Source organism: Carex rostrata, chromosome 9 (assembly GCF_964058835.1).
Source record: "Carex rostrata chromosome 9, lpCarRost1.2, whole genome shotgun sequence".
Lineage (NCBI taxonomy): Eukaryota > Viridiplantae > Streptophyta > Magnoliopsida > Poales > Cyperaceae > Carex > Carex rostrata.
Window position 1 is genome coordinate 9,986,134 of NC_135926.1, and position 72,010 is coordinate 10,058,143.

The 72,010-nt window shown below is 32.9% G+C and overlaps 6 protein-coding genes and 1 long non-coding RNA gene across 10 annotated transcripts in view; 5 read left to right on the forward strand and 2 right to left on the reverse strand.

The window, feature by feature from the left end:
* The window catches only part of LOC144559544 (agamous-like MADS-box protein MADS2), a 9,668-nt gene extending 5,282 nt beyond the window's left edge, over positions 1-4,386 (forward strand). The window contains exons 2-8 of one of the 3 annotated variants that reach the window (XM_078308607.1): positions 1,801-1,879; positions 2,003-2,064; positions 2,511-2,610; positions 2,758-2,799; positions 2,895-2,936; positions 3,044-3,183; positions 4,048-4,386. In XM_078308607.1, the coding sequence (XP_078164733.1) occupies positions 1,801-1,879; positions 2,003-2,064; positions 2,511-2,610; positions 2,758-2,799; positions 2,895-2,936; positions 3,044-3,183; positions 4,048-4,126 (544 nt within the window). In that variant the 3' untranslated portion in view covers positions 4,127-4,386. The remainder of the gene's footprint in view (positions 1-1,800; positions 1,880-2,002; positions 2,065-2,510; positions 2,611-2,757; positions 2,800-2,894; positions 2,937-3,043; positions 3,184-4,047) is intronic. The other 2 variants (XM_078308609.1, XM_078308608.1) reach the window with 2 other exon arrangements.
* A 2,148-nt stretch (positions 4,387-6,534) lies between these two features.
* Positions 6,535-8,610, forward strand: LOC144559714 (uncharacterized). Of its 2 annotated transcripts, XM_078308819.1 has the most exons (5): positions 6,535-6,923; positions 7,154-7,426; positions 7,616-8,023; positions 8,318-8,338; positions 8,423-8,610. In XM_078308819.1, the coding sequence occupies exons 1-5, from the start codon at positions 6,743-6,745 to the stop codon at positions 8,464-8,466; spliced, it is 927 nt and encodes a 308-aa protein (XP_078164945.1). In that variant the 5' UTR covers positions 6,535-6,742; the 3' UTR covers positions 8,467-8,610. The 2 variants fall into 2 exon arrangements, with proteins under 2 accessions (XP_078164945.1, XP_078164943.1); XM_078308817.1 differs by having other exon boundaries at positions 8,276-8,610.
* A 17,371-nt stretch (positions 8,611-25,981) lies between these two features.
* On the forward strand, positions 25,982-32,025 carry LOC144559783 (uncharacterized). The gene is made up of 2 exons (XM_078308904.1): positions 25,982-26,438; positions 31,173-32,025. The coding sequence occupies exons 1-2, from the start codon at positions 26,147-26,149 to the stop codon at positions 31,517-31,519; spliced, it is 639 nt and encodes a 212-aa protein (XP_078165030.1). The 5' UTR covers positions 25,982-26,146; the 3' UTR covers positions 31,520-32,025.
* A 670-nt stretch (positions 32,026-32,695) lies between these two features.
* On the forward strand, positions 32,696-36,552 carry LOC144559569 (SNF1-related protein kinase regulatory subunit beta-2). The gene is made up of 4 exons (XM_078308630.1): positions 32,696-33,352; positions 34,268-34,452; positions 34,700-34,862; positions 35,998-36,552. Exons 1-4 carry the CDS (start codon positions 33,215-33,217, stop codon positions 36,334-36,336), a joined length of 825 nt encoding a protein of 274 aa, XP_078164756.1. The 5' UTR covers positions 32,696-33,214; the 3' UTR covers positions 36,337-36,552.
* A 7,978-nt stretch (positions 36,553-44,530) lies between these two features.
* LOC144559854 (uncharacterized) lies at positions 44,531-45,063 on the reverse strand. The gene is made up of 2 exons (XR_013513272.1): positions 44,946-45,063; positions 44,531-44,760 (listed from the first exon to the last, which is right to left on the reverse strand). It is a non-coding gene; the product is annotated as an uncharacterized LOC144559854 (long non-coding RNA).
* Positions 45,064-47,242: 2,179 nt separating this feature from the next.
* On the forward strand, positions 47,243-51,297 carry LOC144559286 (omega-hydroxypalmitate O-feruloyl transferase-like). The gene is made up of 4 exons (XM_078308305.1): positions 47,243-47,355; positions 47,741-48,211; positions 50,270-50,784; positions 50,891-51,297. Exons 2-4 carry the CDS (start codon positions 47,756-47,758, stop codon positions 51,240-51,242), a joined length of 1,323 nt encoding a protein of 440 aa, XP_078164431.1. The 5' UTR covers positions 47,243-47,355; positions 47,741-47,755; the 3' UTR covers positions 51,243-51,297.
* A 685-nt stretch (positions 51,298-51,982) lies between these two features.
* Positions 51,983-52,850, reverse strand: LOC144559946 (TPD1 protein homolog 1-like). The gene is made up of 3 exons (XM_078309113.1): positions 52,835-52,850; positions 52,449-52,698; positions 51,983-52,343 (listed from the first exon to the last, which is right to left on the reverse strand). Exons 1-3 carry the CDS (start codon positions 52,848-52,850, stop codon positions 52,226-52,228), a joined length of 384 nt encoding a protein of 127 aa, XP_078165239.1. The 3' UTR covers positions 51,983-52,225.
* Between the last annotated feature and the right edge of the window lie 19,160 nt (positions 52,851-72,010).

Consider the following 72,010-nt stretch of genomic DNA (forward strand, 5'->3'; position numbering starts at 1 on the left):
GACTTGACCTCCAACCTTTACTAAAAAAAAATTACTAATTTTTTAGATAGGTAGTAAATCACTTCATCTAAAACTCATGGACCATCAAAAGTATTGATTTTCTACCTATCTAAAAGTAAAAGACCCTAAATAATGTAAAATTTGATCTCTAAGTATATATTCATATAAAAATCATGTTTAGTTGTTCAGATCGACTGTTTGAACTTTTCAATGGAGCAACGGATCCATAATATAAGTCGATCCGTAATATGCATATTACAACAATTTCATTCTTTCAAAAAATGAAGTATAAGGGTATAAATGTATTTTGTTGTAATATTTATTTGTTAGTAAATATTTTCTTCTCAAAAAATTAAGAACTAGTCTTAACAGCAAAGCACACATTCCGTAATTACTAAGATTTTTAGTTTGGAAGTCACTAACTACCTACCCATACTTAATTGGATGATCAAAATTAATATCATTGAATTTTTTTTTCTTATATAAAATTGGAGCCAAATGATCCCCTTTCATTGATAGGGAGAAAGTGATGCTATTCAAGAGTTCCAAAATTTTAAAATCATTAATTTCTCCTCTATCAAAAAAATATCAAAAAGAAGTAACAAACATAAAAACTGATTTCTTTAAGATTGTGGTTGCAGATAATTTTTAGCTGGTAGGTGGGAAATCTATTAATTAAGGCTTTAGGCTTTAGCACTGGCTGATTTCCATATTGGAATTCTGTACAATATTAACAATATGTTACTGTTCTGTCTAAAAAATAAATATAATTACCCACTGGTTTTGCTGTAACTATATATGACTTGATAGGAAGGAAAATAATAATTTTCTAAAAATTATTAATATCGAGTTACTCTTCCTAATTAGGTTATATCTGTACATACTACATTTCCACGTAGAATAAGATTATGGAAGCAGTAGTGCTGAATAGCTTTAAATATTGATTTGTGCAAACAAAAATTTGAATATATATATATATATATTTGATGAGAAAAATATCAGGAGTTAAATAGCAACTGACAACGAATTAACTTATTTACAAGAAATAAGGTGACACATATTGCAGTAAGATTGGCTGAGACTGATATACACTCTGAGAGGATGTATCACCAGAAAATTAATTATCTTTTAAAGGCATCCAATATTTGTAAAATAGGATTAATTAGATTTGAAAAATGACACCCAAAAGGACGAAATGTTATTAAAGTTTAACAATTTATAAGTGTCAATCTTACTTGGATCACTTCTATTAACAATAACTGGGGTTGGAAGTTGGAACCCTAATATATATTTGCAATAATATAATCTTGTACCAATGTGTGAAATAGCAGTCAGGGTGTCTACAATGAAAGCTATCATGCATATATTTACCATTTTATGTTAATAGTTTTATTTTTAGTTCTATCTATATATACCATGAATTAATTATCCAAATGTATTGTAATCCATCAAGTATACTGTGTATCAACATAAAGCTATTGATCGACCATGATAGTTATAAATTAATAATATAATCATACATTAATGAAAATAAAATCAAGCTCTAACACCCAATATAAAACACTCTGTCACTTAGATTCTGAAGCCACAATTTAAAATTTCAATCAATAAGGGCATAAGAATAAATGAAGAGTTACTAATTAAATAGACCCACATACCAGACTAGCATTAAAAAACACCAAGCAAAAATGGCATAAATTAGTTCACTTAACCAAGATATATTTTGGTGTTTCACATCCTCTTAAATTTTCTCAGATTGCAGATTTAGACTGATCTGTTACCTTCTTCTTTCTTTTTCAGCATGGTCAAAACACTGGAGAGGTACCAAAAGTGTAGCTATAGTGCATCAGAAGCTGCAGCACCGCTAAAGGATACAGAAGTAATGACTTTAATTAATCCTGTATTATATATATAGTTTTTCCAATTTAAAGGCTAATGTCTGGTAACATCATATATATCCACATATGTTCTGTACTCAATTATCCCTTTTCTTCAAATGTAGAAGAACTATCAGGAATACTTGAAGCTGAAATCAAGAGTCGAGAGTCTACAACTTAACCAGAGGTAGGTAGAAAGAAATATAATGGTTCAGATTCGGAAGCAATAGAGCTTGATTGGTGACTCCATGCAGATTAGTGTTGGAGCATATACAATTTCTAATTTTTTTTTAATCCATTTGAAGATTTCCCACGTTCTTTTTCTTTTTAAAAAAAAGGGAGTTAATATTTCCATTAAAAAAAAATTTCATGACAAACTGAAAATTTTAAGTTTAAGTGAGGGCTGCATCATACAAAAAAAGGAGGACACAAATACAACTAGACAGAAAATAGCGAAATCTTGAAAAACATTGAATGATATGTTACTTGTTAAATTGTATAACTAAATTAAGTACTTGTCAAACTTTTTAAATAACTGTTATTAAGTTTCTTCTAGTACTTGTTGCTTATTTAGTTACTGTTATCATGTTCTTGATAATTTTTGTTGCCTTCTTTATTATGGAACTTCAATAGAAACCTTCTTGGTGAGGACTTAGCACCGCTAAACATGACACAGCTTGATATGCTTGAGAATCAGATTGAATTGTCTCTTACTCGTATCCGATCCTCCAAGGTATACCGGATATATATCTCAATCATCAAACTCTTGTAGAAACTTCTTAGATTTGTGTATATTTGTGAGGTTTTTACGTGGATAATATAAACTGATTAAACTCTTGCAAATAATGAAATAATATACAATATTGTATCTGACGTGCAGAGTCAGACAATGCTTGATCAGCTTTTTGATCTCAAACGCAAGGTACTTAATTAACTACCATCTGATTAGCATTTATCATTTGAATTTTCTTGTTGAGTTTATCTTTGTTACTTTGTTTACCTCTGTACATATGAAAGGAGCAAAACCTTCAAGATGCTAACAGAGACCTAAAGAGGAAGGTAAGATATACTACCATTCTGAAAATAATGTTATTTTTCTGCTTACCACAGAGCCATGAAAATAGTTTAAAATTCTAAATTAATGGTTCTTTAATTTAAAATGACAGCTGCTTCATGTTGGGTCTGATAATCTTCTTCAGATGACGTGGCAGCATGATCAAGCCAGCGGATCCAACAATCAAGAGGAACCTGAACCACAATCAAATGAACTCTTTCCAACTGCATGTGATACTCCCATGCAAATTGGGTCTCTCTCAATCTCTCTCCTAATTTTTATTATTTTAATTAAACCTCCCTTATTTTTTTCTTGGAAAAGCTCAGCATTTAATCAAACAACTGTGCAAAACAAACTTGTCATACATCATATCATTGTTCTAGACCCTGTATACAAAGCAACCCTACCCCACCTATCATAGCCATCAGCAGTATTGTCCTTTCTTTATAAACCCCCTCTCTCTCTCTCTCTCTCTCTCTCTCTCTCTACGACATAATTTTGAAGAACTATTGCTGTGAAAAGTTGAATTCAAAAAGTCTATTTTGGTCTTTCATTAGAACAAAACTACCTTCATTGTTTTAGAAGCAAATTGTACAAGAAAGAAGGATATAAATTATCAAAATCAGAAAGTTAATTTGGTATATTATGAATTCAGGAAGATATTCCATTCCTTTGAGTCTCTCTAACTACTGGTCTAATAAGTATATTTTCTAACTATTAATGGCCTTTAATATTATTTGAGAATGCATGTATCTCACAACCATAGGTCAAGCAGGTTTTTAGCAAACGTTCAGTGCGCACATCTAATAGAAAGATCAGTTCAATCTTAAATAAGTTATTTTCTTTTTATTTCTCATACTTTTTGCTTATGAGGACAATATTATATATATAGTGGGAAAACTACCTCAGGAAAACAGCTACCATTTTCTGAAAAATCCAATGACTTAATAGCAGCAAGGCCATCAAATTATCCATTGAAAAAAAGAAAAAAAAATATAGTCTTTTCTTAAACTAAAGCACTCATTGCATACATTTTTTTAGCGATAACAATTGTTATCTGTCTGATTCATATTCATTATGATATATCATAACTAAATGTTTATTTTGATTTTGTAGGTATGAACAACTATGTGCAGATCAAATGGGCAGAGAATGTACCAACCATATCGATGGATTTGGTCCTGGTTGGATGTAATCTATGTGGCGCACGCTGGTCTTTCTGTGCTCACCCGCCAGTTCTGTTAGAACTTTCTAAAAAAAAAAAAAAGTGGTAAATAGAAGTAATATGCTTGTATGGTACTTCTATTGATCATAATATGTTAGTTATGTCTCAATGATTTTCGGCTAGTCCGTAGCTAATATTATGCGTAACTTGCAATGGCCTAATCATTGTACCAGCAATGGAATACTTGGACTTTCTCAAGATAACTCAGTATTACTATAATTTGGTATTAATTGTTTGTTGTCCAAGCTCTCTCTCTCTCTCTCTCTCTCTCTCTATATATATATATATATATATATATATAGATATGCTGATTGCCACTGTGCTTTTCGTAGTAATATTATTTCATAGAGGGAAAACATTGGTTGCTACTAATATCGCAACATCTAGATTAACCTCATATATCATGCATATATAATTTTTCTTGTTTAACACAGGCTTTCTCCTCTTGGAGTTCATTTTCTGTTTTCTCACTATAGTGCATATATCCCTTCAACATGTAATTTTTCCATCAAATCCATATAGATTAATTAATTTAATTAATTGATCAATGACGTCATATCCATAAGTGGCCATCTTAATTACCAAAAGGACAAACACAATAAGTATTTTGAGGAAAATAAGGATCAAAGTCCTTATTTGCTTTATTGATGTTATGGGAAAACTTGTATGTTTCAAAATGAAACCTATTACATATTAAAACAAGTAACTCAACCTTGTTGAGTTGAATAAAGAAAGAAAAGAAGAAAAGTGTAAAATAGAAAAGAAAGAAGAAAATACAGTTTTAGAAGTAAATAAGTAGCCATTTTTTGAGCAATTGCTGGATTTTGCTGACTATCGATGGTGTGCCTTCTTCAGTAAATTTGCATTTCATACATGTCCCTATATACTGCATAAATTGATCGACGTAACACCGTAATGTAACCAATTTGAAACATTGATATTATGACATTTTGTTCTTTCTTATATTGTATGTGCTGCAAATATAAATTTAGCTTAGGATTTGTTTTTCATCTAATTAATATGGAAAAGCCTAGCACCATTGATGCTAAGTCTTGTATCTTTACGAGGAGAAATAAATTCAATTTCACAAAAAGTATCTAAAAAGAAGGGAATGATGCAATTAAAGACTCTTATTCCAAAAATAAAAGCATAAACGATACTTGAAATCATTCAATAAAACTTTAATCTGTTCGTCGCGCTAGTAATAATATTTGAACATAAGTTCTCGGGGAGGGTTATTTTTGTATTGATTTAATGAAGAATCGGTGTAGATGATTGTAATTGCTGGGCCTTGGGCCATAAAAGAACCAGACAGGGTGAGGCCAGAATTGGGTTTAATTGGGCCTAATGAATTTAACAATAGTAGATCCGCCTAAATTAGCCTGCTTAATTTATATGCCACGTCAGATTGCGTTCTTAAACCTATTCACAGTTTCCACTCCTCTAGATCGTTTTTTTTAGTCTAAAATTATGCGCTCCAAACAAACAAACAAAAAAATTACAAAAAGAAGAAGAAAGTTGTATTCGAACTTCTTTTTTCTTATAAAGGATCTAACTTCTAATTCTGGAATGCACCGATGGTACTAAGTAGAACAACAACATCAAATGCTATTTGACTTGCAGAAAGTAGAGACTAGAGAAAGTAAATTATTTTCATATTTTAGAAATGATTCCTTGTCTATCTGATCAAAATCAGAAAATTGAGAACGTTGTAAAGGAAACTGGCAGCTTGACAACACAAAAAATACACAGGAGCAGTCACATAAACAGTACTATAACGGGTACCTACCTTCCTGGGCACTGAACTGGTCTGATCTGTTGGGGCTTCAATAGATGTAACGAGTTCCGTGCCTCTTCGTAAGATGTAACCCGTTCGCATTTCAATATACACCCAACACACCATGTGCTTTACAAATTTGGTCGTAGACAAATCTGAAAAGAAGTGAAGGCGTACGGTCTAGAATTAACCCGAACTTGATGGAAACAAACGGACCGGATCTAGCCCAAGCAACAAGGCAAGTAGGCAATCGCTTCCCAATTCCCACGCCTGAATGATTCATTCCTAGGCCCTAGCTAGCTTTGAAGGATAAGATCCGCAAGAAGAACTTGGCCGACATTCATTCGAAATTTCGAATTAGTCACCCTTGGAACTAGCATTTTGTCTGAAATGAGAGAAGAATACAAAACAATCTTTGGAAGGAAATCAGTACTCGTGCATGTGAAGTGTGAACCAAATCTCAAAATAGACAGCTTTTGTTTTTATGCCCCCACATTCTCCGTGATACTTCCAAAAACATCAGATATTAAAATGTGAAATACAATATATATATATATAGAGTGAGTCTATGGTACTATGCATATATACTAATATACTATACCCTCTCTCATCAGACTCTTTGTAAACAATTAACATTTAGTGGCACGAAGAAAGAGTTCGCTTTTGGTTTGCAGTTGGATCATATTCCTTTTGTTATTCCCCTCTTGTGAATAACGTAAATGATGGTATCAACTTGATGGACCGTTATATACTCAGCCACGGTCTTTGTTTTTGTACATAATAAGCTGAGAATTAATTTCTCAATAATCATGGACTGTGCTGTTCTAAGTGCCTGGTACTTGGTTGTACCTTTTCTTTTGCTGGGTTTCCCTTCACAAGGCAATTGTAGGAAGCACAGTGCAGTACTGCCTTCAACACTGGTTACTGGTAATGTTTATTGTGACACTTGCTCTGAACAACAAAGCAACAAGCTGGGCCATTTCATCACAGGTTAATTAGTTTTTCCTCTATGATAATAAATGTTTTCTAGCAAACTTAGAGCTGCAATTTCTTATGGGAGCTTCAGTTACGCTCGAGTTAACAGTTATATAACTCAATCGTTATCAGCAGAATACTAATACACATCTTGGTACTGGCAAATGTAGTGAAATACAATTTTTGAGAATCCATATAAATTTCCTCTCTACTAACACTGTTAACTCTACAATCTATAAATACAGGAGCCTCCATTCAAGTAGAATGCACAGATGAGTCTAAGCATATAGCTTTTCGCAAAACAGCAATCACAAACCCAAAAGGGTTATTTAAATTCAATATACCTCCAGAAGTGCACAAAAATACCCAGTCATCAATCAAGAATTGCACAATTGATCTACATAAAACCAGTCATGCGACAACATTCTGTGATGCAGTTGCATCTGTCTCTACCACCTCTGCACTAGAGCTTCGTCTCAAATCTACAAGAAAAGATGGCATGAAAGTGTACTCAGCAGGTCAGTGCATTGTATTAATTTTAATGAATTGATACTGATACTTAATTATACCTATAGTCGACATGTCAAACAATAAAATCTCAGAAAATTCTCCTATTACACATGTCAAAAGTCGATGATAAACTTATATCAAATGAAACATTTCCTATAAATCAAATTATAATGTATACAATTATTCCATTTGCGCAGGCACTGTCACCTTCAAGCCACAAAAGAAGCCAGTCATATGTGACGAACAAATCGACCAGCCGGCATTCTTCTTCTTCCCTCCAAACCCACTCCAACCACCAAACATAGGGGGGGTTCCAGTTCCACAAAACCCTTTGGTACCGCCGCCACCATCTCTGCTGCCACCTGGCTTTCAACCAACACCACCATCTATTTTCCCACCAGGACTGCCATTTTTCCAGCCACCACCACCACCTTCACTCCTGCCGCCACTACCCATACTCCAACCACCACCGCCGCCGCCGCCGCCTTCTTTACCGCCTTTTAATATTCCATTAATTCCAGGCTTAACTCCACCATCACCACCGCCACCATCTCCACCGCCACCTGGGTTTCCGTTGCCCCCAATTTTGCCTCCAGGCTTACCAAGTGTACCTCCAGGCTTACCAAGTGTACCGCCGGGCTTACCAGGTGTACCGCCGGGCTTACCAGGTGTACCCCCGGGCTTACCAGGTGTACCGCCCGGCTTACCAGGTGTACCGCCGGGCTTACCAGGTGTACCGCCGGGCTTACCAGGTGTACCCCCGGGCTTACCAGGTGTACCGCCGGGCTTACCAGGTGTACCGCCGGGCTTACCAGGTGTACCCCCGGGCTTACCAGGTGTACCGCCCGGCTTACCAGGTGTACCGCCGGGCTTACCAGGTGTACCGCCGGGCTTACCAGGTGTACCGCCGGGCTTACCAGGTGTACCCCCGGGCTTACCAGGTGTACCGCCGGGCTTACCAGGTGTACCGCCGGGCTTACCAGGTGTACCGCCAGGCTTCCCAGGTATACCGCCAGGCTTTCCTTCCACAAAAGAGGATTCTCCATGAGGAATCATGTACCTATGTATCTAGCTATCACTATGGTTTTGGATATAATTATGACTTAAGAGTGATGGTTCTATATTCTGTACTAAAGGTTTGTTTTGTACTATATGTCTATATATATGTTAAATATTTAGCATAATCCAGTCACATGTTGGATTATTTTAGTGAATATTATTTAACAAAACTAGATTCTGGAAAATATTCCAATCAAGCTATAAAAAGAAATTTATTTTTATAACAAAAAAACTTTTATTTCAAAGCAACACTTAATAGGCATACTATTCTTGCATGTGTATTCCAGTCAACAAAACTTGAAAGAACTTGTTGCTGAAAACCAGAAATTCAACAATTTAAAATTTATGGGAGATCTCTCATAGTACATCTTTTTATATTTCTTACTTTTTTGAGAACAATATGATGGTTCCATTGAATCATAGTACATCTTTTTATATTTCTTACTTTTTTGAGAACAATATGATGGTTTCATTGAATTATGTGTTATATTTTAAGCAAGGCAAAGAAAAATCTTCTAAAATGAGGCATAATTTTTCGTCCGGAGGTACAAAGAATAATTAACAGAACAGAGAAGGCTCATAAAACATTATGACCAGGAAAAAGGAAACAGAAAAGGGAAAAAGAAAAGGGAAAAAAGAAAAAGAAAAAAGAAGAAGAAGACCTATATATATATATATATATATTATTCTTCAGTAATTCTTTTTTCAATTTTTTCCTCTTTTTTTCAGAAAAATAATATTTTACTCCTCCGTCCCTCCGTACTAACAAGGGGTAGTACAGGAATATTCACCTGCACTGAAGTATCACAAAATTATACCAAGGGATGCCTAGACATTAGACAAGCATAAAATCCTATTTGTCGATTGTTCCCAAGCTATAATGTTAATTGATTCTGAATTGCAAAATTCTCAAATGCTTATGTGCTGAAACAAAATGAAACTGATATGATTAAGATCAAAACTACAAAAACCTGATTAATAGTTTAATACCACATTTAACTATAGGTTTATTAAAAATCTGCTACTTTTTTTTTTGTCTTTGGTTGTTTAGGTAGGTTAAATTGACAAAGAGGAAATGGTTCTAAAATGAATTCTAATTGATTCCATTGTTCCTTTGGGCCTATATAGGCGGTACATTTTGCATACACAACCCTACAACTTCTATAATACCTTTCTTGCCTATATAACCCTACAACTCTCATAATACGATAAACATACATAATTCTCAACACTCCCTCTCAAGATGGGCAAAAGATATCCTTCAAGCCCATCTTGTCACAAAACCTATCTAGATCTATCGAGCTAAGTCCTTTGGTGAGGCAGTCAGCTACTTGATCTCTAGTAGCTACATGACTCAGCTCCAATAGTCCACCCTCTAGCTTTTTCTTTATGAAGAACCTATCGATCTCCACATGCTTGGTTCTGTCATGCTGCACAGGGTTGTTGGCAATGCTAATCGCGGACTTGCTATCGCACCACAATTTCATCTTAGCTCCGTTATCCACCTTGAGTTCTTCCAACAACCTCTTCAGCCACACCATCTCAGCAACTGCCAATGCCATAGCCCTGTACTCGGCTTCTGCTGTAGATCTCGCAACAACTGGCTGCTTCTTGCTCTTCCAAGAGGCCAAGTTGCCCCCTACAAACATGCAGTAGCCAGCTGTGGACCTCCTGTCATCAAGAGAACTAGCCCAATCCGAGTCACAATAGCCCTCAATGTTCATGTGCCCATTCTGCCTGAAAATCAAGCCCTTTCCTGGTGCACTCTTCAGGTACCTCAGAATGTGATACACTGCGTCCATATGGCCCTTCCTAGGGTCATGCATGTAGCGGCTCACCACGCTCACTGCAAATGAGATATCGGGACGAGTGTGGCTCAAATAGATCAATCTGCCTACCAGTCTCTGGTACCTCTCACGATCAACCTGTTCTCCTGTCTCTGCACTTATTTTGGCCTTCACATCGATTGGAGAAACCACAGGCTTGCACCCCAACATGCCTGTTTCAGTGAGCAAGTCTAGGACATACTTCCTTTGGGATAGAACAATTCCCTCTGCTCCACGAGCCACCTCAATTCCAAGGAAGTACCTAAGCAGTCCCAGATCCTTCACCTCGAATTCCTTCCCCAATCTTGCCTTCAACTGTGCAATCTCCCCCTCGTCATCCCCGGTAATGATCATATCATCAACATACACAGCTAACATAGTAATGTGACCGCCATGTTGTCGAAAGAACACCGTGTGGTCTGCATTGATCTGCTGGTAGCCCATGCCTACCATAGCCTTCCTGAACCTATCAAACCAGGCCCGAGGGGACTGCTTCAACCCATACAGCGACTTCTTGAGCCTGCACACCTTACCCACTGTCTGGTTCGTGCCAAACCCTGATGGTATCTCCATATACACCTCCTCTAACAAGTCACCATGAAGAAACGCATTTTTCACGTCGAGTTGGTGTAACTTTCATCCTCCATTCGCTGCCATGGAAACCAGTGTCCTCACTGTGCTCATCTTCGCCACGGGTGCAAAGGTCTCATCATAGTCGATTCCATAGGTCTGACTGTACCCCTTCGCTACCAACCGAGCCTTGTAGCGTTCAACCAGACCCTCAGGATTATGTTTCACTGTAAAGACCCACTTGCATCCAACTGCCCTCTTGCCTGGTGGTAGTGACACGAGCTCCCAGGTTCTGTTCTTCACAAGGGCCTCGAGCTCTTCTAACATGGCTGTTTTCCACTTCGGATCTTCTTTAGCAACCTGCCAACACTTAGGGATAGAGACAATGTCTAATGATACAATGAATGCTCCATGTACAGGTGATATGTGTGAGTAAGAGACAAACTGGGCAATGTCATGTGGGAAACCATACCGGTCAGGAGGAATGCCTGCATTCTCGCGAGAAGTCCTCCTTACCGATAAGGGAGTGGGAGGAGTAGAGAGAGGAATCATATCACCTGTGTATTCTGGGTCTGAGGTGGATGGTGAAGGTGTCTCAAGAGTCGGAGCGGGCAGGGACAAGGGACTTGGCACAATAGTAGGCACGATTCCCTCATTCTGCTTCTTTCTCCTTACATACACTTCACCATATCTTGACTCCCCCTGAGCCTGAGTTCCACCACCCTCGGACTCAATCCTCTCAACTTCTGGCTCAACTCTAGCCGAAGTCTCCTTTTCCGGCTCAATCACAGCCTCTTCGAGCATGGGGCAACCAATACCACCCACACTCACCATCCTCCTCTCACCATCACCACTACTCTCCTCCTCTCGCCTCATACCTCCTGTATCGAGCGAGCTTTCAAATGGTGATGTTGCTTCTGAGGAGTAGTATGGTTCAAGCTCGTGAAAAGTAACATCCATACTCACAAACATTCGCCTCTCAACTGGACTCCAGCACGCATACCCCTTTTGAGTGGCTGAGTATCCCACAAAGATACACCTCACGGCCCTTGGATCAAGTTTTCCCACATTGGGTCTGTTGTCATGTACAAAGCACACACACCCAAAAGTTTTGAGAGGAAGAATATCTCCATTCTTACCTGTCAGCATCTCAATTGGAGACTTCCAATCCAATACCCGTGAGGGCATCCTATTGATCAAATAGGCTGCTGTCAGAACTGCTTGCCCCCACAAGTGCTTTGGGACTTTTATTGAAATCATCATACTTCGAGTTACCTCAAGGAGATGCCTGTTCTTCCGTTCCGCTACCCCATTCTGCTCTGGTGTGTATGGACATGTGGTCTGATGCTGTATCCCCTGAGATGACAAGTATTCCCCAAACGCCTTATTAGTGTACTCTGTCCCATTGTCAGACCTCAATACTTTCACAACTGCACCATATTGAGTCTGAACCATTTTGTGAAAATCTTTAAAGCAAGCAAGCATATCACTCTTATTTTTCATCAAGTAAAGCCAAGACACAAAGTATTTAAATCCATTCAAGGTAGTTGTAGGACAAGGTCCCCATACATCCGAATGAATCAAATCAAAACTACAAGGCTTCCTACTCCCAGAGCTAACATAAGAGCTTCTGGTGTGCTTGCCCAACTCACACGCATCACACACCAATTTTTCTTTATTCGCCTTTTCAAATAAAGACTGATACATCATACTCAAAACTGGAAACGAAGAGTGACCCAATCGCCTATGATGGAGCATCAGTAGGTCTTCCACACTTCTCTCAACAATGGATGAGAGGGCCGAGCTCATACCCTCTTTATCCATGTACCACAGTCCTCTATGCATTGTGCCAGTCCCAATCTCCTTGCCCGTCCCCTTCTCTCAGAAGATCACCTTGGGATTATCAAACAAAACAACACAGTTTAGTTGTGAGATAATGACACTTATAGATAGGAGATTCACAGGAAAAGCAGGAGCATGCAAAACATTAGACAAAGTCAAAGTGTTGGTACATTTCACTGTACCCTTACCAACCACCGGCTGGGCCGTACCATCGGCTGTCTGGATGCTCTCTGGTACCGCTAAGTGAGTATAGGAAGATCACCTTGGGCCGTACCAGTCACATGGCGAGATGCACCGGAATCGACTATCCAATCTGATGATCTAGCGATGGATCTAGAGGAAAGAGCAAGTATATCACTAGTACCTGTAGTCGAGTAAGCAACAGAGGCAAAATTACCCCTGACATTAGAAGAGGAGGAGGTGGATGCATCATCGCGCACACTCTTCCCATCACCTGTCGGTCTCTGCCTGTTCTTGAGCCCCTGAGAATAGGCCTCAACGAGTGCCTGATCCTCCTCTGACAAGCCCACACCAGCTTCTTCTTCCCCCTCAGCAACCATCAGATGTGCCCGGTTGCCTCTTCCACCTCTTCGGCCTCCACGACTCCCAGACTGCCCCCTTCCACCTGTGTCTCTCTCCTTTGGTGGCTTAAGGCAAGCCTGCCTCAGGTGACCTACCTCACCACAGTTGTAGCACTGTTGAGTCTCACCTCTGTACCCAGTGTTACCTGAGTTGGAGATCGCTAGTGCTGACCTCACTCCTGGAGATCCCCCTATCCCAGCCTGTAATCCCATACGGCTCTCCTCCTGTATCATTGCCGAGATCGCCTCATCCAGTGAGGGGATCTTCGACATGGCTAGCAACATAGCGCTCCTCTGCTCGAATGCTGAGTCCAAATGCCTCAGAAAGTGCATAGTTCTTCTCTGAACATCTCTCACACCCTTCTTGCAATTTGGATCCAAACAGCACTCAGCAGGAGAGAAGTGGTCGTAATCTGCCCACAGTCGCTCCAGATCTGCGGCATACTCTCCAATCGACCTACCTCTCTGTGCTACCTCCTCGATCTCTCTCTCAATCTGAAACACCCTCATGTTGTTGTCAATCCCCGCATAGATCCGCATCAACTTCCCCCAAACCTCACTCACGTCCTCTATTGCATCAACTGTCTTGGCAATAGAGGCATTCATCGAGTTTAGGAGCCAAGTGTGCAGCATACTATTGGTAGACCTCCACACACTGTACTCAGCTGAATCCTTTGCTGGTACTTCCATCTCACCCGTGATATACCCATCCACGTTCTTCCCTACCAGAGCTCTCTTAACCCGACGCGACCAGCTCAAATACGAGGCTGGCCCATCCAGTTTTATGTCCACAGACTGAAGCTCCAACTTCTGCGACTTCGGCTTGCTTTCCACAGGAGCTTGGCTCACGGCCAACGCTCGCACCATGATAGCAAGCTCATCAGGAGTCAGCTTCGCGCAAGCCTTCGCGAACGGGTTCTCAATCTCCCCTTCCGACATTGATCCGACTTAGATCTACGCCTCACGTATTATTCTAAGTCCAAATCACCTCTACAAAATCAAGTTCTTGACACTTCTTGACCCGATTTAGATCCACATCCACATCATCTCCCCCTTTCTTTCTCTTCCTCTTGTCCCGATCTTGATTTAGCGCATCAAGACTCGAGCTTAAACCCAATCAAACCCAACCAAGAACCCGCTTCTCGGGTACCGTGGGATTTAGGCCTCCCACGCCGGCCAAATCAACACTCGGAACCTACCTTTGGTGGCTGGCCGGCCCTAGAAGTGGTGGCACGGCCTAGAAAAGAGGAAAAAACAGCCAAAGAGAAGAGAAAGAAAAGATGGCTGGTGGTCAAGGCGGAGCTAGGCGGAGCTACAGTGCTGCTCGACCAAGAGAAAGGGAAGGCGGAGCAGAGAGAGAGAGGAGCAGCGGATCTAGAGCTAGACGGCGGATCTAGGTCAGAGAAGCCTAGATCATGGCAGTGGCGGTAGAACTAGGGCGGGGCGGAGCTCGGCGGCCGGACGGAGCTCAGGCCGTGACCAGGAGGGTCAGGCGACCTGAACGGAGAGAGGCGGAGCTCAGGCAGTCAGGCAGAGCTGGGCGGAGGTGGCTCTGCCTTGAATCTGTGAAATCGCGTTTACTGTAGCGCGCGGTTACTGTAGCGCTACAGTAGCGATTTTAGGGTTTCGTTTTTTTCAGCTCTGATACCAAATTGACAAAGAGGAAATGGTTCTAAAATGAATTCTAATTGATTCCATTGTTCCTTTGGGCCTATATAGGCGGTACATTTTGCATACACAATCCTACAACTTCTATAATATCTTTCTTGCCTATATAACCCTACAACTCTCATAATACGATAAACATACATAATTCTCAACAGGTTAGATGAATTGAGGCATAAAACATAAAGCCACACCTCACTAAGAATCATATGTACCAGTACTAACAATGACTGATCTGACGAACCAGCACTGAATCTAATTTGGAAGGAGCTTCAACAATTATTAAGGTACAATATTGGAAAACAGAACAGAGATAAGAAAGCCAATTTGACAAGGCTATCTGCAAAGATCCATCAAAACTAGGCTGCTGATACAAAGACTGGTACGGTACCAGTTGGTACAGGAAATTGTTGCTAATTTTTTTTTCATTTTTACATTTATTGTAACTATTTTACATTTAGTTAGCTTTTTTTGTTTTGAGTTTGTATGAACAAACTGTCATTTTGTTGGGGACAAGCCAACTAAAAACAATTAATGTTTTCACAATTGCTATGCATCGTCTTAGTTGTAGAGGATTAAAATCTTACCCTGCATTTCTTAATGAACTCTTTTTCATGGATTAAAAAATCATTATCCTTTACGGATGTTAACATTACTAGTTTGTCCCCAAAAGCTTAGAAGACAAACTTGTTGTTTTCTATCAATAACTCCAGTGGTGTGTACAACTAGATATATCCAAGTGTCGGCTGTCCTGGTATATATATATATATATATATATATAGCTTCTATCCCAATTATATTCCTAAAAGAAAATGAAATACACAATGAAAAATGACTGGAATTTTCTGTGTGTAATTTTTCTTTGCGTAAAACCTGATTTGTTATTTAGAAATTTCTCTAATAATTATTTGTACAAGTATTACATAATATTTGGGGTATAACTGTATATATTTGATGGTTTAATCTTTGGAAATTGTTCTAATTATAATTTTAAAAATATTTTAGTATTATTTGGAGCAAAATTGACAGTTTTGATGATTTAGTAACTTTAGTGTTCAGAATCAAACAAAAGCATCTGCTTTGCATGCAATTTTTGCTGAATTCCGTTATTACAGCTTCTGGTTGCGTAAAACTTGATGCATTCTTTCAAAATTGCTCTAGTAATTGTTTGTGCAGGTATTAAATAATAGGGTAATTATAATATCTCCCGTCTAACAATCCCCTATCTATCCCCCAATCTCTAACGAACTAATTAACTGTTTTAGTCAACTGTCTTTCCCAATTAGAAAAAATTATAAAATTACACTTCTATCTCATTTAAATCTGAACTCTCCACTTTATCTTTTCTTCTCTCTCCGCTCCAAACCCTTCAAGCCTCCGCCTTGCCACCCCATTGCCCCGGCACCCTGCTGCCCCGCGACCTAAACCTGCACCAACCTCCTCCAATCCGACAGCGACGATCTCCTCAAACCCTCGCCGGAAACCTAGCAGCGGCGATCTCCGAAAATCCTCGTCGGAACCCACTGGATCTACCTCTGGCCTAGCAGCGACGATCTCCTCAAACCCTCGCCGGAACCCTAGTAGTGGCGATCTCCGAAAACCTTCCCCAGAACCCACTGGATCAACCTCCGACGTAGGATTTGAGCAGGATATTTCAGATCAGAGAAAGCGATCAATAGCGTTGAACAGTAAGATCCGTGCTTTGATTTTCAATTTTCATTTACAAGTAGAAATTTTTAATTTATATTTGGTTAGTAAGGTCCGTGCTTTGGTTTTCAATTTTCATTTAGAAATAGAAATTTTAATTTAGATTTGGTTACTAATAACTTGACGTGAATAATTTTGAAGTATGTTACTTCTTTGAGGCTTCCTTGAATTTTCTTTAGAACTGACACCATACCAGCAAGGGAGCCCCTGAGCAGGTACCAAAATGAGTGACATTGTGTTGATTAGATTTACTCCTTCTACAGTAGCAAACAAACATATTCAATAATACTAATTTTGTTTTTATTGTCATACAGATTTTCGACCAGTGACGATCGATCGAATTCAACTCATTTTGTTTCTGTGGACCCTTAGAAAAATAAATTTTGAAAAAATAGATGTGTATGAATGAATAATTGATATCCTAGGTTTGAATATTTCAACATGTATGAATAAATACTTCAATGTATCTGTATGAATACTTAAATGAAGTATGTTTCGTTTCTTTTAAATATTATGTGTGTTTGTAACATTTCAATTACATGATATGTAAGATTTGATAGATTACTAAGTACTAAGAAATGATAGAAAAATAAATTTTGAAAAAATAGAGGTATACAAATGAATACTTCAACGTGTATGAATGAATATTTCAACATATATGGATGAATACTTCAATGAAGTATGTTTTGTTTCTTTTAAATACTGTTTTTGTTTAGAACATTTCAGTTACATGATCTATAACATTGATATATTATTTTTGTTTCGACAGTGGAACATGCGACAACTACTTTTTATTTCCAAAAGATAAAATTAAACTAGAAAGCAATAAAACAATATTCAATACTACTCGGATGCTCTTGTAAAATTAATTGAGGTATACACATATGCTTGTAATATTATTGATACATGAACTATTTACACTTGCACGACGAGAATGAATAGTTTCTCAATGAGGGATGAATACTTGCGTGACGAGATATGAATACTTGTGAAACGGATAACTCGAAAGTATGTCATCATGTATCTCATTTGAAAGATAAAATCGTGCAGAAAATATTCGTGATTTTAGATTTGCAAAATTTCTCATATATTGTCAGAAATATTAGTTAAATTGAACGAAGAAAAAAAAACCACCTCTAAAGACGTGTAAAATATGGATGAGTGATGTGTCCAGTTTTTATATTTGCGCTTGCACGATGAGAATGAATACTTTCACACTGAGATATGAATATTTGCGTAATGAGATATGAATACTTGAGCAAAGGACAACTTAAAAGTATTTCATCATAGATCTCATTTGAAAGATAAAATTGTGTAAAAAACATTTGTGGTTTTAAATTTACAAAATTTCTCACAGATCGTCAGAAATATTAGTTAGATTGAATGGAGAAAAAAAAAATCACCTCTAAAAATGTGTAAAAGATGGATGAGTGGTGTGTTAAGTTTTTATATTTGCACCTGCACAATGAAGATGAATACTTTCTTGATGAGGATGAATACTTGTGCAACAGACAACTCAAAGTATGTCATCATGGATCTCATTTGAAAGATAAAATTATGTAGAAAACATTCGTGGTTTTAGATTTGCAAAATTCCTTACCGATCGTTAGAAATATTGATTACATTGAACGGAGAAAAAAAAATCACCTCTAAAAACGTGTCCAGTTTTTTTTTTTAAATACTTGATATCCTAGGTATGAATACTTGATATGTTATATATAAATACTTAATGCATTATAGATGAATACTTGCGCGCGTCAATTGTAAAATCTTTCAAATATTAAATGGTCCCCAAATAGTAAGTGGTCCCCCTAGGTAGTTAGTAGTTATTTAAGTAGTTAATGACTGGGGGATAAATGAGGGATTGTTACGGGGGGATAGCTAGGTGCTCCCTAAATAATATTTGTGGTATAATTTTCAATATTGATGGTTGTTGCTCGTAATGACATCAGATTTAATAAAAGACATCTATTAATTGATCAAGTCATGACGAGAAAGGAAGGCCAAGTTTGATTACTTCAAATGATGTTCAAGCCATCGTTTTCAATAGGGGAGTGCTATTTTGAATGCAAAATTTATATTATTGAGAGCTGAGAGAATTTTTTTCTCTTTTATACCAACTTTGTCCTTAATAAATTTTCTTTCAAACTTTCTTTTAAAGTAAGTTATTGTTAACAAAGAAAATATTTAAGACTTAACAATACAAATGACAGATCTTATATATATTTATGGATTCATTAATAAGGAATGTAATTATTTTTACTTTTATTCATATGTTCATGATTAAAATTAAAAGGAAAAGAAAATTGAAAGAAAGAAAGACAGATTTTTTGAAACTAAATCAGACATTGTTTTGTAACACCTCAGTGTCCTCTTTGTTTCATACGACTAACACTAGTAGCAAAATTTGTTCGAACAAAGGTATGTACAGTGGCTAACTATATACATTAAAAATATTTGGTACCAAAACATGCATGGCAAACTCTTTCTCCCTTTCTCATATACATAAATTATTAGTTTGGCCGAGCATAAATAATGCTATTTTGAAGTCCCATGAATTATTAATTTTTTCTTGACTTGGCTGCTCATTTATTATTTATTTGAAAACTAATTAATGCAGTCAATGTCATTTTTCAAATTATAATTAATCTAACTACTTCTACCTTAGACTACAAAAGGACACAAAAATTGAAACCCCCCCCCCCCCCCCCCCCCCCCAATCACATGATAATAAACGATCTCCACAAAATGAAATTATCTATTTAATTTACAAATAAAATACTTAGAAACTACTTGTTAACTTTTAAGAAGTTTCATAATTTAACATGTTATATTTTTTTTCATAATTTTAATTGCACATATTGGAACTAACAAAATTTAACCATATATTTTTATTCAAATAATTTTCGTTGGATCAAATAAAAAAGATTTGTTCACCATTATTTTTTTTACTAGTCTCAATGAATTATCTCATCATTTAATTACTTATAAAATTTCTTTTAGACTGTTGAAAATTTGAATCAATATAAAGTTGTACCTGACAGATAAGCAGTAATAATGGCAGGATTAGTTAAACAAAAAGCTTCATGAATTATATTCTTCCATAATTGATAGCAAGAATTAATTAGAAGTATAATAAGAAGGTATTTAATAAGGGGTAAAATTGGATTTAAAACAAAAGCATTATCTTAGCACTCAAAAGTAGAATTTATGCGCTTAAAATAGCACTCTCCTTTTCAATAAGTTTAGTGGGATTTGTCAATTGACGAGACTGTGATTGATTGTGAATTTCATTGTGATTAGATGTTCTGGTGGAAGTTTTTTATTTGTACACCTGCAGTTTTAGCTAAATTTGAAGTTGGTAAACTTCGAGGAATATATATATAGAGTTAGGCTGGGGTGCTATGGATAGCATAGTGGCCTCTATGCTACGGCTCAATATTTGAGTTTTCAAAATTCAAACAGTCGATCCGAACCGTTCATCTTATTCTCCATATTAATATCTGCTTGGAGACCAAATTTTATAATTTTCTGAATTTTTTTACTATTTATTAAGCCACTTTGAAAATCGCTAATCCAACGGTTTTACTGTTTTGTGCAGCCACCGTTGGATCAACAATTTTGTAAAATACTTAATAAATAGTAAAAAAATTCAGAAAAATGTAAAATTTGGTCTCCAAGCAGATATTAATATGGAGAATAAGATGAACGGTTCGGATCGACTGTTTGGATTTTTCAAACTCGAATATTGAGCCGTAGCATAGAGGCCACTATGCTATCCATAGCACCCCAGCCTAACTCATATATATATATATATATATATAGATAGATAGAGAGAGAGAGAGAGAGAGAGAGAGAGAGATGGGTTATGGTGCATTGCAATCTATGGAGGGGTTTGTGCATTGGACTATAAATCTAAAATTCAAATGACCGATTCAAACCGTTCATCTTGTTCTTCATATTAATATGTGCTTGGAGACCAAATTTTACAATTTTCTGAATTTTTTTACTATTCATATATTAATTTAGTTCATTAGGAAAAAAAAAGTAAACAAAAGAATAGTTGGAAGCACTATCTTAATCATAGAATTAATAATTGGCACCGCAACGTATATATACCGTCAATATATAGATCAAGTCATGATTTGAAAGGAGGAGCAACTATAATTACTTCAAATGTAAGATTTTCAAGCCATCCTTTTCAATATTTTCAATTGGAATTATTAGTTGATTAGACTGTGATAGATTGTAAATTTGGTTATGATACGGTTCTAATCGAACTTTGTATTGTACACTTGCATTAATTAATATTAAAGGATCATATATATAGTAATATCTTTTCTTTAAAATCCGATGAGTTTATGTCTAACATTAAATTTGTGTTCAGAAATTCTGACTGGATTTATATGTTCCATAATTTCTGTTTCTTGTAATAGGTGTGACTCCTGTGTTGTTTTTTCTTCTGTTATTTTTTCTCTACGTGTTGAATTCTTAACAAGTACAGCAGATTCAAGTGTCATTTTTTTTAAATTGTCAAGATCAAAATGTAATCAAACTTCTTAAATCCATATTTAAAATAGGACTTAATTAGAATAATCAAAACTGACCAGATAACTACCAAGTGTGTAGCGTACAAAACAAAACCACGACTTTACCAAACATATATGTTGATGGATGAATGGATAAGGAAAACTGGGATACATCTTGTCAGATGAAACTTCATCACCTTGAATTAAGAAACGCTTTTGACAAAAGGTCAAAAAAGAGAGGAAGTAATTAATCAAGAAAGGTACGACAAAAGGGAAAGCCTATTGGTTGACTTTGTGTGGAGTTATCAGAAATAATGAATTGGGGTTTTCTAGGTCAGACATGGATATGCAATATCTTAAGGATAATTGTGATGCCATGATATATAATTAGCTCCGCAATAATTAAGGTGAGATTCGGGGTGGATGTCAGTACGATAAAGAGTGATAAATGAATTATTCGGGTTCAGTTTGGCGAGATCAAAAATTCGTGATTCGGAAATAATTTGAATATAATTCGATATTGATTTGAAATTATTCAAATCAGAGATCTCAGTTCTGTAAGGGCACAAAAAAAATGAAAAAAAGAACCAGAAAAAAAAAAAGTTCTATGACAAATTTAGGGAAAAGTTTGTAAAATTTGCGAATTACTAGTGAATTCAACCCGAATAATTCATTTTTTTGGTGATGCCAAACCAAACGCTGAATTATTCGGTTGACCGAACTTTGATCAAATTAAACCCGAATAATTTGAACAAATTTTTTATGAATTTTTCCCAGAACATTATTATTATTATTTTTGCTCTCTTGCAAGACTGAGATCTCTGATCCCGATAATTCCAAATCATTCCCGAATTATACCCAAATTATTTCCGAATCATGAATTTTTGACATTGCGGAACCAAACAATTCATTTGTCACTGTGTCACGAACTCACTATGATGTCAGTATGATATTGAGAAACCGTGTGGTACGTACTCCATATCTGTCACAGAGGATCCCACCTGGTAATTGCATTGGGTAGGAAATTAGGAATGAAGGTTGGCAACCAAATTATTCTTAGCATCCATGTTTCCCTGTGGCAAAGAAGTATAGTGATGTGTATAGTGGGTAACTTTAGGGATTAATGTTAGCAACCCCACGACGTGAATCAGCACCTACCATGATTACACATCGAATAATTGAAGTTCAGTCAAATCAATAATATATCTAACGCTAGAGAAGTTTCTGATCTTAATTTATTCGCCAGTCAGCTTTGAAATTGACAATAAAGTAAATTATGATGGCTTATCTTGATTCAATGACATGTCTCATTTTAATACCAGTTGTTGATTGATGCGCAGTTTACCAAAATAAACATACATGTTCTAAATGTTTAATCAAAAATATATATCTGTCCAGGTTAATTTCGTTACATACACTTGTAGCCATTATTTAACAAGAATTGATGTATGTTATATATATATATTGTCTTTTATTTGTTAAATATGTCATCATGAATATAGAAAAATTATGTCTATAATAGTTGCAAATTTGTTTGACAAATTGGAAAAGAATATAGAAAAATTAGTACCTGGTCAAAAGAGGTGAGCATGGAAGGCAGACTATAGAAATAATTTCAGACGGTCAATTGCTTCATAGAAAGCATATATGGATATATACAATCTTTCAAATCTACATTGTCTTTCGTCAGGTTTTATATCTCATATTTATTTATTTTATTTTTATTAATTGCAATGATGCTAGAGTAACATCTCCGGTCATTACAAAGGTTTCATCTCCGATCATTATAATTTTTTTTTATTAATTGCAATGATGCTAGTTGTCATTTTTTTTTTAGTTATTGGAATTATTACAAGTGCTAATTTACTTCTGAAAGAAAAACTTGATTCGTATTGTACTTCCCAACAAAATATAAATTTGATCCATGTTGATTAAAATGAATGCACTAAAATTAATTTATTAACCTTCTAATTTTAACCGATTGATTTTATACTAAATTAATTCGAATGTTTAAAATTTTCACATGTAGACACGTCACTCGTAAGGTAGACAGATTCCAACGGTTCGGATTTCTCATTTGAGACCAATTTGATGGGTTTTAGAGTTAAGCTCACTAAACACTTTGGTGAGCTTAAGAACATCCTAGTTCTACTCATATATATATATATATATATATATATATATATATATATATATATAGAGGAGGGTTCAAATGCCTCCATTTTTTGTGCCTCCACCATGCCTCCATTTTTTAAAACTTTAATAATTCAAAATTTAAAACTTAAAAGTTAAAATAAAACCGTTGGATATGATCTACATCATTTTATTTATGCACGTGCAAAAAATTATGGCATTTCAATTTTATTTTGATGAGTAGAACTAGGGTGCTCTTAAGCTCACCAAAGTTTTGGTGAGCTTAACTCTAAAACTCATAAAATCGATTTCAAATGACGAATTCGAACCGATGAAAGCCGCCTACCTTACGTGTGATGCATCTACATGTGAAATTTTTAAACATTCGAATTAATTTAGTATAAAGTCAAGCGGTCAAAAAACATTCAAAAATGAATGCACTAAAATTAATTTATTAACCTTCTAATTTTGACCGCTTGACTTTATACTACATTAATTCGAATGTTTAAAAATTTCATATGTAGATGCATCACACGTAAGGTAGGCGGATTTCAACGGTTCGGATTCGTCATTTGAAATTGATTTTATGAGTTTTAGAGTTAAGCTCACCAAAACTTTGGTGAGCTTAAGAGCACCCTAGTTCTACTCTTATTTTGATTGCCATCAAGAGCTTGTAAAAAATGCACTAATGTGGATGATTTCTAGACGTTGATTTTTGAATTTATTGATTCACATAAAAACAAAATTGAAATGTGATAATTTTTTATGAGCACATAGAGAAAATAATATAGATCACATCTAACGGTTTTATTTTGACTTTTAAGTTTTAAATGTTGAGTTATTAAAGTTTTAAAAAATGGAGGCATGGTGGAGGCACAAATAATGGAGGCATTTGAACCCTCCTCATATATATACATACTAGTATCATACCCGTGCGTTGCAACGGAGACATATTATAAGAAAAAAAAATCAAAGAAAATAATAATAATTATTCAAAAATTAAGACACATGTTAATAGAAAATTTATATGATGTTGTATTTTTAATTAAGTTTAATTGTGATCACTGATAACAATTTGATGATGTGATGATTCTTTATTTTTAAGTACCAATGATATCAAATAATAGCTCGTTTCGAATCTAATATCAAATATCGTACAACAATTCAATATCAACATATAATATGATATCAAAAAACATAAATAAAAAGTGTTATCGTGTGTATGTATAGGATACACATAAACACACACATATTATAAGATAAATATATATTCACACACATGTTCCAATTTATATTTTTCTTTGTTTCCAATTTATATTTTTCTTCTTCTTTGTTTCCAATTTAGAATACACACACACGCACACGCACATACACTGATATATTCTATATTGGAAATATATTCTAAATTGCCTACAACAATATGTATAGAAACAAAGAAAGAGAAATAAGGAAATAAAAAAAAATGATTTTCATTATGATCAGTACGTATAGAAACAAAGAATAAGAAAATGGAAGGTGGAGTTTTCTCAATTGAAGAGGAGAAATATGGAAACAAAGAAATAAGAAAACGGATAAATATATCGCTAAATTTCAGAGTTTGTTCAATTTTAATTGTAACGTATCGTGTGGCAGCACATGTGGTGAGTATGTTTTTAACTAAATTTAGACTTTTATACATAAAACATATGCATTTAATCTAAAGAAGACAAATTATGTAATTGGAAGGTTGAGATCAAATCTGATGTTTCATCTTTCAATCGTAGCCGTTGGCGGATCGGACATCCAACGTGCTTAATAATAGAATGGAGATAGAGAGAGAGAGAGAGAGAGAGAGATGGGCTACGGTGAGTTGCGAAGTAAAGCGACTATTTTACTTCATGCTCATATTTTGCGATTTTAAAGTTCAAAATGTCGATCCGAACCGCTCAACATGATCTCCATATTGAAATGTGCTTGGAGACCAAATTTTACATTTTTTGAATTTTTTTTACTATTTATTAAGCCAATTTGAAAATCGCCGATCCAGTGATCCAGAAATTTTTATTGTTTTTTACTATTCACACGGATTTTCATATTTTCAAAGTGGCTTAATAAATAGTAAAAAAATTCCAAATAATGTAAATTTTAGTTTCCAAGCACATTTCAATATGGAGATCATATCTAACAGTTCGGATTGACGTTTTGAATTTTGAAAATAAAAATATTGCATGAAGTAATAACGTGTTTTACTTCGCAACTCACCGTAGCCCACCTATATATATATATATATATATATATATATTCGGGTTGCACTTTCGTACGTAACATGAACTAAAATGTAACGATTACAATCAGACACTATAGAAAAGGCTAATTAACAAATTAGTAATTTGAAGACTTGAGAATTCCATTGACCCAACTACGGGTTACCTAACTCATGAACTTCAATTCTTGATGGATTAGGGCAACTACCCTTTTTCTCTATATTCAATTGTAAATTTTAAAATATATATATATATTTCCATCTGTGCAACGAATCCAATCGTGATTTCATCCTCAAAACTCCATTAATTAATTCACAAATCTTCACACAGTGAAGGCCACAGGGAAAAACAAAGCCTGAGCCTTTCTTTAAGCACAATTTTGTGATTTTATCCTCGGTTGGGCACAACAACCTAGTGGCATTTCAGTAATTTATCAGCAAATTTAAATCCAAAAAAACCAAACTCCTCTCTCTTTTATAGTCTCCAAAAGCCATAACTGAAAATAAATCCTTGAAATCTTGACTCTCATTCTTTTTGCATCTTGCGCAAAACCATCAACACACAAAGACTTACATGAAGAAGAAACAAACACCATCACCATTACATGCTCATAGAAGTTCCAATTCAATCCCCATGGCTATGCTGCTCTTTGCTTTTCTTTATCTCTTAGGTTTTGGGGAGGCAGTACTGGCTCATGAGGTTTCAACAAGAGATGAGAATCCTCTGCAGAGGATGTCTCGCGCTGAGCTGTCACGCATCGCGGGGTACGGCGAAGAGAGGCTGTCATCAGTGCTTGTCATTGGCACGCTCGATTGCGGACTCTGTATGGCTCCCGAATCACGCCTTCTATCCCTTCATGTACCAGGTTTGACAAAATAGATCTGATTCTGATCAATTAATTGCAAGAGTTCATATATATATGGTTAATTAATTTCTCGTTTGTAGGTTTCTTTTTTCATACACATGCTTCTTATTTCCATATTTTTCTCTGTTTAATTCTAGCTTTTTTCCTTCGAGTTTCTTATTGTTCATCAATTTTAATCCATCATGCCAATAAAAATTGTAACGGTAACTTTATGCATGGGAGCAATGGTATAAATAATAATAAATATATAAATAACGATAGTCACGACAATACTAATAATAATGATGATAATAATAATAACAATAATAATAACAATAATAATGATTATAATTATGATATATAACACCAATGAATATTTATTTTTCTTTTCTTTTATTTTGAAAAAATGGGTAGCAGCTATCAATTAGAGGAAAAATTATGATTTTTAAGAGCATGTTTTATCCGTATATGTATTCATATCAGCACGGATATCTAATTTTTATATACAAATTCGGTTACGGAATATTATATGATCCGTTTGCAACCCTACTCACAAAAAGGATGATGTAGACATACAATTGTCATTTCTCGCAAAAAAGAAGAGCAAAATATATATAACACTGCAAAATCTAATTGGGGTCGTCAATTCCCTTTTTTAATTGGATTCTTGTATAACTCCTGCATAATCAAACCCTGCATTTTTAAAAATGATGTCCAAAATATATGTTCTTGTAAGGGTTAAATTATTTAAAATTTATAACTACAAGAGCAACTTTAGTGATGAAATATGTTATAAAAAATGTTACACAACAATAAAGTTACCGTTACAATTTTAGAAGCTAAATTTTATTGTTGTGTAACTTTTTTTAGTGAAGGATTCACAATGTTCTTTCTACATGTGTCATGATAGTTTATTTTTTTTCGGATTTTTAATATGGGTTATATTGTTGTACAATTTCTTTGCTATCTTCTAAAATTGAGACGTAATGCAATTTTTATTATGATAACATTACAATAATATTATTTTAGTGGTCATTTAGGATATTTGATAATTATATATTTTCAAAACGAAAAAAATTATTTAACAAATACATATTATTATATATAATACAAGACTGAGGCTACGATTCTATGCATAGCGCGTATTGGTCCATACTACATATTAATATTTTTACTTTTAGAACGGAACAGCACACCTTCCTTACTCTTCCTTTCCCTTCCTCTCTGTGCTGATGTTGTGGAGCACAGTCTTAAAGTCCAACTAGCCGATCTGAATCATTCAACATAATCTTCATATGAAAATGAGTATGACTAAAATGTTATGCATCATCTATACATAATCTTACAAATTAAATTTTACATTTTTTAGATTTGTTTTTACTATTTTTTAGATAGTTAGAAAATTACTAATTTTTAGATCAAGTGATTTTCTATCAACTTAGAAAAATTGTAAAGAAATTCTTAAAATATAAAATTTGATTTATAAGTATATTTGTGTATTTTCATATGAACATCATATATATTGAATTGTTCATATTGATTGTTCTTATTTCGAAAATAAAAATATTGATCTATAGTTTTGAGAGCGGCATTTTGTATTAGTTTTTGTGAGAGAAGGACAAACTATACATCCATAATTTTGCCCCTTCTATCATGCTATGTATTGAGAATTAATGCATGTGTTAATTCTATTGCTCTTCTTTCGAAAACAAAAATAATGTTGTTATTCTTTATAAAACTCAGAATAGATTAAAAATATACATATGTATCATTCAAGACGTGTTAATAAAGACACGCATTATATGATATAAAAAGTCATGGGTTAGAAATTCCGATGAAGAAAATGCAATTTTTGTTTCTTAAACTATCCTACAATGACCTATTCTAGTATTCAACTGAAGTATGGTAGCTTGTTAATTAATTTAAACATCCTGACAAAATAAAAAATAAGTCCTTCATTAAACAATACTTAAATCCACAACTTGTTATAATTAAGTAATAAAATGACCCTTAATTGACGCTATTCTATTGTACGCATATATATATAATCTTTGAATAATTGTACTCTTTACAGTACAAATCAGCCGGTCGGTCTTTGTCTAACGGTTGGTGGGTTAATTAGTGTTCAAAATTGAGGTTGCTTTGATTTGAGAGAAATCCATAACACGACATCTGAACTACATGTCTTCTTGCTTCTACAGTGTTTTGCAAGCATTCATATATATATAATAATATAATACCGATTTGCATATATATACTTCCATTCTAATTAATTATATGTACTTATCTTCAGAATCAGCTTTTAGTCTAATGACAAAAATACATAATTTTCATGTAAAAAAGGTTATAGGTTCAAAACTCACATAGTGACAAAATGCTTGTGGATTTTAAATATGAATTTGAAGGAAGCCGGTAGGTTAGATCTCCACTTTTTATTTCAAAAATTATATGTACTGATCTTGAGATGATGTAGACTTCAGTCCTAAAATTGATGTGTTCATTTACAAGCAATGATCTGTGGGTGAGGTCCATTAATTTGGTTTAAAAAAGAAGAAGCATATATACAATCATAATTTGAAACATAGAGATCACAGGAACTTGATTGTGGTTTTAGGACACTAATGTAATTTAGGCTTAAAAATATATATTCTTGTACTTGTATATATTTTGCACTCAATTGCATTTCAAAAGTGTTCATACTTAACATACGTGTTCATATTATGAATTTACAAGTATTTTTATATATTACATAAAGTATTTTTATTTTTAAGAGGAGGATCCACTTACACTCTTTTTTGGTGACACCCTCTACATTTTTTAAGTTTTCAAAGTCTAAATAGTCGATCTAAACTGTTCAACATGATGGATATATTAAAATGTGCTTCCAAATCAAATTTTATACTTTTTTGAATTTTTTTAATATTTATTAAGTATTTTACAAAATTGTTGTTTTCAGGCCATTGAATTTTTGTACCCATCTTAATAAATAGTAAAAAAATTCAAGAAAATGCAAAATTTGATCTGCAAGCACATTTTAATATATTCATCATGTTTAATGGTTTGGATCGACTGTTTGGACTTTGAAAATTTAGGATGTAATCCTATGTCACAAAAAAGTGTGTAAGTGGAAGTTCAAATTAATGAAAAGGTTAGTGAAATAAGTAAATGTACATTTTTTTCAAGTTTTTACTTCTAGTAATTTAAAATATAAATATATTTAAAAAAAATCATTATATGTATATAAAGGATGTAGATAAAAGGTACCTTTCAAGGCTAAAATTAATGTGAAGTAAGGCAATAAGTGAAGAAGTTGCAACTAATTTTTTTTTTCTTTTTAATGTCTTGCAAAAGTAAGTCTTGTAGCTCTCAGAAAGGGAGAACTAATTTAGTTTAGATTTATTAATCCTTTTAGGCTCAAATTAATGTGAACTAAGGCAATTATCATGAGTCAATTGTGGAACTTCGGAAGTTGCGCAATAGGTGAAGAAGTTGCAACTAATTTTGCTTAATTAATTTTTTTTTTTTGTGTCTTGCAAGAGTAACACTCGTGGGGCTTAGAAAGGAATAACTAATTTATTTTATTTAGGTCGATCTCCTTAGATTAGGGGAGTAAATGGTACTTTTTTATTCATTTATTCGACTTGCATCATATTCAAAAATACAGATAAGGATAAGATATTTTTTTCTCAATAGTTTATCGGGTACGGATAAAAATAACAATTTTTCGTTATCTTACACGTTATCGTATAAGATAATTTTTAAAAATAAAATAATATATATAGATATATATTTGTATGAAGATGATACATGATACAATAAAGTTTTGTATTTTATTAGATTTTCATAATACAAATTAGTTGTAATCATTATTTTTTTTCTTTTTTTCTTGTTTTGAAAAATATTAATGACATTTTTTATCCGTACCGTATTTAAAAAAAGGGATAAAGATAAAAAAAATTTATTTGTTATCATAACGAATACAGATATAAAAATATCTCCACCGATCCGTATCATAACCGTTGACACCCCCAACTAAGATGTTTCTTTTCTAAAAGAAATAAAAAAAGATCTCTCAAGATGTTAGTTGAAAAAAGAAAAACTGCTAAATCCTTATCGCCGCTAATAACTATCTCCGAGTTTTGCCCCTGTTTTTCACCCCCTAGCTTTTTTTTCATTTTCTTTTTTTGACATTTAAATGCCCGTGGGCTTTTGCCCACTAGCCTTCAGTGCATTTTCATTTTTCAACACGGTCAACGCTACTACTTCGTGCGATTTGTGTATCTGTGATTTTTCAAAAATAAAATTTTGCATATATTTGTGGAGCTCAATGTCAAAACGGTGAGGAGACGAACAGACAATTTAATTATCACAATTTAAGGTTGATTTTTTTTTCAAAAAGAATAATAAAACATAAAGCATTTTATTTATTCATTATATTTAAGGTTGATTTTTTTTCAATAATATCTTAGATATCACAATTTAATTATAATCTGAGTATGACTAGAATGTTATGCATATGTAGAGACATGCAGTGTTGTAGTCTTCATAATTTATCGAATAAATTTTAAAACAACAAATTCAAATAGTTGAAATTTATTTAATTACGAGTGACATATTTACATATAAAATTAATGTTGTATATGCAATTGTACTTTAAACTCTTAATTAATTTGTTGATATGTTTCTTTTGATGCTATGTAAGTTAACATGTCATTATATATAGTCTAACAAATAGTATCTATGAAATGATTGAAGGTGCCAAGGTAGCCGTTGCATGCAAAATAGAAGACAAAACAAGAAAAAATAATTGGACATACGGAACAACCGATGAATACGGGGAATTCATGATCGATCTACCATCGCAACTTCATGCGACACCAAACTTGGAGGAATCGTGCGTTGTCAGAATCCTACAGGTGCCATCAACCTCGCATTGCAAAATTCGTACTCTCCTAAATTCGCATCGCATCAAGTTGTCATCGGTTGGAAACGGTATTCGTGTGTATACAGCAGGAACGATACAGATGAGCAGCAAGAGTAGGCCTTCTCACAGATGCACAAAATTAAATAATGCGAATCACCAGTTAGAAGAGGCCATGTGATTTTTTTTTTTTTTTTTTACTAAATGTTAATAGCCAAGAGAGAGCCTATGAAAAAATCGACAAAAAAAGTGTTTGTACAAAGATGGATAATCGTTAAAATTAGTTAGAGCATCTATATCTCTGAAACTATTAGAGTTTCTAATCTGACGTGGCAGTTTCTAATCCAGTTTCAGGGATGTGGAAGAGTTTCTTATTTAGAAACTATGCAGGAAAGTTTCTTATTAAGAAACTGTTTATAAACTCTATGTTGGCCAAATGATTGGCTCAAATTGTTTCTCCTTTTTAATTTGTTGTTGACGTGGCTTAATAGAAACTCTAAAATGAGTTTCAGGAATGTGAGAGTTAGAAACTTTAAAGATCATAATTTCTAAAAAATAGTTAACAGTTATTTAGAAATTCTTTTGAGTTTTAGGGATGTAGATGCTCTTACACAGTACAATGGTTGTTATGTGCTCCTGTTTCATATAATATATTAGCATGAAACTGGTTCATGATAATTTCAAAAAGACAAGGCAAAGACAATTTATTTACCTATACAGGCGAATAATCGGTGTATGTAGCGGTTTAGCCCGGCCCAATTTTCTCAGCCCAAATACTAGGCCCAAAGTATCTATACTTTGGATTAATCTACCACAAAATATTTGAGTTACAATAAATCTTAGCCCTAAAACTTGCCCAAATTACTATCGCATATGATCGAACTATGGAGAGACAAACACGGTGCTAAGCCGCTTGGATAAATAAATAAAAGAAAAAGGAAAAAAAAAATTATCCAGCTTCCGAACTTGCACTAAATATTTTTAATCTTTAATTTTGACAATTATGCTGATTAATTTGTTAAATTATTTTATTCAATATTTTCAGCCATTATTAAGTAACAAGTTCCAATAAAATAAAAATACTTTAAGATATTGTTTAAATAACAAATTCTAATCAAACAAAAATTATTTTGATTACCTTAGGTTGATATCAACAATTTAATCCTTCTTAATTAAAGAAGCAACCAAACATTTCCTACATGTATGCAAAAAAAATTGTTACTTATAATGTTTCAGTGTGGTCCCGGTCTTATAATTTGTTACTTATAAATAAATAAAAATAAGCATCTAAATTTTCATTTTACGAGACAAATATTACAATAATAGCTTACTTGGGACATTCGAGCCGAAATAGAAAACTATTTTTTGCTTCTCATTTTCATTTTTCCGATGTACTTTTTTTGTTTCCCAAACTTTTTGTCTTCCTCTGTCTGTGGTTTGATTGGTCTGGTGGGGGGAGGCATCGTTCCATGGCGAGCGACTTCTTTGGAAGTAGTAGTTCTAGTACGACACTACAGTGGTTGCTCTTTCTTTTCCCAAGGTTCCCTCCCCTCCTTCCCCACACACCTTTTGTCCAGTAAGTATCTGCCAAGTAGTGCTTCTTCGGCAATCAAAGTCTCCACCTTTTCCTTTTGTCCAGTAAGTATCTGCCAAATGGTTGGTTTCATCTCCTCTTGAGGGAATTTCTCAATAGTGCCAAATCGAAATTTTTCTTTAAATCCATCAATTTGTGCTACGTGGTTTCTGGTCCTGTGTTCAATTTCTGGATGTTGCAAGTAAAGGTGGTAGCTGGTGCTTTTATTTGAGAATAAGACTTTCCAAGAAGAATCTAACAAAGGCCTTGGTTGTATTTTAGAATACTGTTCTTTGTCAAACAATGGGTAATGGTGGTAGTATTAATATATCTGAGGGTGGAGACATGGAGGAAAGCGAAAATCAAATTGGAGAGGATCTAAATTCAACAGAGATGTCTAAAGGTTTAATAAATTCATCTCCTCTTGCGTTTACTCCTCAGGTCAGTACCTTTGTTTTTATCTCCTGCTTTTTAGTTTATGTAAAGTTGTAAACTAAATAAAGTTACTGTACTAGATCAAGTCTGTATTGCAATTTGAATAACAGACTATCATCAATAAGCCCTGATCCAATTAAAATTTCAATTAATGTCATTATTGAATATTAACACTGCTTTGTTTTTAAGAATTGAAAGTATGACAGTAAAATAGGATTTGTTAGTGGTGTCAGTACCAGTGGTACGATATTGGAAAAAGAGAAGTATGTTATTATTGATTAATTGTGCTGCTTTATAGTCTGTTATTATTGATTGATGTGCTTTATGTTAAGCATGTGCCTTAGCCCCCTTATGACAGTTTCCTTTGCTAGGCAACCATGATGAACCTAAGAAACCAAAACTTCCATCTAATTCTCTAACTTCTTCATAATTTGTTAGGCTCAGTTTACCTCAGTCGTGGAAAATATTTGAAATGAATATATTACTGAAAACCGTAGCTCCCATTTTTTTTATTGTAAGCCAATAACAAAGACCCTATTATCCATAGTTTTAAAGAAAGGTAGGACAATTGTTTATCTCAACTCCTAAACTATACTTGTATAAAATGCTCCTTTTTACTGTTGATTGCATAGAATTTGCTACTTAATTTTCAGTGGCTATATTTAAGATTCTATAATCTGCAGCTTGGAGTTAAAAGACAGAAAATTATCTACACTAAAGTATATGTTATAATTTAACTGTTGAGATTTTATTAAATCAAATACTTTATGAGTAGTGAGGGGTGTTCTATGCATAGCACTGGCACGGCTATACCCTGCTTGAGAAACCATCAAAGTGTTGGGTTGTTATTTGCAAATATGAGTAGTGAGGGTGTTCTATGGATAATATTAAAAAATGACTTTTTTATTACCATCTTTTTAGATACCAGTAGCATCGCTTGAGAAACAGGAAAGGGTGGATTCGCAAACTGGTACATTATGGATGAATAATTCCTTTTCAGAAAATCAAAATTACCAATCCCAAAAAGGTGTGCCAACTATGCTTACTTGGACCGATGGTGGCATCGAGGTGTTTGTCGAAGGTTCATGGGACAACTGGACTTCAAAGTATTTGCAAAAACAATTTCCTGATTCACTTATTTGTTCTAAATTTCAATTGATTTGGGACCAAGTTCTTGTTTCTGGAATGTCGATCACAAAATGATCTATCTTGAATGCAAATGATTTAACTTGGCTGGGTTTAGAGCTAAAGAGTAAACAAAAGTTTTAAGGATGAAATGGTTTTTCCATGACAGATCACACTTTAATTTAATCGAATTATGTTTAATTTTAAGTGTAATCATTACCTTAACAGAAAACCTTTGCAAAGATGTGGTAAGGAATTTGGCATTATGAAGGTTCTCCCTTCTGGATGTTACCAGTTTAGATTTGTTGTTGATGGAGAGTACAGATATAACCCTGAATTACCTTTGGTGCATGATGAAGCTGGAAATATATATAATCTTTTGGATGTGCAGGTAATATCCTTACTTGAATAGTGATTTTCACATGTATTACATTAAATATTGTTACAGTTGTATATGTACAGTATCTCAGTATGTGTCAGTGAGAAACCACTTTGGCATATGCTCTTTGAGTTGAGGGTTTTAAGCATAGTCCCGACAGTCTGCACAGTAATAGTACTACATGTCAGTGGCTTACTGTATAATTAAAAGCAGGTGGCCTGTTCTGATGCCAAGTTTTTTGTACAAATAAAAAAAATATTAGTTCAAGGGAAAAATTAGTGCATGTTTAACTGTTATGCATCCATTGGGGAACAGATTTCCACTTGTGTTGATAAAAATTAGCAGGATATATACAGATGTACTTCTGCTAAATTGAGCAATTTATTATAAAGTATACCTTTTGGTCCATTTGATAGGAACTTTTCATTTGCACATAATTAACCCATTGAAAATAAAATGAAGTTAAAAATGGGAGAAGTGGAAAAGGATGGCATTTTTGTTTTTATCCTAACAAATAATATCTTCTCACAAGGATGAACTAATAAGCTTTTGGTACCTTGAAGGATAAATATATATATTTTTTATTAAATAGTGCCACCACTTGCAGTAGTAAAATTATCCGAATGATACAAACCGTGATTCTCTCTCATCCTTTCTTAAGCATGTGTCTATTTATTTTATATAGCAGGACTTTAAGTGACTGGAATTTCCGAGGTCCCTTTGTTTGGTTGTGTTTCGTGAAAAATTTGCAATTTCTGCACTTTGGAACGTTTTTATTTAATTCAACTAACATTTAAGGGCACAGGGTGGGGCTGGCAGGTTTATAAAATATGGTTTATGGTAGCTGTTTGTTTCATATTTACTTGTTTATTGCATACTTCATTAACAAATGATTAGTGCGGGGGGGGGGGGGGGGGGGGGGGAGCAATTTTAACTATTTTGTCATGGCCAAGACTGTGACTGCACAAATCATTCCTTTTGTCAAATTCTTGACACTGATTTGAATTGATATCTGTTGCAGTCTGCCTCTGATTTTTCTTTTGATTTGAGTTGATGACCTAAGGAGATTTTATAATTATTAATTGTTGTGTTTATATACATTATTACATTCCACCCTTTAATTATCAGAAATTGCTCTTTAATGCAGGAAAACATACCAGAATATCTTGAAAGTGTTTCTGGATTTGACCCACCTCAATCACCTGAAACGAGCTACGACAATGTGCTCCAAAATTTGGAGGATTTTACAAAAATGCCCCCAGCGATGCCGCCACAGCTGAACCTGACAGTTCTTGATGTGCCAAAAGCCTTAGATAGCCAAGCCTGCCTCCCGCGGGCCCCGCATGTCATTCTAAATCACATGTACATCAAGAGGAACAATCCTGACAAGTCAGTTGTGGCCATTGGTGAGACATGTCGCTTTCTTGGAAAGAATGTCACGGTGGTGTTGTACAAATCCTGCAGGGTTAGAAATGGAAATATCTAGATAGTTCATGCTAGCTTCTAATGTGACTTGTGAGAGTTTGCTTTTATGTGTGTAAAAAGTGAAAGAAAAAGAAGTTGCAAAAAGAGGTTAACAGAACTTTTAGTTTTGTTATCTTTTCCAGGTGTAGAGATGCCTTTGTTTTGCACAAGTGAGATTACATTTCTTGCGGAGAACTAGAAAAGTTATTTGTTATACAAGTGAGGATTGATTTTCTAATGTTTCTTTGATTTCTGATATAAGATAAGCATGCAGCAATTGTCTGTTAAATCCAATTTATTTTCAAATACTCATTTTAGGTACTTCATTTTATTTTCATGAAATTAAGGAGAAAATTCTATGAAAAAATATTTGCTCCACCATGAGATAAAAAGAAAAAGAAAAAGATACCAACAAGCCACCCAAATAAATTTGAAAGCACTTTGTTCGTGATTAGGTACAGCAGATAAATTTAATTTAATGTGAAGTTGTAATATACCAAATGGGTTAGCGGGTCAGGTCGTCCTTTTTCTTGCTAGTCAAACCCTGTTCCAATTCGGAATTTTCTTATTCCAAGATTTAACATTTCGCTTCGTAGTAAAAAATAAAAATAAAAATAATAAATGAAATTGCTACATGTAACTCGAAAACAGTATCAAGCAACTTCTTATTTCGAGCTTTTTATTTATGGCGCTAGTTTTCTCTCGTCCAATTTTTTTACTTGACGCTAAATATGTCAATTCGCGCTGATTTGCTGGCATCTGATGATGTTATACAAGGACATGGGCTAAACTTTGCTTTAGAAATTCAAGTAAAAAAAAAAATGCTTTAGAAATTAAAGACGACATTTTACTTTGCACTCATATCTTTATTTTTCAAAGTTCAAATAGTCAATTTGAATCTTTCAATATAATTTTAATATTAAAATGCGTTTGAAGACCAAATTTTACATTTTTTGAAAAATTTTTACTATTTTTTTTAAATCACAGCTTTTCAGATTTTTTTTATTTTTTTTATTAAATAAAAAGCTGTGATTTTTTAAAAAAATTTCAAAAATAGTAAAAAAATTTCAAAAAATATAAAATTTAATTTCCAAGTACATTTTAATGAAAATCATATTAAAAGATTCGAATTAACTATTTAAATTTTGAAATAAAGATATCAATGCAAAGTAAAACAATCTCTTTAATTTCCAAAACAAGTTAGCCCATTTCGTTACACAAGACTCTTTGTTTTCCTCCTTTTTACTTCTCCTGGAACCATTTTACTACTTTTGTGCCTGTCTGGCTGGATAGGATTAAGCCTCCTTAACGCTCCTTAAGCTCTTAATCCACGTTAATCCGTTCGAACAACTCCTCCTCAAGCAGGATCAAGAGGCCTTTCTTAGCACAAAATCTTAATCCAAGGGATCCCTTTCTTAAGAATTCTGCCTCCTTTAGACCTCCTCATGAGCCAAAAAGGTGTTTTATTTGATCAATTATGCCGAAATTTTTATTAATAGAAAATATATTAATTAAATATCGAGATTAGATAACGCTTTTGCATTTTTTCGAGATATAGGAAAAACGTGATGGTTAATCACGTCCTCTGGCCGTTATAGACTATCACGGCCAGATTTAGCACTAATCACCGCACTTCTTAAAAAAAAAAAAAAAAAAAAAATTCCTGGGCGTGATTATCAATCACGGCCAGAATCATGCCATATTAAAATGGACAAATTCAGATCTCAAATATGGACAAACTCAGATCTCATTCTACACGGTACTGGATTTGAATTCTGGCCATGATTATCAATCACGGCCAGGATTTTTTTTTTTTTTAAGAAGTGCGGTGATTAGTGCTAAATCTGGCCGTGATAGTCTATAACGGCCAGAGGACGTGATTAACCATCACGTTTTCCCTATATCTCGAAAAAACGCAAAAGCGTTATCTAATCTCGATATTTAATTAATATATTCCTATTAATAAAAATTTCGGTCAATTATGCCCCCAGCGAAAGACCCTCCTTAAGACTAGGGGTTTGCTCTCGGGTAGGGTACGGGTGCCTCGGGTATACCCGGGACGGGTAGTCGGGTAGGACGGGTAGTCGGGTAGGGCGGGTACGGGTAGGTCGGGTAGGTTTTTAAAAAAGTGTACCCTACCCGTTTCAAATCCATGCCCGTCTCAGGTAACGAGTATAGGTAGTCGGGTAGGGCGGGTAGGGCGGGTAGGGTACGGGTATTTTTTTTTTTTAGTTTTTTTCTTTTTTTAATACTATTTTTTTTGTTTTTTAGTTTTTTTTTTCTGTTTTTAATACTATTTTTTTCGGCGGCAAAATAATTTTGAATTTTGAATTTAAAAAAAACGGGTAAAGGTACACGGGTAAAGTTGGTCGGGTAAACGGGTGCGGGTAGGCGGGTTTCGGGTACGGGTTGGACGGTTTTTTTCCCGAATCATTGAGTTCGGTCCGTCTCAAATCCGTACCCGTGTACCCATTTACCCGCCTATACCCGGGCACGGGTACGGGTACCTCGGGTAACGGGTACGGGCCGGATAAAACGGGTAATACCCGAACGGGTATTAGCAAACCTCTACTTAAGACCCTTCACATTAATTTATTATTTTTTATTGTCTTCTCCAACAAAATAGGACACATTTACCTAGGCAAAGACAAATAAAGGAACTTGTTCTTTCCGATCATTCTGTTGGAGGTTCACGGTTGTCCGACCAATAAGTTTCAAATCCAATGCCTCACGGCTGTTCTCCTCGAGACGCTCTTTCTATTGACATCCCATTTATCATAGTTATTTTTTTTCTTTCGTTTTGTTTGATGATTTTTTTCATTTTATTTTCTCAAAATATAAGCCATCCTTGATTTGATATGATTTTTAATTTTGCATTTTCTCAAACGACTCTAAGAAAATTCACTTTTTTTCTACTAAGAAATTTCAATTTTTTCATTCTTTTCTTTTGACCTAAAAGTACTGAATTTCTCCGAAAGAGAGTTTGGACATAAATAAGAGTTTGACTAAGAAATTTTTCTACCAGAGAACTCTATGTAAATAGATGGGTACAGACCAATATTTTCTTGAGTAATTTTTATTATATATCTTAAGATGCAATTTTAATATATGCTAGAAAATCTGTAATTAAATTCTTGATTGCAATTTTATGACAATAGGCTCAAAGAATAGTGAAATCAAGTTCACTTCTATGTATCAATTTATCATTGCCTTGTCTGTATTGACAATCAGGATGTAATGCATATGCACAGGAGCCCTCATTATTTATATTATTTCATTTTAGCAAAGAAAATGGTGATTGTGTATATATAAAGATATTCATATTTTTGTAGAAGGTTATTGGATGTTGGTGAGTTTAATAACTTGGTCATGTTTAAAGATCATGCTACACATATCCTCTTTTCATAATTTACTATAAGGTCCTTAGTTTTTTTTTTGTCATTTTTAAAAATCTGTCAAAACAAGAAAACAACCGATTGAAACTTATTCATTGCATTCCATTCACTATATGGTACTGGTAAAATGAGAGATTTCAAAAAGAACTAGAAAAGGGCATACGTGAAGTTTGCTTGAGTAAATTTGAGAGTTTTTTATATTTAGAAGGGTAAATATGATATTATAAAATTTAGAGGGGAAAATATGTAATTTCGAGATTTTTGAGGAGTATACGTGAAATTCCCCCAAAAATATACATTTAGTTCATTTTTCCATTTTTTCATAAATTTGCGCCTTTAATTTATAAATGTAATGTAATCTGAAAAACAATGAATTAATTACCATTTCAATAATGTTATACAACAATTTAGAATGTGAGTATATTGGTCTTTGTCTCTTGTCACATAATAAAGTAGATTTTTTTTATGTTTAATTATTCTTTCATCTTAATTTTCTACTTGCCGAATATGAACTCCTTAGCACTCTTTAAGCTCTTAATCCTTCGCCCTTTAATCCATATTGCTGAACGGAGCCAAATTTGATAATTAGAAGGGAACTATAATATTTGAGGTCCCGTTCAGTTGGATTGGACTTGCTTGCTGGCCCAATTAAGGAAAAACTTAAATTGGGATGCAATCTCTCTATTCTTTGCATGAAAAAGAGGACCGTTTTCGTTATTAGTGCAGACGCAGATGTGGTTCAAATTCCAAACATTGACTGGTAAAGAACTCTAGCCTGCCGCCATTTATTGCGTTATTAAGCGGTCTCGCTTGATTTAAAAAGAAAATAGGATTCTTAACGTCTTTAAAACGTTGATTCAAATTATGTAAGAAAGTTTAAATAATACTATTTTCAAATAGACTGATCATGTATTAATTTTCATTTAATATAAATATTAATTGATATTTTATCAAATATAAATTTTATATAATTTGTTATATAATTATTTTCTTTATCGGTCATTATTTTTAATGTATGTGATATGCACAAAGCATATATTATATTTTTATTTCTGAGATTTTTTTTTTCATTTTTTACAATTATAGAAGTTTTAAATTAACTCTTTATTATCATATAATAATGGTGGGGGGGATTCAACTCCAATTGAAAGAACATAGTGTGTTAATAGAACGAAGAAAATGGAAAGATTTCCTAACAATTTTAGTATTTTTTTTAACTATTTTTATAGATAGATACAAAATTATTGTTTATGAAAAAAAAATTATCTATTTATTTAGATGGGTAAAAAATTATTATTTCTAAACCATCCAATAAAAGTGATTTTGTACCTACCTATCTACAAAAATAGTAAAAAATTTATAAAAAAAATATAAAATTTTATCTTCAAACATATTTTAAGATAAAGATCATGATCAATTCGGATCGAATCGTTGAAATTAAAATAAAAATAAAGAATGGAAGTACAATGAGGCGTTGAACTCTCTCACTGTAATAATAATAACAATAATATCAATAACAGGCCCGGCCCTAGGGCTGTGCAGCCAGGGCGACTGCCCCGGGCCCCAAAATTCTAGGGGCCTCAAAAAAGAAAAATTAGTTTGTATATATATAAAAAAATTTGTATATATTAAAAATAAATAAACTATTAGAGCTCAAATTTTGTATATATAAATGGTTCAAATTTTTCTATAAATAAATATGACTTATTGGCATATCAATAAAAAATATGACCGGCTAATTGCTTCTAGGGGTGTTTATTGGGTCCGGTTTAGTCGGTTTTGAACCAAATCAAATTAGTTTGGACTAAACAGTTTGATTTATTCGGTTTAATGGTTTGGTTCAGTTTGCTTTTTAAAACCGAATTTATAACTTCGGTTCGGTTCGGTTTGGAAATTTTCAAAATCGAAAAAACCGAACCGGTCGAATTTTTATATATTATGAATTTGGTCCGGACTACCCCCAGTTTATTTCTTAATACCTCGTTTATTTCTTAATCAATTGCTCTAAATACTTTGGTTTATTTCTTAATACCCTGGTTTATTTCTTAATATACTTCGGTTTATTATAAATCAAATGCTTTAAATAAAAAAATTAATATCTTTCGATTTGAACCGAAGAAACTGAAGAAACCGAAATAAAACTTTAGTTCGGTTCGGTTCAGTTCGGTTCTATTTTTAAAACCAAATTATAACTTTGGTTTGCCTAGTTCGGTTCAATTGAAACCGAACCGAACCGATGAACACCCCTAATTGCTTCCATAAGTACTTCAGCACCATATGTTTATAAGTAGTTTTTGCGTTTTAAAAGTCCAAATAGTTGATCCAAACCATTCAACCTAATATCCATATTAAAACGTGCTTGGAGACCTAATTTTACATTTTTTTTTTAATTTTTTATTATTTTTTAAGGTAAGTAGAATTTTTTTTATGGTTCAGAATCTCCTAAATTAATAAATTTTCTACCTATCTTAAAAAAATAAAAAAGATATCAAAAAAATGTAAAATTTGGTCTCCAAGCACGTTTTAATATGGATATCATATTGAATGGTTCGGATCGACTATTTGGATTTTAAAAATACAAAAATGGCTTAAAGCATATAGTGTTGAAGTACTTATCGAAGTGCATTGGCCGGTCTCATAAATTTTTTGTATATATAAAGGGTTCCAAATTTTCTTCCGCCCCGGGCCCCAAAATCTTCAGGACCGGCCCTGATCAATAATATAATTGAAACTGGAGGTGGCGAAGGTACTCCCAAAGTAGTTGGTGAACCTCTATAAATAAAAAATAAAAATAAACCTTTAAATACCTTTTAAAACGGTGGGACAATCCCCATGCCTTCAATTCGTTTGGTTTATTAAGAAGACTAAAGGGTGGTACTCTTAACTTTTAGTAAGATATTTTTTTCAGAAGAAATAGTAAGAAGATTAATAACTAATTAGATAAGATGTTTTTCATTAATTAATTGGGAAAATACAACGGAGTTTTACATTTGGATGAAAAAATTACATACTTCAAAGTTTTGATAAAATATTTGAAATAAGAGAAAATTTAAAAGGGTTTAGAAATAATTTACCCTTTTATTTATGAGCAGCCATTATTACGGACAAGTTAATTAATTTATGCACTGGATTGTTCATGACAGAACATGTACCTCTTCCTTGAGTGACATATATAGCTCATTAAACAATAATGAAATTAAAAAAGGACTCGTAAAGTAAAGATTTGTTAATTAATTTGTTATATTTTGACCTATTTTCAAATATTTTGATGACCATTGCCGGTGTTAACTTGTCTCTCCCTAAAATGCTTTAATCATATACATGCAGAAGGCACATTAAAAGTTATATACCTTGACATAAGCTCCAATTGTGCAAATATGGTTTTCAAGTTTGATACATTCAAAACCCTTCAATAGTGGAAAAATGTATAATTTATCCTCTTTTTTTTTTTTTCAAACCAACAAACAAAATAACCCTCTTCATAATTTATTAACAAAATGTCCTTGCGAACACCATTTTCTTCCTGCTTTCTCCTCCCTCTCACTTTTCCTTGTTTACTCCTACAACTTTATATTTGAAATGGAGAATACATATAATGTTATATGAAAATTTTGTAAACTTAGAAGTGAATATATTTTATTGTATAATTTTATTTTAAATATAGATCTTGTAAGCTAAAATTGACAACATAATATTAGCTAATCTATAAAATATTTTTAACATGTGATTTCATTTAAATTAATTTTACATAATATAAGCACTTCAGTATTGTGTTTGTGTTTGAAGATTAGAAACTTGGGATTGCAAAATTAGAATTTTTTTTTTAACAAATTTGTAGTCATTTTAAGTATCACAATAAAGGAGTATAGCTTATATAGTATGTTTGAAAATTTCAAACTTAGAAAATTATTTGAAAATTTGACTTCAATTAAATTAATTTAAAAATATATTTGACTGATACAAATATGTGAATCAGTAAGTAAAAAGTGAACCAGCAAGAAAAAAAATGAATCATTGTTTCGAAAGGTTAATTTAGAGTGCATAAAATCTATTATAATAGCATTGTACAAGAAGAAACATAAATGTTGAATCTAACTTTTGTCATTTCATGCAGATTGTTGATAAAATCACTTTAATTTTTTTTTATTCATAGTAATGCTAATTATGAAGTGTTCAAATATCTTTAATCTTTATGCCTTTATTATTTTTTATTATTATTTCCTCTGTTTGGACTAATAATGAGAAAGTAGAGATTAGTGGTCTTACAATGCCACTACAAGAAAACACTATTTTTCCGGCGCTTACAAACGCCCGCCAAAAACACTAAAAAATGCCAAAAGACTTTTGCCGGCGCTTGGACAAGTGCCAGGAATACTGTTGGCGGCAAAAGCCTATGCCGGCGCTTCTAGATACCTTTACCAGCGTTTGCCAAACGCCGCCCAAAATCCCCATTCTCGGCGTTTGAAGACGCCTGCAGTTCTTTTATCGGCGTTCAGGAAGCCTTTACCGGCGCTTGGCAAATGCTGCCCGAAATGATCCTTTCCCGGTGCTTGGGTATTTTTACCGGCGTTTGTGAGCGTCGCCAGATGCATTTACCGGCGTTTCGGAGTGCCACCAATACCTTTAGCAGCTTTTTTACATGCCCTTTGCCGGCGTTTGGGAGCGCCGCTAAGATACTATTTTTCTTTCGGTTTAATTAGCGACATTTTTCTTTGGGAGACGTTTCTTCAGACATAATATCTAACACGCATATATACAGTGAGCTAATGTAATACACACGCATATATATATAATATAAAATAAATAATTATAAAAACACAATTTAATTACTCTAAATTTTACTTAAAGAATTCTAAAGTTTACATATATTTGTTTGTAGCACATACAAAATATTAAAAAATCTTAAAGCATGCAGAACTTAACATATGTTTGTAGCAACTCAAGTAGTACACAATTTAATTATAACTTAAATGATTCCTTAATTCAACATCAAAACCTCATGATCTTCATTCGCTTGTCCCAACTGATAGAATCTAAATGATCTTCTTTAACTGCAAGCAAAAATAAAGATGTAAATACATGGAACTATAAGGATTTTCATGTACAAATAATGAGTGTGCTACAGATAAGTTATGCATATGAACTGCTACAAGTAAAAGGTCAATCAGCAATGAATTAGCAATGATGAAATGGAAAAGCAAAAACTACATTTTTTTTACAAGGTAAAAACAGTAACCTTCAGGTTAGCAAATTCATTGCTTTCAGGTTAACATTACAGATCTTAAGTAACAGTATAGCTATAATTGTGCTATAAAGAAATTTATAGCTATATTGTTACTGTTTGTAAATTTATTGCTATAAAATTTATAGCTATAGATATTAAGTAATAGTAACCTCATAGAATGTTAAGTAAATTTGAAGCTATACTGTTACTTAAGATCTACTTGTGCTATAGATCTTAAAAACTCATGTTCAATAGAAAGGATGAGGGTTCAATTTCGTGAAAGCAATAAATTTGCACAGTATAGCTATAAATTCTATTGAACATGAGTTTTTAAGATCTATAGCACAAGTATATCTTAAGTAACAGTATAGCTATAAATTTCTATTTTACACAATTTTTTTCTATTTCACAGGTTATAGCTATAAAATTTATAGTTATAGATCTTAAGTAATAGTCCTCATGGAATGTTAAGTAAATTTGAAGCAGTGTAGATCTAACAGAATAGATCTATAAACAGTAACCTTAAGTGTTACTTAAGATCGATAATGTTACCATCAGGTTAGCAAACAGTAACCTCAAAGAAAAGAAAAACACTTGGTACAAACAATAAGGTATGCTAAAAAAAAAAGAACCCCAAGTCAGCAGCTTTTAAAGCCACCTCGAACTCCAAATTCCTCTCAGACAAAGTCGATGCCCAAAATTGATGATCATGACATGTTAAGTACACTAGAATCAACCTATATTGAAATTAGAATCAACCCAAAATTGATGATCATGCCCAAATGTCCATATGGATTATCATATTTTCTGGTTTAATTTAGAAGAATATATATAATTTGTACTAGCAATATTAGTAGTACAAAAATGTCCCCAACCAGCAAAAACATTGGGAAAGTGTAACACTTTTTATCAGTAAATCAGTAACTAACCAGTACTTATCATGATTTTGTATCTTTTTTTTAATAATAATGATGTCATAGACGCATGTTAATTAATATAATTAGTTGACCTATATCTCATATTAGAAAGTTTAAAAAAGCAAGCCTAGAAAATTAATTCAAACTATATATAGATCAAGAAAGAAGACAAAAATATATACACTTCTAAGTTCACAAAATTTCCATATAGTGTTAAATGTATCTTTCATTTCAAATATAAAGTTGTAGGGGTAAACAAGTAGAAGTGAGAGGGAGAGAAAAGGAGAAGGAAAATGGGATCTACAAGGGTATTTTATTAATAATTTATGAAGAGGGGTATTTTGTTTGTTGATTTGAAAAATAAGGGCAAATTGTACATTTTCCCTTCAATAGTACCCGGAGATGGGCTAAATAAAATGCAATGGGGGTCAATCCCCATTTTATTATATTAATGTATGATTTTTTATATAATTTAAAGTGAAATGCCATGGTACAGTAATATTGATTCTCATTCTCCGTAATTTTTTATATGATTGATCTCTATAATTTGAAAATCTAGCTCTAACCATAAACGCTACTTAATTATTCAAGTAGCGATGTTCATCTGATTTTGCTATGACATTTCTATTTTTTCTTCAAATATAAAAACTATGAGTATCATATACATTATTTGTTAATTAGTTTTCCTCTTTATCAAATCAATTTTTCAGATTTCAGACATAAAAAAATCAGCGGATACGATGATGAGGAACTCCTAAAATAAATTACCGAAGGATCGTCTCGGCCAACATCTAACTATGGCAGCTAAATTTTCTGAAAATACAAGCTACAAAAACCAGGCGGGGTCAAAAAAATTAAATGTAGCCATGTAGGTCAATATGTAAATATATTAACTACACATTATTATTTTAATTTGTTATATTAAAAACTATGGGATTATTAAAAGTTTGAGGTGAATTATATTTCTCTATAATATATACTTAAAATAATGAATAAATTATGCATAACCGATTGACCTCAGATTCCTTGACTGCATCTGCCACTGATCCAGAGAACCAAAAATGGAACCAGAGGCAGTTGCAGTAGCTATGAGCTCTAATTAAATAAATTCATGCCTTGTAAATCCCAAAACAAACTTATAAAAATCTATGGCATGAATTCGTTCAACACACACACTATGCAGAAGAAGAAGAAAAACAAATAAAGCTCCACTTATGCAATCCAAATTATTTAAGGTAGGCAGCTAACACCTACTAACACTGCATTTATGAACCCAAATTGCATTCACACGAATTGCACACTGGAACGCTCAATATATCCACTTTTTTCCTCTTTTTTCCAAGTTCCTCCATTTCACCATCCTTTGACTAGAAAGGTAGAAACTAGAAAGAGATAAATACATAGATTCCACCAGGTACTATATAAGATACATAGGACTCAAGAGCTACCACATACAACAAAGGAAATAAGCAACAAAAGAGCCTTGTCTGGAAATATACATCAAGGTAACTTTTTCTCAAAAATAGTGGCTTAGCTCTTCTTGTAAACATTATTTGAAATTTCACATTTGTTCCCTTTTCTGGTAACCATTCAACCTGCTTTCTTTTTGCTCATTAGGCTTCAGGTGCCTCTGCATTTGGTTCTAATTAGAGACATATATATATCTAACCATCACTTTCAAACATGAGCGTTTATTATGTCAACTTGTCTAAAATGATCATCACCATATATACATCATTATTGCTAATATTTTTTTGTCTTATTGTACTTATAGAGAGGGTTTAAGGAATTTGCATAATGACATAACACCTCCTTAGTATTCATATTTTTTTATTATAATTGTATTATTTTTTCTCTGATAATATTGAATTGTACTCAACTCTTGAACAGGGAACAGGTGCATAAATGGGGAAGGCAAGCATAAATGGCAATTTGGTTCCCGGTACGGTAAAAGTAAAGCGATCGGTACCAGAAATCATACATCCGGTCCATGACACAAATTCAGGCGAGTACTACTACCTCTCCAACCTCGATCAAAACATCGCCGTGATCATGAAAACCGTACACCTCTACAAACCGACAGAAAAAAGCTCCGATGATATTTTTTCGGTTTTGAAAGAGTCATTATCTAAGGTTTTGGTGCATTACTATCCATATGCTGGTAGTCTGATGCTGAGCCAAGAGGGGAAGTTAATTGTGAAAATTTACGGACATGGCGTGCCGTTTGTCAAGGCTGAGACAGACTGTGAACTGGCGACGCTAGGTGACATGTCTATTCCTGATCCAGACAAGCTTGGAGACCTTATCTATGTTGATCCAACGGCTAAGAACATTTTGGAGATGCCACTTCTCAGTGTTCAGGTAAAGAAAATATCATATTTTATTATGCATAGAATTTCTGGATATCTTTATAGTTAATAGTCATTTTCTGCTTGAAATAAAAAAAATGTTATCTACAAATTATTTTTTAAGAAGATATTATGTTCTTATTTCGCTTTAAATCGATTCCAAATCCCAAATATTTCATGGTCCCAAATTTACATACACACATTTTGTCCCATTTTACACATTTTTTAATTTTTGTCGTAATACACTTCTCCTGATGGCTCTGACTAAAACCCGAAATTTTCATTAATACCATTTAAAAAAAAAAACCCACTGAAATTGAGGAATTAAAAAAAAACTACATCCTTCAATTCAATGTACGGCTTCATTCTTGAGGAGCCACAGATTGAATTGGAGGCCTCCCAAAAATCCAAAAATACACTGTAATATAATGATATTTAGGTTTTAGGGTGTCTCCAATTCAATCAGCTGAGGCAGATTGAATTGGAGGCCCTGGTATTTTCTAAATTCTTCATAATTTATGTTTTTTTTTTTTTGACAGTAGTATTAATAAAAATTTCGAGACTAACACGGTCCAGTAAAATAGTGAATAATTTATGAAGTTTGCTGATCAGTGCCAGGAAACAAAATTTTGGATAATTGTCAACCTTGATTCTTCTAGGCTTCTTTCATCCTCATAAATAATATAGGTTAGAGAAACGCATTAATTAACCATGCATACAGGCCCAACCAAAAAAGAATTTATTGCTCTTTAGTGCTTTAATTAATTCGAACCTTTACGTATGCTTCATATGTTATGTCCTAGTATCCTTTTTTTTTAAATAAAATTTTGAGTAAAGAAATGCTCAATTTCCAAAATATACGCCAGAGCTTGGTAAGATGACAAAACATAAACACCGAAAAGACAAATTTGATATTTTTCCTAGAAACAGAAATGGAGCATAAATTAAGCCCAAACAAAAGGAATTTTGTGGTTAAATATATTATGTACGTAATATATATTTTTTGCAATTATTAATCACATTATTTAAAAAAATTAATAATATTATATAAAATAATGTGTAAATCAATTTTGTCATAAAATAATAATTAAAGTACTATATAAACATTTTATAAATCAATCACGTTATAATAATACAAATTATATAGTTTTGTGTACGAAAAAAAAATAATTATATATAATTTTATCCTTATTCATTACTATATATGATAACGGTTATGCAAAAAAAAATTGTTTAATATATTTTTTTCTAATAAGTTACCGAATTTTTCTTTCACATGTACCTTTACTCGTTTGTCGTTATGGTAATAAAAAATATTTCGTCTTATTGAATAAAACGGATAAAAGAATTCTGTTGTAAAACGGTAAAACAAATTAATATTAAGTTGCACATGGCATTGTAAATACTGCTTTCATCTCCCTAGCTAATAACTGTTTTGTACCTAGGTCTATGATTTCAACTTGCATATATCAATGCTAGCTACTTTAACTTTTTTTCTTTTATTTGAAATAAATGCTACTTTTACTCTTACATCAATTACAAATTTATTACTATATTAAAATTCATAACATCATATTAAACTTATATCTAACTATGACGTTGTTTGTCAAAGCTGCTGAGCCAATAATTAATTTTACAAAAGTCCTGAAAAAATGAAAATTAATTTGCACAAGAAGAAAAGGTATGGTTGCAAAGTTGGGGGCTTTCATGTGTATATGAATGATGCAACAATTTAGGAAAGGCAAGAGGATTTTTGTTTAGTTCTAACACTAAAGAGGATATTTGAAACTCTGCTACAAATTTTGGAGGATTAATATTTAAACTTTTTCCAAAAATGTAGTTGGTAAACTTTTATTTCAAAAGGAAAATGCAAATATGTAACAGCCTTTGATTGTCTGGAAACATCCATACTGGCCAAAGTTGGCATTCTCTCAGATAATTATGTGATCACAATGAAGTATTTTGGCTCCTACCCATCAGAATACTTTTTACCTATTAAATCAATTTCTGATCTAATGGCACTCAATTTGAAGCTTGATTAACCAAGTGACTACCCCTATGCCAAGTGCAGGTTACTCTGTTCAGATGTGGAGGATTCTCAATAGGCCTGGCAGTAAACCACTGCATTTCTGACGGGTTATCGGCTGTTCAATTTTTGCACTCGTGGGCGGAGACAACCAGAGGGCTCCCATTGTCGATATCTCCTTTTATCGACCGCTCAATCCAAAAGGCCAGACAACCACCGAAGATCGAGTTCGCACACCATGAGTTCACAGAAATTGAGGACATTTCCGATACTGCAGGGCTGTACAAGAATGAGCCTATTGAATACAATGCGTTTACCTTCGATGAAAAAATGCTCAGCTGGCTCAAACAAATTGTCATTGAGGATGGCCTAGTTGAAAATTGTACAAGTTTTGTTGCATTGACAGCCTTTATCTGGACTGCAAGGACTCAGGCTTTGCAATTGAGTCCAGATCAGCAAACCAAGCTGTTATTTTCAATAGATGGACGGAGTCGCGTCAAACCGCCGCTTCCTAAGGGATTCTGGGGTAATGCTATCGTTCTGGCATGTTGCATGTGCAGGTATAGCTATTACTTGCATTTCATATGCTTTTTTTTTTAAATTTGCATATTTAATTATGTTTAATTCCTAAGTTTTTCACTTAAAGTGATTTTTAACCTATGGCAGGGCCGAAGAATTGGTCAATAAGCCGCTATCATCTGTTGTTCAACTGATCCAAGAAGCAATAGAAATGACCAATGACGCATTTATCAGATCTGCAATTGACTATATAGAGATTACACGTGCCACTGCTTCATTAGCTGCAACCTTACTGGTCACGTCATGGACCCGACTAGGGTTCAACACATCAGACTTCGGCTGGGGTGAGGCATTTTATTCAGGTTCGGCCGAGTTGCCAGAAAAGGAGGTTGTGGTGTTTCTACCTCAAGCAAAGGATAGCAAAAGCATTGTGGTTGTCATGGGTCTTCCTAGCTCTTCAATGAAGACCTTTCAGAATATTGTGGCTCAGTTAGCTTGATGTGTTCAAAATATGTATGTAATAATAAATAAAATATGACTAGATTTGTCATAAAGGTGTATTTTCCATTTTCATATAAATAAAATATGACTAAATTGTTTTCGAATGTGTAATGGTATAAGATTTTCTTTATTCTAAGGCTGTTTCTGTATTGAGGCTCCAAATTAAACTCACTTGTGGGGAAATTGGACAATGAATCAGACAGGAAAATGTTGAAAACTTTCAAAACTATCTATTCCAAGAAAACTAGTACTGAATTTAGTTATTGAGGAGATATACTACAAGAAAATGTCTAGCGTCAATACATTTAAATTACAATTAATAATGGTTGCCATTTTGTTCAAATGAACTGAAATATAATAAGAAGCTTTCATTCAACCGGGCAATTTAAATACTTGACATTTAACCACAACATGATACTCCAACAAAATAGGGATTTCGATTTTCTAACTTAATTTGTTTTCTATATAATTGCAAAATGGGGAAGTTATTCAAATTATGGCCCAAAAGGACCAATGAAGTATTTAGGGGCCCATCTGAAAAGCCCAATACGTAGATGTCAATATTGGGCCTTAAATATCTTGAAGTCGTCCAAATTAACAATATATAGATATAGGCCTGTTTTCAAGTCGCCGAAAACAAAATATTACATCTCCCAACTCCACAAAGCAATACAATAAAAATGCAGAAACATTTTTACGTGCACAGGGTAACTGAACATTGCATCAGACAAAGCACAGCAATGTCAAAAATATGAAACACTTCCAGGTTCAATCTCTAAACTCCAATATTACAAAAGCATAAAATCTAAAAGAAAATTATATTTTGCACCTCCGTTTTAAATTGGTATTTTGGAAATAGATACATAATTAACTAAAGTTAAGTTTCCAAGATAGTAAAAAGTGATGGTGCAAAATATAATTCACTCAAGTAACAAAGTAACAAACGCCTACTGATATTATTAATTAGACATTTTACAATTCCTAGTTGCATACAACAGAAGACACATCCAACTGATACTGGTATGTATTGGCATATTGGAAGGAGATACTTTGGCCTGGACTAAGAGGACCACCGTTATTCACGAGACAGTCATCGTACCTACAAACAACAGTACAAATAAAACCATTAGTATTTTCATATCAATGATAATTTAGCGCTAAACAACAAAATAGTAACAAAATAGTAACAAAATCACAATTGTACCGTAGACGACGAAACACACTAGGATTGACAAGGCGAGCAGAGCTGAACCACCCGCAAGAAAGATGAATGTTCGACATGACACAACCCGACATACACATGTTGAGTATCTGTACTGTGTATGTCGGTATTCCAGTCGGGAGTGGGGCTGTGGCACCCTGGTAGACCACCACATCATCCTTTGAACACGTGTCTATCCCTATCCGGGCTATCCGTTCTTTGTTTCCATAAATTGCACTTCCTTCTTCACCACCTAGGGAAGTTTTCTTACAATTATTTTCATAAATTGCACTTCCTTCTCAATTTAGTCAAAAGTTTATTGAAATATTGATCCTAAACTAGTTAACACATTTTGGGATTCATTATTGTTCTAGTTTACTTCTGAGCACCTGCTTGCGGTACCATTTTGGGCAATTAATTTGTAAGGAAACTGGTAAATTATGGTATATAGAATAGTTGAATCTTACTGCTTGTGATAAGCTTGCGTGATGTTGCTTGTAGATTTAGATTGTCTGCAACTACAACTATTTCTGCATAAAAAAATATATACCAATGAGTAATCAAATAGGCAAAACAAGTTACAAACTTCTTCATAAACTTTAATATTGCTATCAATATGCCTTGTGTCGCTCAAAGGAAATATACTAAACTTGTGCATTTGAGAGAGTTTCAAATTAGAGATGATGCACTAATTAATTCATGGTAGAAGGCCAAGGTACAGAGAGGGAACCTGAACACATTGACTTCTTAAAAAAAAACAATGCAAAAATTTTAATAATTTCTAATCTATTTGGGCATCAATGGCTAAATGTAGACTTTGAGGAGACCAAATGTATTCACTACTGTAATTTTATTCATTATTTCTTTGTTAATCTGACATGTACTTTCTAACCACTTTGGGGAATCTTATTTTCACAGTAAAAACTCGGAAATAACTGAAGGTAGAACAGGTAAGCGTACCGTGAAAGATTAAAGAGAGCAGAAACACCAAGCACAGAGCTTGAGCCGAGCAAAGAGAACATGACCCTTTCTTATACAAACCCATCCTAGATACTCAGCCGTCAGATAGAAGCCGTACTAGTATAGTGTTGCAACCGACAGAACCAGAGATGTCCAGTTAAGCAAAGAGGAAGGGAAGAAAATTTACTGTTTGAAAGAGAGAACGCTCTTTTTCCTTTTAAATAGGCCGAGAGCTCAAATTCCAATATTGAGACCTGAGACAAAAAAAATAAAATAAAATAAAATCTTATACCTATTATGTCTCTAATTAAAGCTCTTTAATTCCATTAATATTGAGACCTGAGACCAAAAAAAAAATTCCAATGGTCAAGCAATGCGCTAGTAACTATGGAATTTTGACAACAGATAGAAATTCCTGATTGGACATTTTCTTTATTAGAATATATATTATTTTTTTCCGTAGAGAATGGAGGTCAAGTCATCAAATTATTTAATATTCACAAGAGATTATTCTATTCCGATTTCGCACCTACGACCTCCCACACAAAGAATATTGTTTTTGCCACTAGAGCAAATATTTTAAAATTTGTTAATTGTTTTGCTTCAAATTATAAGATATGTGGTCTATTTAAGAATAATTACTTTTAGTGGGTTAAAATACTCCAGTATCTTTTCAGTTTAATGCATATTCATTATATTTTAATTTAAATGCTAGTCCCAATTATGTGAGTTGAAAATATAAAATATATGATAACCCAAAAACTTAATATATTTTTTTTTATAACTTGGCTTGATTTTGACATTCTTAAAATATATTACTTTGATGATGATAGATATTTCCTATTTTTTGTAAGTTTCTGAAAGGTTTTTGGTTTGGGTAATTATATAATACATATATAAAATTGTTGTAATTTGATGCTAACATATTATTGAAAAAAATTTTATATGATTGTCAGACAAATATGTGATAAGAACTTACTTTGTTGCTCAATTTTGCTACTTATAATAATTTATATTTAAAATACTTTGCACTTTTGTAAGAAAACAATCAATAAAGCAATCAAGCTAAATTTGAAATTTTGCAAAATGAAAAATACATCAAATACTATTGACAATTATAACCACCAAAATGCATAGTAAAGGATTTTAAAGATTGCATGTTTAAATAGGATAATGAAATAACTTTGAAGGGCAAACTCGACATATGAAATAAAAAAATTCTTTCTGCTCGCAATGTTGTAATTAGGCCCAATAAATAGAATTTTTTTTAGAAACCATAAATAAAAAATAGATTTTATCAAACCGAGTTGATTTTTTTTTCCACAAAAATCATAAGAATTGAGATGTCATTTCGGTCTCATTTTTTTTATTTGGGGGGGACCAAATTGTCATTTCGGTCCCAGCCGTTTTCACATATTTTGAGAAAAAGAATACGTTGAAAAAAATTTTAAATACCTCGGACCGAATTGTTTTTTTGGTCTAAAAAAAAAAATCCCACCGAAATGATATTTTAGTTCTGATAGTTTTTATAAATAAAAAAGTAATCATTTTGATTTCATAAATTTTTTTTTTTTAAATTATGGTTTATAAAAAAAAATTCCAATAAATACTTGCATGCCAAATAGGATAGTGTGAAAAAATGAAAAATTTATTGATGAGGATTCGAGGAGACGAGGACGAAGGAGAACATCACAATTGCATTGGTAAACATGCATGCTCTCAGCTCGGGAGTTGAAGCTACTTGATTGGGAACCGTACGAATTTATTATCCTCGTTAATAAAAAGGTACAATAATTATTAAAGGTTACTAGTCTAATCGACAGTTGACCGTCTGATGATGATCAGGCGGTTAGGGATCAGCTATCACTGTGGGGAGTTCCATAGGGGATTTGTAGATGAGGTACCCGAGGAGATATATTCCCCACAACGTTAAAATGAAGTATAGACATGGTGTATAGATTTCTTTGTCTGGGAAGATTTTTTTTTTTTTTTTACTTTTTAAGAAAAACAAATTGCACGCTAAAGTAAGTAATATTTTTTAAGTAAATTTCGAATATATGATTTCTCACACAGAGAATTAAAAACATGTAATATTATATCAGATTTGTATTTTAGTCGTAATGTGCAAAAAAAAATAATTGCAATACTTGTTGTTCAAAATAAATAATAAACATATGTTACATGCTCCTCTTCACTTTAATTCCTATAAGTTTCATATTTCACAGTATTATCATATATGAGAAAACAATATACAAAAAGGAATTTATTTTGATATTAAAAAAAGGTGTACGGAGACAATTTTCGATACGAGGGGTGTTTGAAAGTTTTGTTTCTGTGCAACTCTATTTTTTGAATCGTATGCGGCTTGTGGCTATCAAAAAATATCAGGAGTGTATCGAGATAAATTTTCTGCAATCCTCTGATAGGGATGTAAACGGATCTAAATGATCCGACAGATATCCGCTTCGAATTTACTAATAATTTGAATTCATATTAAACAAATACATATAGTTCTAAATAAGGATCCAGATAATTTGAATTTGAATTTGAATTAAATGGATAAGGAATCTCAGATCTTGCTACGTTTGAAAGAGAAAAAAAAAAATTAACAAATTTTAGGATATGTTCGGCAAGCCTAGGGGAATAGGAATAGGAATGGGTTGCAAAAGTTTTGAACTAATTTTTACTGTTCATATGAAAAAAAAAAAAACAGATAAATTAAATTTTTTTTTTCTACATAAACAATAAACTTATTAGTCTCCGCCGAACAGGTCCTTATTAAATATATCTTTTGATTTAAAAAATAATCGACAAACTGAGGAAGTTGTGGTCCACAAGCTTTAGTTATATGCCAAGTGTTTCCGAAATACATTTTGCCAACCGTGCGGTGCAAGATCCCATCAATGGGAGAACATTCTCATCAAGGAGCGAACTTGCAGTAAATGTGGAACGTCGGATTCGATAAAATCGTGCTACAATTCAGATCACAGTCGTCGATGTCAGTTTTGCGTGGCGTTTATCCTCTTTTTAGACGCGAGCATTTAATGCGTCTCGGGTTGCCAAAGATACACACAGATTCTCTTAAATATGATCTTTGACTGTGGTACTACATAGATTTGCTAGACTTAAGTCAATTACATCCCCAACATATACAAGTATATAACCTATTCATTTAGCGAAATTGGAACATCTTGCGCTAATATTTGAATTCAAATCTGTTAAAAAAGGAGCACTCTTCTTTTATTTCATCTGAATCGTTCAAAATCTATCACACAGTTTTAATTACTTCTTTCTTTTATATAAATCTATTCTATTGAAAATCAAGGATCTAGAATCTTCTCAAAAATAATGATTTTGTACATATCTAAAATAATAATAAATATTTTCTAACAAATATAAAATTTGGATTTCAAGTACATTTTTCATATGAAAATTATGTTGAGCGGTTCGTATCGACTATTAGAACTTTGAAAACAAAAATAAGAATGTGAGGCATTATTAAGGTACAAAAATAATAAGACATTATTGAGGCATAAAAAATGTCGTCCGTTTAAAGTTTGAATTTTTATTTACATTTTTTTCTTTGATTTCTTCGGCCTACAAATTATTTTATATTGATTAATTACAAATATCAATTGTCCATAAATGAGTTAATTGTTAAAAATTTATTTATTTTGATTACAGATTAATCCAATAATTAAAACATATATAAAATAATTAATCATACAACAAACAATTATATAAAATATATTCCGAAATTTTTTTAGTTAGCACTCTAATAAATCAGAATTAAACAATTACCACCCAACTTCGGAAATTTGAGTTTTTACCACGAACGCATACCCAGTTCACGAACCGAATTGTTTGGTGCGTGAACTGGGTATGCGTACCAAAATTGATTTTTAATATACTTTTTTGTTTTTTTACTTTTCGGTGCGCACCCTCAGTATTTGTAGTTCTGTTATGAATTGTTTGAAATATTGTGATTAATTTTTTTTTCTGTTCTGCGTATAATTTGTAGTATAAAACGTTTATTCAATTGTGGGTATAATTTGTAGCAATTTGTGCACCAACTTAGTACAAAATGTTGCTTAGATTGTGTGTATAATTTGTTTTAGTAATTTTTAGTTCAAATTTAGTCAAAAATTTTATTTGTTAAGTGCGTTTTATTTTCTACAATTTCACCATCAAATTTTATGTGTACATATAATTCTAAATACCACAACAAAACGTAATAGAACAAAAAAAAAAGTTTTGGCAAAAATTTTCAAATAATTTAGAACATAACTAAAAAAAAAATTGGTGCGCACTAAGGGTGAGCACCAAAAAATAAAAAAATAAATTTTAGTACGCATACCCAATCCATGCACTAAAAAATTCGGTGCGCGAACTGGGTATGTGTTCATGGTAAAAATTCAAAATTGGAGTTTTGGGTTGTATTTGTTTAATTCTGATTTATTAGGATGCTAACTAAAATATTTTTGAAAATGTATTGAGATAATAAGCAAAATTGATTTTAAGGACACTCTATAGTTGACCAAACTCCATAATGCACTGAAAATTTGATTCGGTATATACCTGTACTGTGTGACCTCATGTCGTAGGAAGTCACATCCTCTCCAATACCTGATAAGGGGAAATTTTACAATCACTAGATCTGGACCGTTCTTTTTAACTTGGTACGAATCTCAAAGCCCAAAAATATTGCTCCCCACGGTGACCCGAATCTTAAACCAGTTGAGATTTAATCTCAAACCGTAAAGTGAGGGTGATCCTCTGTAATACCTGAGACGATACGGATTCATGTGGTAGGAGTACCTTACTGTGTTGGAAAGGATTCACTTTTATTATAATATAATTTGTTGTTTCCTAAAAAAAATTCTGCACCGCGGCTTACGCATCAATCATTTTTTTTCTAGGAGAACTATTTTTCGGATCTTACTGAACTGCACGAATCTCAATATAATATGGTCCGTTTACTCCGTTCATATTCTCAATCCATCAGACATAGTCACATAGGCTGATCTTTGACAAATATATAGTTCTGGTATCAAATGCCGATTTTTTTTATTAATATTCAATGTTAAATAGAAACACCTTCGCTTACTTTCATGCAAAGAATATTTCTCTTTACCTCTTTACGCTACTTTGATATTATACAAATGCTCATGTTTTTTGAATTTTTTCTTAAAAACCCTGACAGTTTTAAAAGAAAGTGGACCGCCAAGAATTCTGAGATCCAGATAATTCACATGATATTCTTATTTTATAAACAATCAAACGAAGCAAGTAATTCTGAAAACCTCCAAATAGAACAAATAATTCTAGGTGTTGTAGATGGTAGGAACCTTCGCCTCATAAGAAGAAGTCACTTGTTCGAATTCGGATAAACTAAAATAACAACAACACATTCAAATGAGTTCAACTAATTTGAGAACAATAATTCTTCAAATATATAATTCAGTACCAAATTGAATAATCTCCCTGCACTAAACAACCGGTACCAAGCGTCGCGTCGATGTCGTAAGAAAGAGGAGAACGACAAAAAAAAAAGAAATAGAGTTCTTATTTGGGCCGAGCCGCGGTGCTTTGTTCATTCACTGGATTGAATTGGACAGCGGCCTTTCCTGATTCTCTTAATTGGGCCGTAGTTCTTATTTGGGCCAGATTTTTATTTTTCTTTGTATTACGGTGATTCCAATGTATTGCAATATAAATTGGTTTAGTCTCCAAATTGCAAGCTGTGTTTCGGCGCTCATTAATTGGTGTTGTTACCTGCCCTTGTCCGAAGGTTTTAATTAGATGCAATTATTGTGTGATTTATTGATTATGTGGAATGTGATGCGTGTCTATTTGGTTTTTTTGGCGATTCATGATTAGTTGTGTCCTAAGATATTCGATAAAAATACTCAAAAATTAGTTCTGTCAGTTTGACGGGGACCTGACTCAATTTCAGCTTACTGTGTTACCAGAATAATTCTTCATGAAGCTAAATCTGTTAGCATACCAAATGGGTCACTCACTTACTTCTCTACCCTGATGAACCAGCTGGTGTATCAACCACTGCTTATATCAGTATCAAATTTATGGCGAAAAGGGCAAAATGCGGTCAATACTCCAATTATATCGTGGATAGCATTTATGATAAGGCACCTATGACTATGAGTCTTTTAAAGTCTGGTCCCAAGTGTGCAGAAAAATATTTGGATGGTTCAAATACACGCCAACTTAGGGCCACACAGACACATTTGCACCCAATAGGTGGAAAAATAAAAATAACCAAAGACAGTCTTTTGAAAGACTTTTACTGTAAGGTTCATGCTGGCCTATGTTTACTCCGAGTCCGCATCGTCTGCATTAACTCTAAAGAGCATCTTTTGAGTTAACGCATCTTGGCCGTTTGATTTTAAACGGAGCCAATCCAGCCATAATTTATAGTTCATGTGTCCTTTAATGTTAGGGTAGATCTAGTCAACACGGATTTTAATGCAAAGGATACAAATTCGTTTTCTCCTCGCCTCCTTTATTTTGAGTTCGCATCTTCTGCATTAACTCAAAAGAGCATCTTTTGAGTTTAATGCATCTCAGCCGTTTAATCATAATTAGTCTTGTGGATCTCAATCGGACGGTTAAAATCTATTAATGCACGTTCCATTAATGTAGAGGATACAAATTCCTCTATTTTGTGCTCTCTTATTGTATATGACTAGCTAGTACCAATCCATAATTGTAAGTAGAACCTGAAATTCCAACATTGAAGTTTATGCCAACACTAAACCTCTTTGCACACGATTTCTGTTTTCGCGTGTTGCTGGTACAATATGCACCGCTATAGGAGAAAAACACATGCACATTTGATTTTCTTTTTTTCTATTGTAAAAGACAAGAGACAAGTACTTCAACGCCAATATTAAACCGAATTATTGAGGTTCAGATCTCGCTTTTAATTGAGATACTCTTGGGATGGTGTCTGTATCGGCATGTTGTTGTTCATATATAGCTTGTATAGTTGTATGAGCTAGTACATGGTTAATATCTTTTTCTTTTTGCTTTTTAGATACTCTGAAAAAAAAAATTCTTTTAGAATGTGCTTAGGCCATCTATTATAACGCGATAGTTGTTTTCTATATTATATCCATGTAACAATGTATTGTTTTTCGTTCTTATTTTAATGTATGTACCAATGTGCGGTTAAGGGTTGTTCAACTTGAGCTTTTTTGTTATGAAATTTTACGACATATAGAAAGAGAAACAGCGAATGTACAAGGCAATATTATTATTACTTATAGATTTGTGTAGAAAAAATTTGAACAGTCTAGATTTTTCACAGATAAACAAAAAATTTGAGATATCTCAGGAGATGCAAACTCCAGCGATACCCCCAGTCGAGTCAAAATCATTTTGAACCCATTTGGAAAATAGATCACATATAGCGATCTGCTTTGGAGAATCTTTTTTTATGTAAAAATTAATAAAAAGAAAGAGAAACAAAACGAGTACATTATGTTTTTTATTGATAGATTTGATAGAATTTCTATCGATAGGTACGTTTGGATGCACTAGAGAATAGCTAGAATAGTTACTGTTGAAAATAGTAGGTTAAAAATAGCTATAATAGCTACTATTTAAGAATAGTGCTAACTCAAAGCTATTCGGAATGCTGTTTGGATTGAACATTTAGAATAACGAGAACAGCGATTGAACATTTGAGAGAGTGCGTTTGCTATTTCAACTTTTTGTAGGAATAGCGAGAACAGCGAGAACAACGCTATTCTCACTATTCCTGAGTATGTTTGGATGGATCAGAACGACACTATTCTCGCTGTTCTCGCTATTTTCGCTATGATAGGCATACACTTAATTAGACAGATATACCTGTCTTTAAAAGAAACTTTTTTGAAAAAAAGACACTTTAGCACTTCGTAACGCTTGTTCAAGGGATGAATTTTTAAACATTTTTAGAAAAAAGACACTTTAGCACTTTGTAATGCTTGTTTAAGGGCTGAAAAAGAATTACATATATGGTACTGATTTATTAAGAATGAGAGAAAACTAGTCCGAATCTTTGGCTAAACCTGACCTAGTTCCTCTCCACTTATGTTTAACATCCAACATATACATTCAGGAATAATTTAATTATTGGATGGAGTAGGATATATAATTAACAAAGAAAAGATACAAAATTTTAGTTTTGTCTGTCTCCTTATAATTATAATCCAATATCTCATAAACTTGATGTACGGAAGCTCAGAAAAAGTAATCATAATATCAAAAGCATAATTTCCCTTTCATTAACACATTTGGAACATAGTTACCACACTAATTACAGTGCAACAACAGATTACATTTCTGTTTCTGTAAGAACTTCCCCTTCCAATCTTCCATAAAGCAACCCAACTTTACTTATATGAGAAATCTATAGTACGAGCAAAAATTATACAAAACCCCCTTAAATTTCATCAGACCACAGAAAAGCCCCCATGGCATACGCCCTTTTCTCTTCAACCGAGCCATTAACGACAAGACCATATTCTCTAAGTAGCTGATCAAGCTTCCATTCCTCCATTCTCTCATAATCCTGTTTCTTGTACCGTGGATAGTCAAGCGGCACTTGAAAGGTCTCGCAACTCATACGAGGACTGCTTTGTGCAACTGGACTCAGGTTCTCTTTCGAGTAATCATTGCTTCTTTGACGAAAGAATTGCGTACCAATTGCTCGAATCGACATCCTTGGAGCCATTTATTTCTTTCTTTCTTTGTTGAGGTTATTGTTGAGGGAATGAGGGGAGGACGTCAATGGGAAGGAGCTGTATTTATAGGCTCAACTGATCCAATCAATCAAAACCTCATTACATGGTCACAAGGGGTACATTGCCTGCACGCATGGCAATTATATTTAAAAAAAAAAAAAAAAAAACAGGTTCCAATTGATGGTGCAAGTGGTTTGTGCGTTGCGTGGTGGTTCGGTTAGTAGGCATCATCTTGGTGAAGGAATTGGCACAAACCGCTGGTATTTCCTCTGATATTGACTGAGTGCATTCAATGATATTAAAGTGGTATAAATTATATGTTCCTATCGCTACTGTGTAATTAAATCGTCAAAATCAAAAATCTAGACAATTAAATTTGATGATGCCAAGTAGAAATTTCATGATGCAGAAACTGTCCCATATAGTACCTAGAATAAACCGAAGTTTGAGAGGTTCAAAGTTTGGCTAACCATTAAGTGAAATACAGCTTAGAATCTTACTAAAAAGAGTCTTTTCTTTCTAAAAAGTCCCATACAGTACCCTGATTCTTTTCTCTTTTTCTAATTCTGAAGCTAATTTCTTCCCTATTATGGTTATAATTTGCTAGGAAATTTGAAAATCGGAGGCATACCCAAAATAAAACTAGGTGCTAAAAATAAATAAATCCAATAGCAAAATAAAAGTAGGTGCTAAATTTTACTTTGTCCGAAACACAAAAGAGAAAAGAATGTGGGTTAAACTATAATTCAATTTCTTAATTCAGCTGCTGCCGACTATGAATTAATTGTTAATATCATAACTTACAAGTAGCTTTCTTATATAAAATTATGTTGACATTGTAATTAATTATTCAATAAAAATTAGGGTTCTTTCGCCTGTATTGTCACATCTTATTGATTAGGATAAGGCGGCCGTAGGATGTTCCAGAAAAAGGAATTAAGAAGGTCGATATATTCATTATTTATGTATTTGTCCGCTAAATTTTTTTCTTCTAGAAATCTCTATTTTAGTGTCGTTTATATGTTCCGATTACTTCCGACCACCGTGTCGCTTACACCTTGTTTGGATGGAGAGTAGAGGAAGGGAGGGAATGGAAAGCAAAGAAAATTTTCTTTCAAATTATGTTTGATTGATAAAATTACATTGAAAATGAAAAGTAAAGAAGGTGAAAGATTTAACTTGGCATAAATATTATTAATAAAATCAATTTCTCTTTCGATTTGAGGTGTTAATGGATGAAAAAAACTTTATTATAAATATCAAATATCCAACTCTATATCTTGCTTATGTAATTTTTATCAAAAAAATTTTATCACAAACTTACAACAACTACTAATTTTTCATTAACTTTTTAAATTTTAATTAATCAAATAAGAAATAAGGCGGAAAGAAAAATTAAATTTATTTTTTCTCGTTAAATAATTTAAACATAAAAAAAATTAAATACATTAATCTTTCTTTCTATTTCCATTTCATTCTCTTCTATAATTCACCTCTTTCTCTGTCTCTGCTCTCCATCCAAACAAGGTATTAATGATTCGTAGGTGAGAATCAAAATGTGTATTTATATACATTCCCTCTTCATTACTGTATATAAAATCAACAAAATATTCAAGCTAAGCTTAGTAAAAGAAAAAGAAATAGAGTTGCATCAATCAAAACAGGAAAAATGGTATGATTTTGCCAAAAAAAAATTAAGAAAATTGCAGATTGTCTCACTTCATTCGGTGATGGAGTTAATAAAGATTTAGTGAGTTTAATTGATGCCACTCATTTTATAAAAAAAAATATATTAAATACTACGAGCTTTAAATAATTATTTTTTCTGAAATATGTTATAAATAATTTTACAGTTCTACTTGTTCCTATATTCTGGTGCGTCCCGTGAAAAATATAAAATGGATGTATCCAGTTCGAAATATTTGGGACATGTTTTGAACAGTTCCGTCGATCCAAGAAATATAGAAGGACGTTGAATGAATAAGAAGGATTAATTGATGTAAATGCAAAAATCCAATTATGCGCTAAATCCGGTTTAGAGACCATCCTAAATCCAATTATCAACTAAGTTTTAAATTTTGTATTGCAATATCTTGTCAAAAACAGTAGTACTGTTAAATCCTATAACCTATATGTAATCAAGGACGGAGCCACGTGGGGGTCAATAAGTGATAATTTCTTTGTAGCCTAAAAATATTACAAAAATATTCTTTATGTACCTTTTTTGGAAAATATAGAAAATTATATTTATAATAGAGTTAAAATATTGTATTGATTTTGTGTCTCAATTATACTTTATGACTTTATTTTTATTTTTAAAGTTTAAATACTCAATTCAAATCTCTCAAAATAATCTACATATTAAAATGTACTTAGAAACTAAATTTTATAATTTTTGAAAAACTTTACTATTTATTTAGATAGATACAAAATCACTATTTTTTAAAAGATTTTGAACCATAAAAAACAATAATTTTGTACTAATCTAAACAGTTAGTAAACAAATTTTAAAAAACATAAAATTTGATCTCCAAACACTTCAATGTAGAGATCATATTGACTTGTTCAAATTAAATATTTAAACTTTAAAAAAAAAATATAAGACATAATTGAAACACAAAAGTAATGAGACTTTTTAGTTTTTAACCTTACTCTTAATATAATTACATATTATAAAATAATGTTATCCCACTCCGTCCTGTACGAAATATTATTGTTCCCTTCTTAATAATACCAACTAAAAATTAATTCGGACCCACACAAAACAAGCCCATATTAACATGTAAAAAAAAAAATGGAACTCTCACTTTCTATTTGCAAGGGATTTATAAAACAACGAACGATCAATTCCAGAGCAAATTTCTGTTAAAACTCACAGTTTTAGCCCTCTCCGGCTTCATATAGATTTATGAAATATAAAAAATTGTATTAAAGATAATAGTAAGACATTATCCTCAATAACAGCTGGTGTGCGCGCAAGCAATTTCTAATGAGACCAGCCTTCTATATACACGTCTTGTAAACATGACTTGTGGATTATTTTAATCTTTCCCAACCTAATACAAAAATCAAAATATAGTTTGAACTACTCCAGCATCCTGATTTATTTATTTTTCTCCTCTAAGCAAATATCAAATATATATGGCACAGATTATTGCAATTTCAAATGTCGATTATTATGTTCGACCAGAAGTGAAGAAACCGGCATTAACATTTGTTGTGAAAGAGAGCTTGGTGCAAACCGATGCAAGAAACAAGCACACAAAGGAATTTCAGATGCCGCTACGCTATCCACGCTATAAAAGAGAGAATTATGAGAAGATGGAGGAATGGAGGCTAGATCAGCTATTGAGAGAATACGGTCTTGCTTTCGAGGGGTCGGTTGAGGAGAAGCGAGCATATGTCATGGGCACATTTCTATGGCCCTCTAAGATTTAATGAATAAGATGCATATATGCGCTCTGTTTTATTGTTTTTCTTGACACTTTTCTGTTTTCATGTGTGTAATGTTTTGATTAAATGTACTAATTAGGTTGTGTGAAAACTTTAATTGTTCATATCAACCTTCTTTTAGAAATATGGATAAATGACGAGCACCTAATTATAATTCGATTTTGATGATTAATACATCAAATTGAAAAGTGATAATTGTACATCAAAGGAGAAGTTGTACATAATCTTTGTTATTGCATCTCAATTGAAGAGTCAGGAAATCAATTTATGTTTTGCATTTGACCCTAAACCATGTTCTAAAGTAACAATTGCCTCGTGTCAATTTCGTATCTCATGATATCATTAATATATTCAAATCTACTTGTTTCTTGATTCCGAAATAATTCAGTAATTATGATTAACTCCTTAATCATATGTGCACATACATATATTATTTTATAAAGGGGTACAGTGATATTATCACTCATTTAAATGAGGGATATTAGTATTCTTGATAATTACTATTTTTCCACATAAGAGACACATACTGAGATAGAATCTGTATGACTGCTAGTTACATGCAGCGTTGGATAATACCCACGAATATATATTCCCATTTGAGATAAACAATCATCTCATATCTTAGAATTTCAGACACAAATAAAATATTAATGACACAAACACAATCCATATTAAATGTTTTACTCTGGTCACGTCCAATCCCTTGATCTCCATCAGGTATCTATTTGATTAGATTGACAACTTTTTGTCATATAATATGCATAATATGATCAACATCTAATCCAAATGCTAATCGTATGCCCGTAATTAATGTTCCTTGTTAATTAACAAGACTATGGATATATTAGAGCATTTATTAACTCTTTTATAGAGTTTCATAATTTTAAGTGCTCAACCTGAATGATCTATAATTATTAAAATACTCAAGAAATAAACATAATAAACATAATCATTCAATTAAATAAACAAAACTTAAAAAACAATCATCCAATAATTAACTTATAGATCACAACACAACATATATCCCCGCCTATTTCGTACTGTTCCCATTGAAACCTTAAAAAACGGAACTTCGATCACTTCATACGAACTAATATCACAAATAACAAATAACATATTTGCAGTTTTTAAATTGCCGACCCAAAGAACTTAACTAATATATTGTTGTACAGTTGTACTTTCTTTTTATATAAAAATAGAGTCAAAGTTTTTTACTTTCAATATTTAGTTCCAGTCAGATTTTTAAACTTATGATTTTAACATTATTGTCATATATATATATGTATATACTGTTAATAATCTAATTATAACATATAATTTAAAGGATATATAGGTAATAAACAACCCACATACTTTATACTCAGTTATGCTCCATCTCCTTGTTTGGTTGTGATCTAAAGCTAAAGAGGTCTAAATTGGTTATTCCAACTTAGGTCGGTCTAAATTATTCATGTTTGGTTATTCCAACTCATAATATTATTATAATAAATATTTAATATATTACTAATATAACATATTAATTATATAGTTATATATCGTTAATAAGATACTAATTATACAATATTAATATATTAATAATAACTATAATATATTACAATATTATATAATAATTATTTAATATATTACCAATATAACATAATAATTATATAATTATTTATTAATAATAAATATTAATAAAAGGATATTAATTATATAATATTATTATAGTAATTATTTAATATATTAACAATATAAAATATTAATTATAGAATTTTATACTAATAATAATTATTAATAATAATATACTAATTATATACAAATAAAATATTATTATAATCATTCAAGTTAGGTCACGAGGTGGAATAAAAATTAAACCACCATGTGAGGTGGTTTAATTTAGGCCGGCCTAAAGATCGGCTTATGCCATCTTAGTCCGGCTCAATTAAGGCACGTTTGGTGAAATAACGAGGCCTAAACTCCTTATTCACCCTTTAGGCCACAACCAAACATGGTGCATATGACTTGGATTTATTTCTACATCGACTAAAAAGTGTTAAATTTTAAGATGATTCTAATATCTCTTATTTTTTAAACTTTATCATACCTCATATTTTATATTTTTATTTTTTAAATTCAAACTATCAATCTGAATTAGTCAATATGATATCCATATTAAAATAGAATAAACTTTTATAATTTTAGAAATTCTTTTACTATATTTTAAGATGGATAGAAAATCATTGCTTTTTAACAGTAAATAACAATGATTTTCTACTCATCTTAAAAAAAAAGTAGAAAATTTTAAAAAATTATAAAATTTTATCTCTAAGTACATTTTAGTATGGATATCATATTGAGCAACTTGGATCGATAATTTGAACTTTAGAAATGAAAATATGAAATATGAAGTATGATGAGGTATGAAAAAACATGAGCTATTGAAATCCTCTTCAAATTTTAATTATCATTTATAATTTGAAGATTTATGAGCAAATTGTGTTAGCAAGAAAAATATATCAAAATTCGCTCACCGAGTCAAGTTGGAGGGTTAAGATTCTTGGGTCCGGAATTTTGCCAAGAAAATAAAATATACTAAAAACAATAAGCCTAGAAAATAGGGTAAATTTCATACCCCCAAATGTTATCATGGTCTGAAATTTGAACGGTCCATTTAATTTAGCAATTGTGGTTTTATTTTCTTAAATCAGTTACCTGATGCTATTATTCAGGATGATCAATAATTACCATTAAAAGCAATAGTAGTAAGAAGAGGAGTGCTAAGCACACCCTATAAATTAAACAATTTCAAATCTATCCTTCGAGTAAAGCTAATATACACTTAAGTGTACCGTACACTTAACCTTAGGGCCGTCAGATTTCTTTAAAAGTCGTGTAGATTCTTTAAAAGTCGTGGTAGCACGACTTTTAAAGAAATCTGACGGCCCTAAAGTTAAGTGTACGGTACACTTAAGTGTATATTAGCTTTACTCGAAGGATAGATTTGAAATTGTTTAATTTATAGGGTGTGCTTAGCACTCCTCTTCTTACTACTATTGCTTTTATTTTTTTATTTTTTATAAAATTTATACTACTAGGCTACTAGCTCTAACATTTTTATTTTTATTCAATTTTTAAAATATTTTAATAAAAATAACCAGGGTTTTGAAAAAGAAAATTAAAAATCCAAAGTGCGGAAAAATTCTACGACCCGGCGTTTTTTTTTTTGCATTATAAATAGGCGTTTTTAGATCAATCTATTTTTTTTTAAAACCATGGCTGTAGGGGTTATCAACAAAATCATCCCCAGATTTGTGATCAGGAGTCTACACGGGTGAGTTATGTTATTTTAGCATTTTGTACTTAACATTAGTTTTTAGGTTTAAATTGCAACTAACATTTTTTTATAGTTTTATTTCAGTTTAGCTATGTTATGTTTTATTATGTTTGATTTTAGTTTTATAGTTTTTGTTTTAGTGTAGTTTATTTTCGTTATGTTTTATTATGTTTGAGTTTAGTTTTATAGTTTTTGTTTTTGTGTAGTTTAGTTTCGTTATATTTTATTATGTTTGAGTTTAGTTTTATAGTTTTTGTTTTAGTGTAATTTAGTTTCGTTATGTTTTATTATGCTTTGGGTTTAGCTATGTTATAAACAACACAATAAAATTAAGAACAACAATACGACAAGCTTTAAAAATAACAAAAATAAGAAAATTAAATAGAATAAGAAAACTAAATGCATTGCAATTAATATAGTTTAAAAATAACAAAAATAAATGCTTTCTCTCTCTGTTTTGGCTCTGGCCGAACCATAGGCTTTTCTGCACATTGGTTTCGGCCCCTGTTTTGGCTCTGGCCGAACCAGAGGCTTTTTTGCACATTGGTTTCGGCCCCTGTTTTTGCCAGGAACAGCCGGGATCATAAGCACTCCTTCAGCAATTCGGGCAATTTTTGAAAGATGATATCTCATGATCTCTTTCGATATTTTATATGAAACTTTGCAGTCTTGTTCTATGATGTCAAGACTACATGTCGGTCAATTTTCATGATTTTTGAAGTTGTTTTGCTATGTTAACCAGAGGTGCAAAGTTGGGTTCAGAATAAAATCATTCAGCAGTTCGGGCAATTTTTGAGAGATGATATCTCATGATCTATTTTGAGATTTTGTATGAAACTTCACAGTCTTATTCTATGATGTAAAAAATACATGTCGGTCAATGTTTACGATTTTTGGAGATGTTTTGCTATGTTTACCAGAGGTGCAAAGTTGGGCTCATAATCACTCCTTCAGCAGTTCGGGCAATTTTTGAGAGCCGATATCTCAGGATCTGTTTTGAGATTTTATATGAAACTACACAACCTTGTTCTATGATGTTAAGAATGTATGTCGGTCAATTTTCACGATTTTTGAAGATGTTTTGCTATGTTTACCAGAGGTACAAATAAAGTTCATACAAACCTCTAACTTAACAATTCAAACTAATTTAAATTCCAAATAAACTGAATAAAATAATATCCAAATAGAAACTAAACTAAATTCCGAACAAACTGAACAACATACTATTTCTTACAATGAGCCTTGAACGTACATGAAACAAAGTCATCGTCCGAAATTGACGAATTCGGGTCAGTAACAACAGACGACGTGCTAGCCTTAGCCTTAATCTTAGTCTTAGTCTTAGCCTTAGCCTTAGTCTTAGTCTTAGTCTTAGCCTTAGGTGTCTCTACATTAATTTTTTTTCTCAATCCATAGCCGTAGGGTTTTCTACAAAATTATCATCAGACATGTCATTCTGGTTAAAAAAAAATATCTATCTGCACAAATTTCGGACAGTCCTATCTAAACTTTCCGCAAATGCCCATGCTATTTTTCTTTTCCTCACTTTTTCCTCGATTGTTACTGTCCATCCTTCTCGTATACAATTTATTTAAAAAATAATAATTAAAAAAAACTGCAACATAATAAAATAGTAACAATCTGCAACATAATAAATAGCAAAACAGTAAAAAATAAAGTTGGGCTTAGAATGAAACTGTGAGCTGTCAACACATACAAATAAAGTTCATACAAACCTCAAAATAAAAATTGTTCACAAAATAAAGTTCATCTAATTAAATAAGTTCTCAACACTTTGAAATAGCTCGCAAGTTAATTTCTACGACTTTCTACGACTCAGGCTAAAATGCAATCCCATAAACCGACCAGATCCCCATGATGATGTGCTCATTCTAGCTAGTTGCACTGCTTCTTCTTGCTGGTGTGCTGTATCAGATGGTCCTGCGCCAGATGTGCTCCATCTAGCTGGTTGCACTGCTTCTTCCTGATGGTGTGCTATATCAGATGGTCTTGCGCTAGATGTGCTCCTCCTTCCAGCTTGAGATGTACTCCTTCTTCGCTGGGTAGTACCTGAAGGCCCTTGCATCCCAACCGCCTCCTCCTGCCAGTACTTCTCTCATTGCCTCCCTAAACATCATATTTGCACTTTCACAGTCAGCTGTACGGCTTCTAACCTCCTGCCAGTACATACGAATATGAACAGTAAATAGGTAAATGAACAGTAAGTACGTAAATAAGCAATAAATACGTAAATGAACAATTGCAAAAAAAAAAAATACCTAATTTGGAAGCTGAACAGTATGTCTCCTTTCTCCTTCTCTTCTTCTCTTCCTCTCCTTCTCCGTCTCTTCCTCTCTTTCTCCTTCTCCTTCTGTCTTCTCTTTCTACACAATCAGAAAAAAATGCCTATTTATAATGCTAAATGTTGAATTTATTGCCAACCTCGTTAGATTTAATGCCAACATTGAGCATATATGTAATCTAATTATGCATTGTTTACTGCCATATATGGTTGTCAATTAAAGTGATCAAATAAGGAAATAGACAATCAATATATTCATTATGATGTGGTCTACAAATGTGTAGAATAATTTAGGCAAAGATCAAATCATTGATGGACTGATTTTGAAATTTGCAATTAAGGAAACCGATTTTTCAGCAGCTGCACGAATTTTGATGTGACTGCACGGTTTTTGATGCAATAACACAAAATATCTTTTTTAAGTTGGCATATGGCCAGAAAATTGGTTTAGGGTTAGGATTTGGCAATATGTCGACTCTACATTTCTATAAATATGTTGGTTCCCAAAGCACAAGAATATACGAAAAGTTGTAAAATTTTCTAGCCGTCATCTAGTCAATTCTGTGGCCATTTCTACTTCTCCCCATTAAAAAATAGAGAGGTGAGATCATTAAAGAATTGTGAACACGATCTCACAAGGGCAGTCTTATAGCTTTGGAAGGCTTTATCCTACCACTAAGAAGGCCGCCGACGCTTCAACCTCTACATCGGCTCGAAGTTTTTCTTGCCGCTGTCTTACAAGTTCATCAACCGCTTTTGAGAGAAGTTTTGCATAAACACGCTAATG

What these genes read in the sequence shown, in the direction of transcription:
- LOC144559946 (XM_078309113.1), bottom strand. An exon ending in AGTGTGTTTCGTCGTCTACG is followed by an intron (nt 52,344 to 52,448) that starts GTACAATTGTGA and finishes TGTTGTTTGTAG; the next exon opens with GTACGATGACTGTCTCGTGA.
- LOC144559783 (XM_078308904.1), top strand. Translation starts at nt 26,147, where the DNA reads ATGAAGAAGAAACAAACACCATCACCATTACATGCTCATAGAAGTTCC. An exon ending in TCTATCCCTTCATGTACCAG is followed by an intron (nt 26,439 to 31,172) that starts GTTTGACAAAAT and finishes AAATGATTGAAG; the next exon opens with GTGCCAAGGTAGCCGTTGCA.
- LOC144559714 (XM_078308817.1), top strand. Translation starts at nt 6,743, where the DNA reads ATGGACTGTGCTGTTCTAAGTGCCTGGTACTTGGTTGTACCTTTTCTT. An exon ending in GCTGGGCCATTTCATCACAG is followed by an intron (nt 6,924 to 7,153) that starts GTTAATTAGTTT and finishes CTATAAATACAG; the next exon opens with GAGCCTCCATTCAAGTAGAA. An exon ending in TTTGCCTCCAGGCTTACCAA is followed by an intron (nt 8,024 to 8,275) that starts GTGTACCTCCAG and finishes CCGGCTTACCAG; the next exon opens with GTGTACCGCCGGGCTTACCA.
- LOC144559286 (XM_078308305.1), top strand. Translation starts at nt 47,756, where the DNA reads ATGGGGAAGGCAAGCATAAATGGCAATTTGGTTCCCGGTACGGTAAAA. An exon ending in TGCCACTTCTCAGTGTTCAG is followed by an intron (nt 48,212 to 50,269) that starts GTAAAGAAAATA and finishes TGCCAAGTGCAG; the next exon opens with GTTACTCTGTTCAGATGTGG. An exon ending in CTGGCATGTTGCATGTGCAG is followed by an intron (nt 50,785 to 50,890) that starts GTATAGCTATTA and finishes AACCTATGGCAG; the next exon opens with GGCCGAAGAATTGGTCAATA.
- LOC144559569 (XM_078308630.1), top strand. Translation starts at nt 33,215, where the DNA reads ATGGGTAATGGTGGTAGTATTAATATATCTGAGGGTGGAGACATGGAG. An exon ending in CTCTTGCGTTTACTCCTCAG is followed by an intron (nt 33,353 to 34,267) that starts GTCAGTACCTTT and finishes CCATCTTTTTAG; the next exon opens with ATACCAGTAGCATCGCTTGA. An exon ending in TGGGACAACTGGACTTCAAA is followed by an intron (nt 34,453 to 34,699) that starts GTATTTGCAAAA and finishes TTACCTTAACAG; the next exon opens with AAAACCTTTGCAAAGATGTG.